The following is a 72,089-nucleotide window of genomic DNA, read 5'->3' on the forward strand; positions in this document are numbered from 1 at the left end:
ATTTGCGCTTCCAAATTAAACTGCCAAGTTTCATGCCCTTCCTTTACAGACAATGTGGAGTTGGACCTAAATACCTAGAATTACAAACAAAGAGAATGTTCTAGATCTGAACAATCTTCAAGGCTAAAACAAAGTTATTATGGTTGTATTGGAAAGCATAACAATAGTTTTTCAAATTCTACTTTTTATTGGTTATATTGTTTATTTACACTTCAAGTGTTATCATCCTCCTTCCAGGATTCCCCTCCTCAAACCTCCATCCCACTTCTCCCTGCTTGTATGAGGGTGCCTCCCCCCAACCACCCTGTCCTGCTCTTAGCATTTCCCTACGCTGGGGCATCAAACCTCCGCAGATTGATGCCAGATAGGCCAATCCTCTGCTACATATGCAGCTGGAGCTCGGGGTTTCTCCATGTATGCTCTTGTGTGTTCTTCCTGTGAGATTGTAAACCCCTTCAGCTCCTACAGTCCTTCCTCTAACTCCTCCATGGTCTTCCTGCTCAGTCCAATGGTTGGCTGCGAGCATCCACATCTATATTGGTCAGGCCCTGGCAGAGACTCTCAGGGGACAGCTATATCAGGCTCCTGTCAGCAAGTGCTTCTTGGCATCAACAATAGTGTTGTTTGGTGACTTCACCAGGTAGGGCAATCTCTGGATGACCTTTCCTTCATTCTTTTTCCCCATATTTCTTTGAGGCAGAGGAACTTCCAGTTTACAGTTTTGGAGATGGGTGGGTGGTCCCATACCCCAACTGTTTAGCTCTATACTCCACTTTTGATAGGGTTATTTGGTTCTCTGGAGTCTTAACTTCTTGAGTTCTTTGTATATATCATATTAGCCCTCTATCAGATGTAAGGTTGGTAAAGATCTTTTCCCAACTTACAGGTTGTCGTTTTGTCCTGTTGACAGTGTTCTTTGCCTTACAGAAGTTTTTTGTTTTTTAATTTTATGAGATCCCATTTGTCTATAATTGATCTTTGAGCCTGAGCCATTAGGGTTCTGTTAAGGAAATTTTCCCCTGTGTTCAAGGCTCTTTCCCACTTTCTTCTACTATATTTAGTGTATCTGGTTTTATGTAAAGGTCTTTGATTCACTTGAACTTGACCTGTGAGCCTGGGTGCGTCAACGCTCCAGAGGGGGGCAGGCTCTCTCTGGGTGGGCTTAGGGTGTGAAGGGCTGTAGCATAGGGTCTGTTTCTGGGTACAGATGGAAACCAGAGAGATCATCAACATTCAATAATTTAAACAAGCCAGATAATTTAATGAATATCAATTATACAGATTCAAAATTAATATGGACATAATCCTCTCTACAGTATGATTTTCCATTGTGAGCAATGATCTGGGCTCTTACAGGGGGTTGAGCTTGTTACCATGACAAATGAACACTGGGAACAATTCAGGAAGCAGGAGTGTGCGTGCTGCTTCTGATATCACAATGATGGCAGTGTGCTGGCTAGTTTTATGTGCAATGCCAAGTTGAGAAATATTTCACCCATTCAGGGAGTGAATAATGATCTTCTTCATTGTGACTATTGTAGGTGGAAGTTCAGAGGCATCTCCAAAAGGAGTTTACTTTTGGTACTGTTTCTTAGGTCTCTAAAGAACAAAACCAAACAGGTAAGACATTAGACTCTGAGTGTGGGTGTCTCCCTGTGTGTTTTCCCTCGAGTAGAAAATATGAATATTATTCTAAAATTGAAGAACAGAGAGGACCACACATGTCAATGAAAGTAACATCAGAGACAAAAGGAAAACTAATTGTGTTTGCAGAATTCTTTCTGGCAATGCTTGCTTTGAAGAGGAAAAGCCGGGAACTTTCATGTGTGAGTAGCTACAAGGACAATCATGTCTTCAGCCAAAAGGCAAACGTCAGCTCTGCCATGTTTCCGCTCCAGAGCAGTGGAAGAGAAGTGTTTTGGTTCCGAGTTAGCCTATACAGGAAACAATTGAGCTTCTGAAGATGAAAGTCTGTCAGAGGCCCTGGAAACCGGCCAAAAACCACTGACGTGTCTGACAGGAAGCACTGGATTTTTTTTTTTCAAAAATGCAAAGAATAGAGATATAATCTTCAGGTTAGCTAACTGATCTTTTGAAAAGAAAATGTAAAATATACAGACATATATAAAACATCTAACATCCTCTAACATCTAAGAATAAACGATTTATTCTAGTGGCACTTATTACTTACCTAATTGAAAAGCAAACATGAGTGTCACAATACCCAATTGCCTATAAAGTGATATTCTTAAATAGGACGTGACAAATTTTAAGGCCAAGCCTAGAATCCTCTGGAGTACTGAATGTAGAAACAAGAGTCCTATTTTTTTTTAATGCCACATTTTTAACATAAGTTAAACGTTACAGGTAATTTTTAAAAACAGCTATCCTACATTTTCCCATCATGCTTAAAATGCATTTCTTTATACATTTCTTAAAATAGAAATGTAAAATTTCTATGTCATTATTTGAAAACCCTAAATTGTGTTATCTCTCAATAATTTAAAACACAAACTAATTTATATCTGTGATCTCATTTTATTTTTTTCTTTTTTGTCACATATTTTTAGATAGATTAATACCAGTGTGGCCACTTTGTAAATAAAACTCTCCCCAAGGCTGCTGACCTTTGTTTTTTTACCGTGGATGTATGTATGTATGTATGTATGTATATATATATACATATATATATATGTATATATATATTCATATTATGAAATATTTTACATGTAATATATGAAAACATTTGTAAATGTAAATACATATTTATGATTTCTGTAATTTTTAAAGGTAAGGTTCAATGATTCAGCAATACTATATAACCATGAGCTTTACCTACTTGAACTTTCGCATCCTTACAAACGGAACTAGACTCTAAGACACGTAAGTCTTCATTCCCAGACAATCACTAGTTTATGTCCTGTATAAGAATTTCCCTATGCTAGGTACCTAATGTAAGAAGAATCACATAATAGTGTGGTTTTGCATCGATGACAACTAGTATAGGTGTCTCAAGAGTCACTGTTATCAGAATATCCTGATACCATGTCAATAATTTAGATGAGCCATATGATTGATTGAATATCAATTATACAGAATCAAAATTGATATGGAAATAAATTGTGTACAGCATGGTATGATTTTTAGGTATGAATAATGATTTGGGGTCTGTACAGAGGACTCAGTGTACCACCACCACCAACTGAACACAAGTATATATGTATATATTCTCAAGGTATGATCTACTTCTGAGCTAGATCCTCAGTCCCTGCTACTTTTAAGACCAGGCCTTCCTATCTAGTCCAGGCAGACCTCTATCTTAAGATCTTCACACCTCTATCTTCCAGAGTGCTGGAATTATGTATATGTGCCACAAAATTCCATTCTAATTGCACCTAGAATTTCATTCATTTTTTAAAGATTGAATGATATGAGTTTGTTTGTTCTCTCTCTCTCTCTCTCTCTCTCTCTCTCTCTCTCTCTCTCTCTCTCACTCACACACACACACACACACACACACACACACACACACACATTTTTTCATGCAAGAAATTTGTAAATTTTGCTTAAAGCCATGACCTTTTATTAGAGTTGCACCTTTACTGTCCCATCCAAGAAAGTGTGCCAAAGGCTATGCCATAAAAACATTTCCCAATGTTTCATGAGACTTTTACATTTTAAGCCTTGTGTTTAGGCCTTTTTTTTCTCTGAGTTGATTTTTGTGTAGGTGCCAAGGGGAGGTATACTTTCTTTGTCTTGAATGTGGACATCCAGTTTCCTCCAAACTATCTACATTCACAGTCAAATACTGGAGAGCAAAGTTTTAATGGTCACTGTTCATGTTATTTTCGGATATAGTGGTGCCCCTCCTCACACTTCTGTCACACTCAGGCACTCCTATCTGAAAGAATGCTTTCTACCCTTGATGCCATCTGCCACTGCATCATGCTGTTTTCCTTTCCTTTTAAAAGATGCTTTTATTCTTATAAGTTTATAGCCAAATTTGAAATTGGGAACTAAAACTTCCAACACAGTTCTTGATCCAAGGTGGTTTTATGTAGTCCTGATGTTTTTTCCTATGGCATCAGGAATTCAAGACAGACTTTTGAATTTCTGTAGAAGACACCCTTGAGGCTTTGATGGGCAATTTTCTGGATCTGAAGGTTATTTTGACTAATCTGCCCATCCAAACAATACTTCCTTTCAATATCTGGCTATTAATATATTTTCATTTACTTATATCTCTTAAAATTTTTAATCTCTTTTTTATTTCCCAGTGTATCTCTTACCTCCTTGTTTAAGCCTATTTCTCAATATTTTATTTTTTCTAATGCTCTTACAAATTAGATTAATTTTTAGGTTATTCATTGTTAGTAAGTAAAATATTAATTGATTTTGGATCTTGAAAGTTTTTTTCCAGATCTATTTATCAGCTATAATTGGAGTGTGTGTGTGTGTGTACACATGCATATGTGCATGTATCTTAGTCACTGTTCTGTTGCTGTGAAAAAACACCATGACCAAGGCAACTCTTATAAAGAAAGCATTTAATTGCAGGCTTGCTACAGAGTCAGAGGGTTAGTCTATGATTATCATGGAAGGAAGCAGACAGTTAAGTGTTGGAGCTTTATGTCTTGTCCAATAGGCAACAGGCAGGGAGGAGAGAGAGAGAGAGAGAGAGAGAGAGAGAGAGAGAGAGAGAGAGAGAGACAGAGACAGAGACAGAGACAGAGACGGAGACAGAGAGACAGAATGACAAAGAAAGACAGAGGGAGAGGAGAAAGGGAAAGAGGAAGGGAAAGAAGGAGGGAGGGAGGAAGGAGTGTAGAGAGAGAGAGACAGAAAGTCAGAGACAGAAAAAAAGGATTGGGTCTGGTATGGACATTTGAGATTTCTCAGTCTACCCCCAAATGTTGCTCCTTGTCTTTTAAAGTCAGATGTACTTCAATAAGCCCACACCTCTTCATCTGTTAGAAACAGTTTACCAAACCTGGTCTAAGCATCCAATTACGAGTCTCTGGACATCATTCTTATTAAAACCACTTTACTTATGTCTCTTACTTATGCTTATGTGCACAAAGTTAGGCTCTTCTATACATGCTCGCAGGACAAAAGCATCTGTGATTTTTTTTTTTACCTCTCTAATTCAAATGTCTTCCTTTCTCCCTCCCTTCTTTCCTTCATTCCTCCCTTTTTTTGGCCTGGTTAGAACTTCTAGAACTGTGCTAAATAGACCATAGGGTCTTTGTAATATGACTTACTTTAGGGAATAGCTTTAATCTTTCACCACTGCCTATGATGTTAACTGTGATAATCTTACTCTTGAATCATTTTAAGCTCTACCAGGGATAAGAAGAATTGGTCTGAACTAAATCAGATTGTAGTGTGTGCTCTTGTGTGTGTGTACATGTGCTATTCTTTGGCTTACATGGCGAGCAAATCACTTTATACACTAGTGTATTAAATAATTTATGGGACAATGTCACTACCATAACTGTGATCATAGAATAAATGTTAAGCATTAAATATGCTTCAAGGTACACATTAAAGCCTTCCTATTTAATTCTCAGAGCCCAAATGCCAAGAATTCCAACCATTTTTTCTCACTAGATGAAACAAGATGCTTTATTTATTTATTTTTTTATTTGCTCCACAAGACATGAAGTGAGATAAAAAGGACTTTGGATTCTTCTGGTTTTATCTACTGAATTCTTAAATAGAAAACTGAAGAGTTAAAGATAAGAGTACATTGTCCTGTGAGAACAACCAAGTAATTTCCCTAGCCAAGACATGGTGTTGATAAGCAGCTACGCCTGAATCTCAAAATGTACCATTTTGTGCATCTTAATTGTTTTCTATTCTTTCATGAACTTACTCACCAAATATGTATATAGGAGCAAAATGTAGCTAGTATCATATCGACCTCTGAAAAGAATCAAATCTCAGATGGACCTATCCATGATACAAATAAATGAGCCTGGATTTGGCCCTGTGAATCTGTGATTTGTACAATTCACTGTGCAGCTGTCACACCAATGATTCCTTGAATCTCTCATTGACTTTGGTGAGTTTTGTATGCACATCTGTCTTCCCAATTAGAGTTTTACTACAAAATGGGAACTGAATTGTATGTAGATCATGCAACACAGATACTTAAATACCTAACATCACTCTGAAAATTGACTAAACAGTGAAAGTATATTGGCTAGATGATGATAAATTATTTGGTGTTGTTCATTTTTCGAAAGTGTGTTTTTAGAGAGAAATGATTTAGGAGAACGTTTACTGAAAGTGTGAACTGAGGCTTATTACTCACGCCCCCCCCCCCCCCAATAATTGTACTTATTTCAAATTTGTTCTCTGAAACACAGACTGGATATTTATTTTTGCTATTCTTTAAAAAATGGCCTTCATGGCCTACAGGTACTTGATTATCCACTCATTGGTTTTCTGGGAAAATCAAAGGCAAAATTATTGGCCTAAAACAATCACGGCTCTGAGTGATGGGCTTCTGGTTCCATTCCTTTTCTTTATATATTTATTTCATTATCTTGTTTGTTATGAATTATCTCTAATCCTTCTTGGCATATGGCAATGTATAAATGAATAAATAATATCTTCAGAGACCTCATGAGAGAATTCAGATTTGTTCTTTGAACCAAATTCCATAAATTGGATTCTGTTTATTTTTAGAACTGAAATTGCATAAATCTGATTCCTTTATGATTCTAATTTCAGTTTTTAACCTTGTTGTCTAGAAAGACTAAGGGAAGTCATCCAATAGAAAATAAGATAGCAAAATACAGAAGTGATACATGCACAGCAGAGCTAGAGATGCACTTTGTCGGGGTGACCATGATGGCTGTGATGTTGACGGTGCGGAAGGGGCATTGTAGCATCATAATGAGAATATAGCCTGCAAGACCTCTGTCCTAAGAGCAAATGGTTCTGTCATCCAATTCCTGATTCACTGACAAGTGCCAAAATTGACTGGGTGAATAAAGGCAATATGGAATGAACTATATGTGTGCTGTGACTGACAAAAGAGAAATGGAGAAAGAAGGTCAAGGTGACATCCTAGCAGAGGGAGGGAGACAGAGAAGGCAGCAGGACACACATCACGCTAGGATTCCAGGGGATGGTGCTTTTATCTTCCTTTCCTAAGAGGAGTATACAGTCTATCTAATGTTGGTCCCCAGCAGATGCTTGCAGAGTAGCTGTGTGGCTGGCCTTTGTATAGTCTAAAAGTTGACCTGTGTCCCTATCCTTACATATGCAAGTGTGTGTTAAGAGTGCCAAACTGAAATGGGGATAGCTACCAGAAAGCCCCAATGCCAGGAAAGCAAGAGGCTCCCAGGACCCAAGATAAATAATATTATCTGAAATACCCAACAAAAGGGAGGGAGAACCTGTAGAGACCATATCCAGAGAGAGGTTAGCCAAGGCCCCCTGTTGAAGGATGGGGCCACTCACTAATCTCCAAAATTTTAACCTGGAAGTGCTCCTGTCTAAAAGAAATACGGGGACAAAGAGTAGAGCACAGACTGAAGGAAAGGCCATGCAGAGACTGCTCTACCTGGGGATCCATCACATCTACAGACACCAAACCCAGACATTATTGTTGAAACCAAGAAGCACTTGTTGAAAGGAGCATGGTACAGCTGTCCCCTGAAAATCTCTGCCAGAACCTGACCAATACAGATATGGATGCTCACAGCGAACAATCAGACTGAGCATGAGGACCCAAAAGAAGGAGTTAGGGGAAGAAGTGGAGGAGCTGAAGGGGTTTTCAACCCCATAGGAAGAACACTATAAACCAACCAGACCCCAAAGAGGACCCATGGCTTCAGCTGCATATGTAGCAGAAGGTGGCTTTATCTGGCATCAGTGGGAGGGGAGGTCCTCGGACCTGTGAAGGCTCAATGCCCAGTTAGGGGAATGCTAGGGGGCTGAGATGGGAGTGGGTGGATGCTTGGGGAAGCACCCTGGGTGGGGGGAGGTGGAATTGCTGAGGTGAAACAGGGAAAGGAGATAACATTTGAAATGTAAATAAAGTATTCAATAATAAAAAAAGAGTCTCAAACTGATTCTCTCTAAAATACCCAGGTGCTTTTAAATCTTAAATTGAGCATCCCCAATTTCTACAAATTATCATTTCTTACTGAAGATGTGTGACTCCTCTCTAAGCCAACTACAAACAGGACTTCCATAAGAAACCTGGAGGGAAGTTAAGCTGTGAAGGCAGGTGTTAGATTTTAGTGGGCTCAGCACAGCAGGACAGTTTGAAATGACAGTATTCTCCTAACAAAGGCATTCATTCAGAACCACCCAAGGCAGCAGGCCGGCTCAGTTTGAAAGATCACTTGAGTTTTGTGCAAACATTTCCTCTGGACTAATTTCTCTGTCTAATTTTGGACACTGACATAGACATCCAAACAAAGAGAAGGTCAGGGGATCGGAGAGATGGCTCTGAGGTTAAAAGGACTTTCTCCCTCAGAGGACAGCACCCACATCACATGGCTCACAAAAGCCTGTAACTTCAGTTCAACACTTAGTGTTCACACACACACACACACACACACACACACACATGCACATAGATACACACACACACATGCACACATACACACACACACCTGCCTATTTTAGAAGGTCAGGGTTTTCTTTACTGGGTTTATATTGGCATGTATGTGTACAAGCAATCGTCCTTGTATCACGGAAGACTCAGCTCGATTCTTCCTCATATGGAGCAATTCTGAGAGAGAGTCAGTTAACCCTTTCCACCAAACCAAGCTACTTCCAAGGCAAAAGGAGATGGAAAAGAATGGTGCATAAATCAACTGAGGAAATCCTCTGATTCATTCATTCATTCATTCATTCATTCATTCATTCATTCATTCATTCCCCATTGCTCAGGAAGTTGTCATCCAGTGAGCACAGGAAGTTGTCATCCAGTGAGCACAGGGGACATGCTAAGGACATAAGCAAGAATACAACTGGGTGGCAAAGTCTTTCCACCTCCAGCCTGTGCAGCTCCGTCAGCGGATACTGGAGTGTAATTTGGGCGCAACTTGAATAACCTTAGGAATGGTTTAAAACCCCTGTAATTTACCATGCCAACACGTTTAAGAGATATGCCATGTTTTACTTGTGTGATTTATTCTTTTATTTTTATCACCACAAAGAGACAGGACCAGGAGTGTTTGGAATTCTTTTCTATTTCCATGGAAAGCTATCCCAAACGCCCCACATGACTCTGTGCTGTAACGTCATCCAATGGCTCTTATTTCTACAGCGCACACTAAACTGCACAAACATGCTTTGTATAAAGAATGCCTGCACATTTCAGGGTCGAGGATATTCTTTCGCTTATTGTGCAAATACGCATTGGCCAAGCATTAAAGACAGACACTGGCACCAGTACTTGCTCCAACACCTACCCTCGCACATTTTACAGTTCCCAGGGCTTTTTCGCAACACACGAGACAAATTTTGGATGATTTCAAAAAGAAGTTCAGATTGAGAAGTTAGGGTCCTTAAGAATTTAAACCATCTTTTATTGTAAAAACATTTGAAACATTTGGAAGTTTTTGACTTGCAGAAAGGGATCTATGGATTGTGTTTAGCCTCAGCAATACCCAAGACTCCATGAGAGTCTTATCAGAGAAGCCAGAGTAGGGAGAATCACACATAGTAACAGAAGCAGTTACATTGGGCTGAAAGAACAAGACCAGCAGACAGTGAGAGAAAAGCAGACAGGACTAAAAATAATAGACAAGCTAGCCAGAAAAAAAAAAAAAAAAAAAAAAAAAAGCAAAGCACCTCATTACGGTGTAATTATCTGTTACTAGAGAATGTGGTCCTTGTGGTTTCGGGTAGGCTTGTTTGAGGCATGTCTGTCTGCAGTGCTGGATCAGACTGTAGGTGGAAATGAGAAGACGAAGAAGAGAAATCCATGTACTGAAGGCTACAGAAGCTACACATTTGTGCAAAGAGAAGAAAACAAAGAAAAAAAATGTTCTTGTGCTATTTCCCCATGAGGACAATGAGGGATGCTCTCAACCTGGGATATGGCGATGCCTGAGGCCTAGAAGGGACTTTACTTTGAAAGGCCTCATCAGCCTCAGCTCTGGGTAGGTAGGTTCTCAGTGTTCTTTCTAATTTTCAGGCCTTCACATTGGCAGGGTTTTCTTTAACACCAATTATGTTTCAACTACATTTTCTGTGAGCTCTTCTTACTTATTCACTGAAGAAAAATGTTGAAGATGTTCCTTCAGAGATGGACAATGACAGATGATCAATGAAGCTAAGGGACATGAATCACCTTGAATATCAAGTATTACTTCATTTTCTTACCACAAACTTACACAAATTACATAAAGCCAGGAATGAAGCTTCTCTTTATATTTAGAATATCTTCATTTCCCCAGCTCTCTCCCCATGAGGTCAACTCTGGAACCTTCCACCTTTTTTTACAGTACAGACCTGATTGTATATGTATATATATATATATATATATACGCCAGGAACTTAGTTACAAGAATGAATAAGAAAGTTATATGTACACCCAATACACTTTATGGTATGGCATGCCTCATAGAACCAAACAGCAGGAACATTTACCAAATCGGATGGACAAAGGGGAAATATTTGGACTAGTCAAATTAAAGTTGAAATTTGAACTATCATCATGAGTTTGCCACATATCTCTGGCCAACTACGGAAAGACCAAATGGCATTAACAGCAGACAAGGCGTTGCATATAGGCATGTCAAAGGCAGGAGGACAATGAGACAGGACCCGGCTTTGTCTCTATGTTAAGTTTTATACAAGCCAAGAAATGTAGAACATAGAATAAAACTTTATTATTTTATTTGAGAGGGGAAAGAAACCTACACTATGTCTGTTATAGAACATAAAGAGTTTCATTTTATTGAATAATGGTCTATAACTTTCAGAGACCAATTATGATCCACTTGGCAGCTGTTTAGAAGGACCAGTGAATCCATGACTCATGAGACTCATGGGCTTAAAGAGTTTTAAGAACCTTCTGTGGCTGGAGCAGAGATAGAATAAGGAGAAAGCTGGGTGGGAAGAAGAATGTGGTAGAGGAGAGGTTTTGGTAAGGAGCAGGGGCAGCTAGCTGGTCCTTACAGACCCTGCCCCAGTATTACTGTGATTGTAATGTGTATGGGAAATCACAGTTTCAGGCCAATTTCTGTCATTATACTAAGATAGGCATACCACTCTTTCTCCAAATATTTTGACCATTCTCCACGAAACATCAATTAAAATAAATTAACACAATAATGTATTTTTATTCCCAGTTTTACGAGAAAAGAAATCCTCATTGATAACTCTAGTATATTTTTGTTTAAAAAAAAAAAACACATGTAAGTTATCATCCAAAAAGATTTTTCTTAGCATCTATCTGTATTTGCCAGAATTATGTAGAAGAAAAGAAGTAATAAATATGTACATTATAAACTGAAATTTTTATTGGCTTGCAGGATAATAGCTTAGTAGTCCAACAGTAGCCATCTTTCAGTTGGAGAGTCAGAGAATCTAGTAGCTGCCAGCCCACAGAGTTGCATGTCTCAGCAATTCCATCTTGCCCCTGGGGGCTGGAACTCTTGGAGCACAGCTGGATTTCAGAGCCTGATGTTAGAGTAACAGCGACAGATACACATGTATAGTAGGAAGTACAGGCAGCCAGGCACAAGACTGTATTCTGGAACTGTCAGTTTGAAAGTTCTACTAACTTTGAGGGCAGGAAACTCATTCCTCCCCCAGTCAATCCTCTTTGAAAAATACCCTAGTAGACTGGCAGAGGTGTGTCTCCTAGGTTGACTCTCTCTATCTCATCAAGGAAGCAATTAAAAATTTCTATTATAGCTTCTAATCGTAGAAAGCACTCAGTAGAGTAAAAAAAAAAATACAATGTCAGGGGTCCTTGTATGGAAACTTGTAGTTTATGGTTTTGCCTGTTGTCTTGAACAAGCTGCTGCCTTCTCTGCCTTTTCCCACAGTCTGCTCTGTCTAGTTATGAGACTAGGGCCACCTCCGGAGACTCTAAGCAACACGTTTCAATTTGCAAGATGAAAGCTACGTCCCTTCTACTTCTTTAAGACTTCAGAGAAATGTCATAAGTAGTCATGTTAGGAGAAGGGTGACAGCCACAACTTATTTATTTTTCTTAGATTTTTGCAACTCTTTTGCCAACCACATCCAGACCTATATAGCTTGGAGAATGACTTGGCAAATCTGAATGCCTCCTTAAGAATAGAGGTGAGCTATCCTTTTCTTTTGGAAACCCACTTTCTCATTAAGCCAGTATTAAAGGGACTTCCTCCCATCTTCACATAAAGCTTCAGAGAAGATGGCAAGGTCCTGTGATAAACTGTTGAGCAGATCATGGGATGAGGACCAGAGCCTACCATAGACAGGTGGCTTTGTCTAAGAAGAAAAGAGATTCACATGGGGCCTTACTATAAGGGCTTGGCTTGAACATCTGAATTCTGTCCTTTAGAAAAATTCAACTGTCATTCTTATTTTGCTTGGTTCAACAGAGATTGTATTATGTATACCAATATTGTCCTTTGTCCCTCAATATATATTCAGGTGCCCAGTCATTGAGATGTTTTGTTCTTTTCATTACACATTATAATCATCAATTCCTTCCAGGTGCCATATGTGGTTTCTAGAGAATAGTAAACCCCTCTACATGTTTTTGTTTGCTTGGAGTAGGTTCTCACTGTGTAGCCCAGACTGGCTTGGAACCTGCTTTGTATGTTAGGCTAGACTTGAATTAAGAGATCCACCTGCCTCCTGATTGCAGGAACTAACTGGTGCACCACCACATTCCCCATTCCCTGATCTTCTCCATTTTATCTACTGGAAAGTATGAGTTTGCATCGGAAGCCCAAAGACATTTCTTTTATTAACAGGATTAGATGATAATCATCTCTAGTTCTCTTCAGGTGCACTCTCTGAGATTTAAAATACCAATAGTCAACCATAATTCGAGAATAGTAAATGGGCACTTTTAGAAGCTAAACACACTGTAAGTTTTTAGGGGAACTCTGAGCTGCTGATGACATCTCAAGCTGTCCAGCTCCATCCCACTGACAAGTGAATTATTGTTCTGTGCAGCTCGCCTGAGTTGTACACAGCACCCAGCCACCCCTAATCGCTTATCCCCACATTGCTTTGCAGATGGACAGTGGAGGTACTTTTGTGCTCATTTCCAAGTAATATTTATTTTATTGAGGAACCGTCCCAGAGTGCAAAGGTGTTGATAGTAGCAATTCTGTTACAGTATATTGCAATAGTTCAGTTATCAGTTATTATTGGTTACTCCCTTCATGTGCTTAAAGTATATGTTTTATTTTGGCATATATGATAAGTCACGACTATAGAGAGAGTCTGACGCTCTCTCTGGTTTCTGATGTCAACTTGAAGTCTTAAGTAAGGATATCTCATACAGATATGCATCCACAGTCTTACAGAGAAAAAATATCAGCCAGGTGGGTTCCTTTTCTTGTCTTAATTGTTCTGTTATATGTTCAAGGATCTTCAAGCTTTCGGGCATGAACAACTGAAATGCCAGAGAGGATTCTCTTTACCTACAGGCAGCGTTTATCCTGTGATCTCAACTATAGTCTCCTCACCCATCCGACTGTCAACCACAGGACCAAGACAGGCTCTAACTTCCCAGCACAGAACAGAGTCTGAAACACAGGAAGTACTCAGAACGTATTTCCTGGCCACGAAAATGACTGGGTATGCAGCAGCAAAAGGCAGCATTCAAACAAGTATTTTCATTGCCTTTATTCATTCCTACTCTAAAAATTCCATTGCTTTGCCAGTGGGGCTGAATCTAGATGTCAGGGAGCTCAGCAATTTTATTCCCGGCACATTGTGACCTTTATATTGCCAAAGTCCTGGAAGATAGCCATTCAGGAGTTCGAGGCCTGAGATATGTCAGTGTCACTGAGCTTAGTGACCTTGGGCAAGTCCTGGAGATTGTTGAAGATTTTTCTCACCCAGAACACAAATGTCTTCTTCTCCAATGCTCTGAGCTTTTCAGGAGCAGAGCCAGCAGGGTTGCTTCCTCCAGAGGAATTTGGAGGGTGCCAGTGGCTATGCAGGGTGTATTTGTTAGGAATGGCACATAAAAGATCAGAACATGGAACTTGTTTTCATCTTCATCTTTGTAAAATCGACAAGTTAAACAAAAGAATTTCTAAGCCAGATATTACACTCAGGATGAATATCTGGGCATGACAATGGACTACTTAAATTTGTGTACTGTGGGCAATTAAATGTAGGGAGTCATGTTTTCAGAAAAATGGCTTACATATATTAATAGAATTTAGCTTCTTAATGGAACTAATTAAAAGTAATAAAGGCTAAAATATCCCTGAGGCACTGACTTTAGATATCCCATAAATTTTTTACTCTTCTTAAATACAAACAAAAAAACCCAAATTAGCCCACAATATGTATTTTCTTCCTCTGACATTTTCCTGCCTCATCATCATGACCATTTTATGATGCTGAACACCTCTCTCTCTGTCTCTCTGTCTCTCCACCTCTCCCTCTCTCTCTCTCTCTCTGTGCCCAGGCCAAGTGTCCTCCATGTGTCGTGCTATCTCTGGCTGATCATCTGTCCAGCCCTTCAAACGTCATACAACAATGACCATCCTATGCCAGCGTCAGCACGAATAGACATTTCTCAAGATTTTCTTCATCCAAAACACATTCTCCTCAGATGCTCCATGCTACTCAGAAGCAGAACCAGAAGAGTCACCAACTGCTGAAGAGTTTATAGGGTACCAGGGGCTGTGCACTGAAGGATGTTTATGAAGAAGAGCACCTGAGAGATCAATGGGCCAGACCCTGGGTAATTTGTGACAGTGGGTGAGAGAGGGCCAGTCCGATCGGAAATACTGCGGAAATATTGAAAATATAGGAAATAATGGCTGACACACTGTTCTTAAGGGACCTGGTTCTTGAGTTTCATACTCATTGCCCGCTGTCTCTTATGCCAAGGAAGCCAGAAGGGATAAAATGTGAAAAGGGCGTGTTTATCATAATTATGTTTGCTCCTGGGGACCACCTGAGTGACTTAAAATAATGCAAACTCGTAATTTTATCTTAAGAAAACAAACAAAACATCCATGTTCATGGTTCTGCTGCAGGCTCACAGGAGAATTTCTGTCCATGACATGGCCACCTCCTAGGAGGCAACTGTGTCTTTTCAAAATCTGACTTTTCATGGTCTCCCTTTTCTAGCATCAAAGACCCCAGCATGACATTTTCACATCTTGCTCCTTCAGTCTGCGGCTCTGGTGTCATGCTGCAACTGGCTGACTCTGACTCCTCCTACACAACTTTTATAATGAGCTGTGGCTCTATGGAACTCACCAGGCTACCCAGGATCTCAAGCTTATTAACCAGATCCAGAACCATAGAAAGCCGCGTTCAAATTCTACTTCCATCAGATGGTAGACATGATTTTATAAGCCAACTATCATCCTTTGGGTTTGTTACTTTTATTTATTTATTATGCTACACTTTTGTAGAAACAGTTGTGTTCATAAATATTACCCAAAGAAAAAGTAGAAAAGAGAATTTATGCAGCTGGGTATTTGAAAAATGGTCAGAAGAGAAGGCAGAACTGTATGTCTAGAGCTTGAGTTTTTAACATGTCAACAACTGACTCTGGTGGACGTAAAAAATAAAGGAATCCTCCTCCACTGGTGGTTTGCCAAATATTCTGTCTCTATAACATTCATTAAAAATGATAATAATAAAATTACCCATCAGAATAGTATCAGAAAAGTCCTATTATAAAACAAAGTGAAATGGGAATGTTTAGTAACGTGTTCAAGTACTGCTGAGTCCCTTTGTGATATATACAATTACAGAAAATTTAAGAGTGAGTGACGTATAATGTACCAACATTTAGTTTTCCTGGTTCTTGGGGCTTAGAAATCTAGAACCAAGGTACCAAGGTGTGGTAAGACCTTGCTTACTGAATTTCACGAGGGAGAAGCCAGAAGAGCTACAGACAAATTTTATATTTTCTCATATCAGGAAAGCGTAGGAGAATCCACTCCTGGAAGTGAATGTATCTATCAGAGTGGTTCAACCAAACCTCTCTCCGAAAGACCCATATCTCAACAGTGCCACATCACAATCAAATTTCTAGCACAAACTGTTGGAGACACATTCAGACCACCACAGGCGTTAAGTGCTAGTGTGTTGTGTATAAGGGACTGAAGTGGAGAGATGGGGCTGAAGAGGGGCAAGGCAGAGTGGGCAGCCACATGAGCACAATGGCTTCCCTGTGCCCTCCCTTCTCCTTGGGAGATTTCTAGGTCTAATCAGCTTCTGGGGAAGCACAGTGAGCACCTCAGATCTAGAGTTCTCAAGAGAATTAGATTCGGAGCTGACAACCCTGAAAGCATCCTTCCTTTAATAGTTGAAGTCATTCATTTACTCATTACCTTACAGCCCACTGTAGCAGGTTTCAAAATATACTGATGAGTCAACCGCAATCTCCTGCTAACTGCTGTGCATCTCAAATGGCTCTAGAGCAAGTGCTGTCTAGGGAGGAGAGGACTCATCTGTCTGCAAACTGAGAAAATTGCTACCATAAGCTGACCAAAAAAAGTCCAGCTCAGTTTATGATTTCAGGTAATTTAATAACATAATAAAACTCATGTTGGCTGGTTGCTTATGCCAAAGGACAGTGTGTGAAGAAAGATGAATTAATAATGGTTATTATATGTTACCTCTTGCATAGCAAGTAAATAGAGATCAGGACTGAGCGAGTTACATATTAGAAAGGCAACAACAATGAAAGAAATGTCAAAAAATACACGAGAGTCTTAAGAGGAGAAAGGTTTCACCACACAATTCTGATGGTAGCGTAGCATGTACCACCTCAGTCTACTGATGGCAAATGGCTCTGATCACTGTCAGTTCAGAGGGAGCTGTTATATTGCTTGAATTCACTCCAGTTTTCTGTTTCCTTCCCTCTCCTCTGAGACTGTGTCGGACTCCATGCAGGGGTGGAGCTCATTCTCAGCCACTCTTCAACATTTTAAATAGCAATTCCTTGTGAACATGCCCTTGGAAATAAAAGTGAACCAGAAAACTCCCTCCTCCAACTGGATTCCTCAAAATAAGGAGCATGCAATCAACATAATGTGGCTAATTTATCTAATTTATCTAATTGCTGCTAACACCATCCATCTTACCCACAAACAACCAGGCACAGAGCAGAAGATTCTAGAACTTTTGCCAGGGGACGACTGGGTCCTTGTATAGTTCCAGAAGCACTGGGGTGTGGAATCCATAAGTGTCGGCTATGGGTGGGGCGCCTTTCATTGTCTCACCACTCAAGAAGCAGGGAAAAGATGGAGGAAAAGAAGTGACTTTTAGTTCCTCTGGCATCACAAAAACGAGGCACAAAAGAACAAAATTCAAAGTGACATCCCATAGATACATGGACTTCAGAAGGTCTACAAAGATGTGTGTGTGTGGTCCCTTCAATTTTGTTGCTGTATTCTCAGAATGAGGCATAGAGACAAGAAGGGATTAAAAGTACTAGTGAGTCCTTGCCTAAAGTCCTTAGTCCTTGCCTTACCATCTTTTAGACCAGCACAGAATACACACCTCAGCATTAAACAAAGCCTCTACTTTCACATGAATGATGTTTATAATTAATGTCATGTTAATGCATTAGAGATAATTTCAATTTTACGAAAGAAATCTGTGGATTTGTGCCAATTTTAGTTCTGCTTTTGAGTATGTGGGAGAAAGTTCCCAGATGCAACAAAGCCAACACATTTTCTACCAGATGTCTCTGTGGGGTGTGTTCGGGCTGAATGGGAAAGGAGCATTGTCTCCTACTGAACTTCCAGCAAACTCCTAGTATTTTGTGCAGAACAAGTAACACGGTGACAATAGATCATTGCTCTTCTGTCCTCTTCACATGGACTCTAGTCATTAGTGCACATCAAGAGTGCCATTCCTGCACAGTGACTTACAGCACTGTGCAGGCCCTCCAGCAGGTGCACTGCCTACTCCTAGGAACATCTGTTTACTACCGATCCAGCATTCACGAGCCCGTTTATGCCAGTGTGGATCAGCACTGCTTCATGGGCTGTGATCCACCAGCCTGTCCACCTTGACTACAATTCCATTATGAATTCTGCATGACTGTCAAGTAAAGCTTGGAACTTAATCACGGTTAGGTGCTCAGTTAAGCATGTTAGACGGGATGTAATGAACATCTGGTAAGTGAATGGGAAAATGACTCACATAAGAATGGCAGGGTTTAAACCAGAATGCTGAAGTCAAAATGACCTACTCAAAAAAAAAAAAAAAGGTAAAAGTTTCAAGAGTCTTTGAGAAGGAGGCTGTTTAAAATTTTCTATTAAGAAACCTAATCCCTTGGTCAAGTTTTCAGTTTCCTCTCAGGCTTCCTTCTCTGTGAGACTAGAATCTTCGAAGCAACCATTGCTGAAAAAGATTAACAGAAGTGAGAAAGAGACAAAGTCTTCTCAGTTTTAAGACAACCTTTTCACATTTAAAAAGTTCCTAACTGTGTTCACTACTAAATTGCAAAGACTGTTAACACAGTAGTAGTGTTGTAGAGCTAGGACAAAAATTCAGGGCGAAGTGGACCCAAGTGGCCAGTGTTGAAGACAGACGCTTTTCTCTTTTGGCTTCAACAAATTAAAGCTGTGATGCTGAGAACTGATCAGAAGAAGCATCACTACTCAAGCGAAGAAGCCATGGTCAGCAGGAGAGCATGAGCCATTTTCCTCCCTCCCTGTTTTTTGTTGGTTTGTAGTAGATTGTTGAGCAAACTTGACCTTGAGGCTGTCCAGTGTCAGGGTTGGGAAAGAACTTTTTTTCTTTAGTAGTTAATGACAGGAATGATCTACATATCCAACAGATGTCTGAGCCCCAAAACCTTTCATGTGGCTATCCCACAATTCCCATGTCTTAAGATTATTCACTCATGTAGGAGCCTCTGGTTTTCTCTGTTCTTCTGAGAATTCTTTCTAAACAAGTAATTAAAGCACAAAGATTTCTAAACTCATTTTTTTTAAAGCCACAGGATGCAGGTTTTATAGAAAAATATCTTGCCTGTGTCAAATCAAAGTTTTGAAGTCTCACTGAATATTTTTAGACTTTTATGTGAAAAAAAGTAGACATTTAGCTAAAGACAGCCATCTGGCCTGATTGGGACCTATGCCCCTAACCCCCTCCAGGCTACTTCATGTGTAGTTGACAATTTTCTCTGTTGACCAACACCCCTACCGCAGATGGGAGTCGTTTTGTTGCGCCTCCACTAAGCTGCAATAGTTGGATCTTGAGCTATCTATGTTTCTGTGAATAACATCACACTTCACAGGGGTATATCTGGGTTCCCAGAGACACAGTAGAAACTAAGATAATATTAGATTTCCAGACACTGGAAACGCTGGGTCTGTATCATTCTTTTCCACAATAAAGAACTTGCAAGGAATTCTGGTACTTCCTACAAATCAATCCTATCCAGTATCATGGCTTCTTTTGTATATGTCCAAATCACTCAAGTGTGCCCCATTTTCTCGATTTTTAAAAAAGATACCATGTAAACATCTTCTATATACAGATTCATTTTTTCCAAGAGACGTTTTGTTAAGGATGAAATTCTGAACGCTACTAATTCAGTAAATCTTAGTTCCATTCTATAATCATCTCCATGAAACATCATAGCTGAACAATTAGGCCAAGAAGCAGAAAACATCACAGGGAGACAGACATGGTTACTTTTTTATTTGAAGAAATAAAAACCCATAAGTTTTAATAAATACTGTGGAAACACTGACCAGACAAACATACAAAGTGACTTCAACATTAAAAAAAAAAAGCAACAAAAAGTTCTGCTTTATAACAGTTATAACTTATTTTCTTTTTACAATATTTAAATACAGAAAGCACTTGCCAGCGATTTTGTAATACTGCCCAAAGCATAACGCTGTGCCAGTCAGAGCTCATTATGTTGGTAAAATGTCTGAGTTTCATGGGAAATGAAAGATATGACATTTTCTTGCAGAAAAAAAACAAAGTGCTTGTGAAGACACAAAGCTGGGTGTTGTAATGACCTTAAAATCTCCCCTTCTGCCTCAGTTTAGTGGAGACATCTTCAAAACGCTTCAGAAACAAAGCGTCATCATTGGGGGAAAAAATGCTTGTTTCTAACAAGCACCCACTATAAAAGATGGTAACCGATTTCTTCTCTGAAAAGAACTGCTCAAAGGGAGAAACCTGTAAACTATTTTAAATGCTGATTATTACTCTCACAATGATCACATTTTTCTTCTTCTTCTTTTTTTTTTAACCTGGCCCTGGCTGTGTATGGTTAAGTGAGGTTCAGCAGTCACTTGAGAAATGCCCTAGGCTCATACCAGGGCAGACATTACAGGCTTCTTTTCAATCTGGAGTTTTCTAAAGCATGGGGAAATGGTTTTGTCAGAACAACGTTCCTTTGAAGGAAGTGGCTCCAGACAACAGCTCACTGCCTGGTGCCAGTCTGGGGGCAGCAACCCCCAGACAAGAACGGCGTTTGCTCTGTGTATTTGATGTAGAACTTCCTTCCAGACAGCCCCATTCACCAACTGTGCTCTCTGCTACTGACTACTCCTTCATTCAAGGTGTCTCCTGGAGAAATCAGCACCCACCTGCCTCCTCTTTAATCACTATCACATTGGACGAAGACATCTTTTATTCAACTTCTTGTTTTCATCAACGATGGCAAAAAGAAAAACAAAGCCACACACTCTCTTCTAAATAGCGCACAAAAAATATTACACGGGACAATTTACCACTTGTTAAGGACAATCACAAGGATGAACCAAACCAGACAGAATAAAAAGCAACACACTCTTCTAGTTGCTCTACGCAATCTCTGTAGTGCTGGTCGACGCATCTCGAAAGGCGCATCTCGAAAGGCGCGGAGGCCTTGCTTTCCAACCATCTCGCTCAGCAGCGACCTTCAGGAAGTCAAGATTTCAAAGCGGCATCAAGTTTTTCCTCTCGAATCCCACCGGGTTCCAGTACAATTTCCATTTTAATGATGAGCTAGGAGGAAATTAGATCGCATCCTCTAGAAAACTAAACGCTAAGGTCACAGTGCGAGTTCCCCACCGAGGACGGTCTACTTATATATACTTTTTGGAAAAAGGAGATTAAAACATTGGAAAAACTAACTCAAAGTAGAGATCCAGGAATAGCTTGTAACAAAACCACAAACACAAAACCGAAAATACTCAAGCACCATTCAGAGCGTGGATGTTCTTCTAGGAGGTACTGACCCCCCTCCCCACTTCTCTAGCGCTCGCCCATTTGTAGCTCCCTTTGTTTTTGGCGTAATTTTCAAGTCACACTTCTTGTCACACAAAACTCTTGAACGCATTCGCTTCTCACCAGTCGGTCTACATGCCGAAATTAAGGACAGGATTCCGAAAAGTGGGTATCCTTTCAAGGGCCTCCTAAGCCTGTGTCTATGTGACTTTGGCTGTGCATTTCGTTTGACCCCACCTTTCCGTTTGCTCTTGCTGTTTTAAATTTGTATTTCATTTTTCACACCAGATTCCCGTGTCCTCATTAAAGACGGCAAGGCCTCACATCACAGTGCAGCTCTTTGCTTTGTCCTTTCGTAAGTCCGTAGCAACTGCCGAGAGTTCTGGTCTGCTAGGCATGTGTGAAATCCGCTTTGTGGACCTCTGTGATTTGTTCCGCTTAACGTTTTTATTTGTCTTATTAACACACGCCAAGGTGGCGACGTGAAAAATGTCTCTGACGCTGTTTTCTGACTGTAGAGCTGAACATTCTATGTAAGTGGCCGCTCCGATCTGCTTGGCCATGTTGGCTCCCTGGGAAGTAAAGGAAAGAATTTTCATCATCAATAAGACTTTGGAGAGACACTGAAAGTGCTGAAATGTTTCAAACCAGTCTTGCATTGGAACATAACTAATAGGCCAAATGGATTTCCCAAGAGTTGTACAAAATAAAAACCACATTAGAAAAGAAGAGTTACTTTCTCTGTTCATTCCCAAATACTAAAGACCTAATCCAAAGGCCTTCAATTACATTACTCTGTAGAAACTGCTCTAGCATCCCACAGCTTCCAATATGCTGATTTGCTCCTACAGGAGAACCCTGAGCATCCAACTCTCACTAGGAGGATGCAAAGGAGAGACAGGGTCAAAGGGCGCCGCTGACCCTCACTGACACTTCAGCCAGGAAGAGTAACCTGCTGTGTAGGTTATCATCTGGAGACATTAGGAAGCACGGCTTCTTGCTACTGGAATAAGTTCCCGGATACCAAGGACACTGCATCCTTTCCGTAGATCTGACCAAGAGCTTTGGCCCTCAGAGTCTGCCAGCATTTCACAAGACTCTCGCTTTCTCTCCTAGTGACTAAAAATGACCCCCAACCCCAGCCAACAGGTTGTACAAAAAACAGGGCCTACAGATGTAATTTCACATCCATTTAGCTAAAAATCGGCTTTTATGATTGTTCTGAGTTTGTTAATGAGAAATGAAAGATCAAGACGAGTATAATATTTCTTTCTGGTTTTGTCACACTGGGGATGGAACCCTAAGCCTTCCTCATGCTGAGCAAGAACTCTGTGACTGAACTATGTTGCTAGCCCTAAAATAGAATACTTTAAATGATGCGAACCCCATAGAACTGTACCTATTTTAACAGGAACTCTTTAAAATCTGGTGGTGAGTTTTAGGAGAACAGATTCCTGAAGAGATTTTTCTTTCTTTCTTTTTTCTTTTTTCTTTTTTTCTTTTTTTTTTTTTTTTTTTTTGAGGGAGTACACATACCATAATGAACATTCAAAAGATGGCATTGTGGAGTGATCTATCTTACTCACAATAGCCTGGCTGAAGATTTTATTGGGCAAGAGGACAATAAGCTGTCTCCAAGAGAACTGCTAATTTTAATCACATTCTCTCTTAAGCACCCTGAACTTAAAAAAAAAACCCGTGTAGTAGAAACATCCAAGCGTAACACATATCAACTGTTAGTGTGCCTTACCCCCTGACAACTTTTACTGCAGAATGTCAGAAGTTCATATTTCAGCCGACTCCTGTCTCATCTCTTGTAAAACTGCTACATCTCATTTATCACAAATGATCATTCTATTGCTTTCATTTTTGCTGAAATGTGACATTTCAGGGCTTGGAGAGATGGCTCAGCAGTTAAGAAACTACTGGCCACTCTGGCAGATGACTCTGGTTAAATTCCCAGAACCCACATGGCAGCTCATAACTGACTGTAATTCTAGATCTAGGGGACCTGATACCCTCACACAGACATGCACTTAAGCATATGTGCACCTATGTGCATAAAATAAAAGTAAATATATCCTAATAAATGAAGGAGGGAAGGAAGAAAGGCGACTTTCCCACAGTGACAGCACACATACCTGATCATATGACACAGGAGTCTGCCTGTGATTTGAGAGTTCCACTAATGTGCTGACATCTGTCCGTAGATCAGACTTGCAGCCAACCAACAGCATCTTGGTATTGGGACAGAACTCCTGGATTTCACCTTTCCACTAGGGAGGAGGGAAGGGAAAATTAACGAAGTATCGACACATATACAATAAAAACAATTTCCCTCCCGGCAAACACTGAAACACAACTTCAAGCAAAGAAGCCAGCTTATGTTTAATTAATTAATAAGTAGATACCAAACTTTAGAGAGTGAACATGTATATTGCTATATTTTGTGTAACTTCGTTGTTCCTTCCACAATGAACTTATTTTGTACCAACACAAGGTAGCTTCAACAGTGTCTTAACTATGGAGGTATTTGAAAGACAAAAGTACCTTAATAATCACATATCCAAATGGATGATTACATTCTGGGATATACTGAGTTTCTTATTACCCAGCCTAATATGTAGTAAGTGGAAAGCTGAGCAAAAGGGAATAGGCCATATCAGCAATAGTATGCCTTCATAGACTTCATCATGATGGGACATGCTTCCATGAGCTGGCCTTCCATCTGTAAGCCGGCATCTGGATGATGATTAGTAAAACAGAGTGTATTTCTTCCAAGGATCTTCCACTTAAGGGCTGAATGGACATAAGCCACAGCTTAAGCAAAGAACTAACTACCTCTTGAGCTCCCAGGACAAAATCTGGTTTTGTATCCCAGAAGACTTTGAGTTAATTTTTGACTGTCAAACATTGCTGTTTAGTCTACAATTTAACCACTGTCCTAACCAGAATCACGAGAACTTTGGGAAGTTTTTGGCATGGATTCCAGATGTTCCATTTAAAGCAACTAAACAGCTCTTCGTGGTTTTGCTTCTTCTAACTTGAGTTCTCTATCATCGGATGAGGGCTAGAGGGGTCAAGACTCTTCTACCCACACCAACCATGTCTTTTGTGCTCTGGGAAGAGTGTGATGATGATGTAGCTCTGTCTTTCAGGAGTCCACAGAGCAGCAGAGGCAATAAAGGTTTGTAAGTGTAATACTAGTAATATCTACAGGTCCAATGTCACTATTTGTTTGGTCTTAGTAGACAAAAATCAAAGTAGAAAAGAGAAAATCTTTCTGTCATAAATTATGTATAACCTGATACTACATCAAGTACAAACACCAGTAAATAAGTGTTTCTTTTCTCTCCACACACAGCCAGGCATGTTGTTCTGTGGGTCTTCGCTTGTGATGTTGTGGGCCTCTCTGTACTTGTGTACATCTCTGAAGACAGGAAAGCTGTATTCCTGACAGAACCTGACAAGTCAACCCTGTGTTTCATATATTACTCAGAATGGAAAGGTGTTACAAACAAACTAAAAAGAACCCTTTGATCTATCAAGAGTTCAATTTCATTGAATTGCTTGCAATGTTTAGAAAAAACTGAAGGAAGGTTATCCCTCAAACCCTAAATGTTAATTACCTACCTAAGCAACTAAGTACCATAAAGGAAAAAAAAAAAAAAAAAACCTAATAAAAACAAGTAAAAATGCAAAAGCCACTGAAAGTAGAAACTAAAAAACACAAGACCAATGGACACCTACATGGGCTTCTCCTTATCTGCTCTCATGTCTTTCCCCACATGGACAGGGCCACAGGGACAACACTGAGTGATATTCTTTTTAGCCACATGTCCAGTGCACAGAAAAGAAGGGGTAGTACAGCCAGAGTCTCACTCTCAAACCCACAACACCTAGTAAGGTGAGTGATTAAGATGCTGCCCCATCTACCAGCACACAGAACCCTCTAGAGCTACTGCACAACAAAGCCTAGGTTGCTGCAGGCCAAGCAGAATCGCTATCCCCACTGAGTTCTCTGGAACTCATCTATGGCAAGTTCCTATAACTACCCTTGGGGCCAAATTCTCTGCTGTGGAAGGGTCAGCATCACCTTCTACACACACACACACACACACACACACACACACACACACACACACACACACACAGAGTGACCTTCCTAGGTCTGAAGACATATCTACAACAGGGACCATTCCTCATAGCTCTGGTTCCTCTATCCACAGCTTCTTCTATAGTTCCACTTCTTCTTTGTCCCATCTTCACCTATAGAATCTGACCCACCTTTGCTTCTAGTGACCAGGGCTGTGTGATAGCATACATGTTTGTCGTACCTGATGCTTTATTAGTATGTGCCATTTATTAGTACACATCTGATTCACATTGTTGTATGTGTAGGGACAAGCCCCATTACACATATTCCTCTTATGCTAAGTTCACTTATGTGTCTACAAGTAACTAAACTATGACTCCCTTGTCAGAATAGCTCATATTGTAGTAAGGTGAATATCTGAACTGAGATCAACGGCAAACACAGAATGAGCAGTCTGTCAAGCAAAGGAGTGAAGGGTCTGGAAAAAGTTAACCATAGCTATTTCCTTCATTTCTACTTCATTTTCTCCCAAAAGACAAACAGGGAAGACTGTGACAAGTATTTTGTTCAGAGCTTTAGGAAATGAAGTTTCAAGCAGATTAATTAGCCACTCATGACATCAATGTTTTTGTGGGGAAATATCCTTTCCAGTCTTTTCATTTCATTCAGAATCTTTGTACCCCACTAGATGATTATCACCTATCTCTAATCCTGTAGGATTAGAAGGGGTTAGATGATGTCATTCCCCAGCACTTACCTTTTTTAAGACACTGTCCAGAGTCTCTGGTCTACTGATGTCAAAGCAAATGAGCACAGCATCAGAATCAGGGTAAGAGAGGGGACGTACGTTGTCATAGTAAGGCGAACCTAAGAAACAAAAGCACACAGGTCTCAGACAGAAATCTTAACTGTCAATGGGGCACTAACTCTATCTACCCTTTGAAAGAAATCCCTTCCCTGTAGTTACAATGTAACACCCTGCTAGCCCATTCCACCCCTGACCCCCAACACATATATTCCTTATAAGGAAATGCAAACACAGCCACAAACAACAGGTTAATAATATAGTCACTTGTAGTAGAAGATCAGAAAGCTCCTCTGCATGGGACCCCAGCTCCCGGGAGAGCCAGGATTTTAAGGTTCAATTGGTAGAGTTTAAGAATTAGAGTGAGAATGGTTCTAGATGAACTAGTAGGTGTGTAGGACCAGGTGACCTTGAGGACAGACCCATTCTCACCACTAAAGGGGGAGAAGGCCAAGACTTAGAAGTACATGTTTCTGATTCTTCAATCATAAGGGGAATATGGTGACAGCCTATGTCCACGAGATCTAAGTAAACCCAGGTAGCAGCTGGAATTTAGGAAGAGATGAGTACATATTAACTAGAAGTATTGTGGCTCTGTTATCTCTGTGGTCAAAGGCCAAAAGCCAGCAGCTACTGGAAAGGGAGCTGCTTCCTGGGAAAAGATCCGAACTCAAGATTAGTCCAATAGTTGAATGGGGAGTGTGAGTGGGGAGGGAGGAGGGAGAGTTTAATGGTGCACAGAAAGTCAGAGCAAAGCAAGCACATGAGTGTCACTCTATGAGTGTCACTCGTGTCACTCGATCCCTAGTGACCTTTGAGCTTGCTTACTCGTACCCCCAGCCCTGTGTACATTTACTTCCTGCTATACCAAGAATGTCGTAAATGCCATGTTGGATCTTGTTACCTTTCCACCTGCAAACATGACAGCAGGACATAATCCAAGGGCCCTGGCCTGAGTTACACCCAAGGCAGTCTAAAAGTTCAAATCAACAGTCAATCAATGGAACCACAGAACTTTCTGGACATTTAAGATCCCCCCCCCCTTTTCCCTCCCTCCCTCCCTCCCTCTCTCTCTCTCTCTCTCTCTCTCTCTCTCTCTCTCTCTCTCTCTCTCTTTTGACACCTTGATGAATTCCCAATATTGGGAATTTATACAAGGCCAATTCTTACAAAATTGATTGATGATAACATGGAAGATAACTTGACAACTACTTTTAAGGAACAATTTTACCATACAGACATTTCACAGACAACAGGAAAAGCCATCTACTAGGCAAAAGGAAACAGATTAAAGATTTTGGTTTTTGACTTTTGATTTAGTTTTGACATCATGTTGCATTTCTGGCAGAAAAACAACATGTGTTCCTTAAGTCAAAACTTTAGTGGTCCAAGTCAGAAAGAGAGAGAGCTATCCAAAGAAATTGCTTTAGCCCGGTCCAGTGGAGGAATAAAGCAGAAGGCTCGCCATTCTGAGGCCTACCCAAGCTGTAGAGAGAATGCAGTCTGAGAATCAAAACGCTTTAACTCTATCTCTACATATGAGCACACTAGTATTGTCATGCCCCTTCTCCCCTGAGCAACTGAGTGAGATCCTGTCTTGAGGAAAAAGTACAGAGACAGACAGATGACCTTCAGGAGTCTGTTCTCTCTATCTAGAAGTTACTGTAGTCAGGCGTGTGTTCTGGGCTCTCAGCACTGCAGTCCCCAGCAGAACTGTATCTGCCTCCCCCTGCTTTAGAGATGGAGAGAGTGAGTGAACTGAGCAAGGAAGATGACGATGTTCTAGGGACCAGAAAGGAAAGTGTCAGCAGGTAAGAAAGACAAGGGGTTCTCAGCGAGGACATCAGCCTCCCACTGGCCTATGGTAGGCAGGAAGTGTGGTAACAAACTCCCAGAGAGTACCTTAGTTGAAAGGTATAAAACAATATGTAACGTGTCTCTAAAAATGTAAAGCAGTGGCCACGCTTTCAGCCTCTTGAAGAAATCTTGAGAATAACTCTAAGGTGAACACTTGAGAGTTCAGCTTAAGTTTTTCTTGACAGGCACCAGAAAGGGATGGCTTTACCTTCTCTGGATACATGGATATTTTACAGTACTTCTGCAGTGCTGATTCTCTCCACTGTAACCTTTCTTGTTTGCCTGTCCAAAGTCTAACTTTGGCACAGCTGCTGCTGTGAGCATTAGAATATCTCTTTCCTAATAGCTTGCCACAGAAATCCCAGACTGTACAGAGAAGAAATTCAAAGGAGGACAGAGAAGTCTCTCTTCTGTTCTTCAAAGCTAAATTCAATGCCCTGACCCGACCCACACAGTCAGAGCCAGCCTACTGTGAAAAGCCAAACAGGTGTCAGAAAGCTCATGTCTTCTGCTCTCCAGTCTAGACCCACAGGACATGACTAGCATCTGGAGGTGCCAGGCTCCTTTAGAACAGGATGCTGCCGGCACAGTGCGGCGGAGCGGGCGTATTTATAGGACAATGGAGACCATCTTTTCCAAAGGTGACTGAAGAAAGTCAAAGAGGCAAAACTAATTTAATTAAACTTGGGACTGCTGGGAAAATCCAGAGGCCGGGTTGCAACATTCCAGCCACCATGTGGCTGCAGAGAACACCCCGCCCTTTGTGAGCTATTTCCCCTCCCCCACCCACTTTAAGGCCACAAAGGGATCTGGCTTTGGGCTCAGCCCTGTCACAGGCTGGAGATTGCTTGCCTACAAAAAAAAAAAAAAAAAAAAAAAAAAAAAAAAAAAAAAAAAAAAAGAAAGAAAGAAAGAAAAGAAAAGAAAAGAAAGAAAGCAAGAAGGCAAACCAAGGCAGCTTCTGTGCTCCATGGCTATATGCAAATAAGAGAGAAATTTACTCTCTTGATTGACTTTAAAAAGAAACAGTTCTCATCTAGTTAAACAAGATTCTCATGCAGGCCTGTTTCTGCCTTTGTTTTCCTTTGGTTTAACAGTTTGGATGAAAATACATATGTAGTGTATTTTCATGAGAAATCAGCCACCAAGCTTGAGGTAGAGAGGTAACTCTTAGGCGTTTTAACAAGATCTAATGAGGAGAAGCACTTTGATCTGAGCCCAGTCCACCCCCCCTGCAGTAAGTAAACAATTCGGCTTTTTGATCAACAAGTGCCCAAGGGCACTAATAAAACAGATCTTCCAACTCATAACTGTCATGTGACCATCAACGAGAATAGTAACTTGCCATAGAAGATTAAGGTAATTTATTCATTACTTTTTGAAAGCTTAAAGTTAAATTTTTTTTTCCTGGATTGGGGAAAAAAAACACTCAAAACTATTGTCTTCATTTTTGTTTTATAGTAAGAGAAATGAACGATAGAATTAGAAAACTGTCCTGACAGGAAAGATCTTCCAGTCCATTGGGTAAGAGGGACTCTTTCTTCTGTGTTCCTTTTCTACAGTGCCCCATAACCACACAAAGGAAGTCGGCAAAGGTCTGATCACCACAGGCATGTGTGAGAAGAATCCTAGGAATGCCCCTGTCAACGGAGGAGTCCCAGAGACTGAAGAGACTCCAAAGAGTGGAGAGTAAGCCCTCAAAGGGAGAACAAAGCCAGCCCAGGACTCCCGCTGCATCCCACAGCTGGAGAAGGTGTCCCCCTCCCCCGCCCCCCAATCTCGGGAAGGCAGGTTTCCAGAAACACTAATTTCTATGGATTCTTGTTAAGGTTGGAAGGTGCTTACTGAACATGTTTTTACAGTGTGCTAAAATACAGTGGGTTCTCATGTGCTCAAAGTCTGCACTTCAGTACCTAAGAATGTCCCATAGTTAAAACCCAATAAACCTAAGGATGAAGCTTTGCTTGTCAAACAAAACTTCCTTTGCATGTGGAATGGACTACACGCACATGGGCATTTTCAGGGCAGCATCTTCCTTAAAGACACAGCACCGCATTTAAGGCCCCTTTAAAAATAACCTACCAGATTTTTCATTGGCAAATTGCAGGGAGCAATATTAGTACGAAGATAGAACTGGACGAAAATATGTAAAACAAGTGTCTCACCCCACCCACCCCCAACCTCGAAGCTGAAAGGCTTTATGCAGGCATGGATTAGAATAAGCATGCTTTGGGAGTTCTTTGTTGCTTGAGTTTGGCAAACATCAGAAAAGTTCTAACAGACTTGAAATTGCAGGTCTACCCATCCTTGTCTTCAAGATCATTAATTTGGGGTGAGAGGAAAATTTCCAGCCCAAGAATAGTCACGAAGTGCCTCACCTAGAAACTAATTCTTCAAACACATACCTGCCTGCTGAGGTCACCCCGCTGCAGAGATACGACATACCATATATGTACATGACTAAACATATATGGACCAAGAGCCATGCCTAAAAGAGAGATCTTTGGCAAAACCAGCTCAAATACTAAAGCTTTATCTCACTAAATTCTGTAAACTGAAAATCCTCTTCACGGAATCTTTTAAAAGTGTAATACCTTACACTTAAAGTAAGCCAAAAGCTTTTCCTATAAGGAATTCCTGCCAAGATAAGGAAGTTAGGAATAATGGATACCTTGGGTCGAAATTATACAGTAAATTTTGTTATTTTAAGTGTTCACGAAAAGCCCACGGAAAGCAAGCAGCACAAGAGAGGCCATGCCAGAAAGGAAATTGTGCAAGGGGAGCACGCTCAGGAATGTGAGTCAAGTCTGAACAAGACCTTGGGACTCTGCTTCAATATAAGACTCGGTTCTTCCTCAACTACCTGCATGGAAAACATCAGGCCCCAATGTGCCATCCCTACCCCGCCCAGATTTCTTTTGTATCTTCTACTGAATCACATTCTTATAGGTTATGAAGAACTTATGACAACATGTAGGGAGTTACACCTTTCTACAAAACCTCAGTGTTTTCTATTTGTGGGGGTGCTGCAGATAAGCAGGTGAATATACGTTCAGATGGGCAGTATAACCTCACTATTTAGTGGCTCTAAATAAAAGTATGTCAGTACCTCTCAATGTCAGGATACTTAAAAATAATAACATCTCACAGAGAGTGGAACTGTGAGGTATCAGAGCTTGAAGGGGTAAGATTGTGTAGATACCTTTTAAAAATTCCACATCACCATTCGCTGTAGATTGAAGCTATTACATTTCCCATGCTTTGTGAGAGCCCCTTATCGGAGCCTGGAGTCCCTCCAGTAGACTCACCTTTCCGCATACTGTAACATTAGGCTCCTGTTTCAATGCCAGTGTGCTCAACACCTGGCCGAACTTTTGAAGTAGCTTGCATTCTATGTCAGAAAAGTCTGAATTCTTGCCAAAGGAATCTCTGTGAATGTTTCCAATATGTAATAAACCAGAAGACATTTCAAGGCCATCAAGAAATGAGTGAGGCTCAGCTGATTCATTGGCACACCCTAGCCATGCATCCTTATCTGCATGGGGACACTAGTGTGTGTGGTGTCCAGTTTCTGTGTAAAAGAACTGTATACTGCCAAAACACCTGGTTATTTTAGAAACATTAGAATGACAAATCTACCTACCTTGCTCCAAAGTACAGCTAAGGAAAAACCAAATTGGAGGCAAAATTAGCACTCAACAGAGTTTCAAAAAAGAAGAAAAAGGAAAAAGATAAAAGAAAAGTCTAGGTTCCAAACAAACAGTTTGCCCCTCCCTAGTCCCACGTTTCAGTGTATGAAGGCTTAGTTTACAGCTGGGCCTGATTTTGAAACCCTGGGTCCCAAGGATTACAATGACTTCATGAAATATCTGGTTCTTTGTAGTCTGCTATTCAGATTTAAAACCATTTCCTGATTAGTTTGTAAATTCTTTGCCTAACTTTAAGAAGCTTAGGTCAGAAATCTCAACTTTGAGAACTTGGGTTTGTTTTTCTCTGATAACCATTTCATTCAAGCATGTTTTAAAATATTAATGAGGTCTAATAACTTTGGAAGATCCAAGTCAACTTCTAGAGCAGATTTGGAATTATGGGGATTTTAATGGACAGAAAGACCCAAGCTGAGAACTTGGGGTTGGCACAGATATGAACAACTTTTTAGGTGTGTTGTTGTGGGTGACCCATTTCCAAAGCTCATCTTCTGCTTCCACGGTCCTGTATACCTATGGCGTATTCATAACAGATGCCCCGGGAGGGATTCCATGCCTTTTTCCAGTGCACAGGCATTTCTTCCTAGCTGTACCCTATACTTATTCTGGGCTCCTAATTTGGTTTTCTACTTCACCCTGGAGAAATAATGGGTATTTTAAATATTTACCTATATGTGCAACAATTTTGTTTGTTTGGTCACCCTAACTAGAAATAAGTACCTTGAGGATCTGAGCTATTTTTGTCCAGCTCAGTACCGCCCCCTCCCCCATCACAGCCCAAGCAGCTTTGGCAGATGTCCTGCCCTAACGGTTTACAATCATATCCTCATGGCCTGCTCAGATGTGTTCATTTATATTTTAAATCACAAAAAGGGGGGACTGGTAATCTTTTAAATGGCTTTTCCTGATTAATATGTAGATGAAGTCTCCAAAACTCTTGATGTATTTTCATTAGGGCACTTGTCACCAAGACTGGCCTTCAAGCTGAAATATATTCGTGGTTAGATTTATATTGATTCTGAGGACTTTCCTCCAAGGAAAGGAGCTAGGTTCTTAGTTGCTGCTTTATATTAAAATATAGAGAATATACCTGGTTTTAGTTAATAATACTAGAAACAATACAGGAAGTGCTAACTTTAGCATTCAGGACCTTAAAGAGGTTCATAGCACATTAAGATTCAAAGGAGTTTTCACAGGGCAATCCCACAGTTATCAACTGAAAATCAGCAGTTGAATTGAATATTTAAAACTATTAATATGCCTTAAATAAAATGTGCATTAACTTGCTCTGGTTATAAGCTGACACTAATGACTATTGCTCCCTAAATCACATATGCAGGAATTACACTGCAATCAAGTTCCTAGGAATAGATATGGGGATATTTGAATGACTAACTTTCTATTATTAGTAGGCCTTTGGCTTTATGCTACAAATTGCTTCTACCTTTGGCAAGTGTAGCAGATTTTGAAGCACAAGCTATTAGCACTATTTTGGTTTCACTTATCACTTTAAGATATTAAAACTATGCCCCCACCCCCTCTCTGTTTCTCAAAACTCATTTGGATAATTTGAACATTTCCCCAGAACATTTAAGCAACTATAAATTAGCTCATTTTATAAGAAAAAGAAACTCTGTCTGGGTAAGAGAAAGACCTGGACCCAAGACTGCCTTTAGAAATCTCTCCTTTTAGAAGATCTTCCCGGCATGTATGCTATTTTGTTACTTTTGGAGTATTTTAACAATTACAACTATGGCTGTTGTACTTGTTGAGCAGTTGGGGAAAGACTGAACCTAAAGACTGCTTGGAGCTTTACTGGGAAAACCTCACAGGTTAACACATTAAGCAAACAGAAGAGGCCATTAGAGTTCTAGCATTAAGGGCATCACAGGCTGGCAATCACCTAGACCCAATTCCTATGCTGTCTAACAGAGGGCCTGCCCACAAAAGATGCAGAAAAAAGGGAAGTGGAATAGAAAAAAAGGAAACATGAACTGTCTGGCCTCCCAGAAGAGAAAGAAATGGCTTCCTTTCCTTATAAGCTTCTTCTACTTGATATTCTTTCCTACGTCCAAATTGACAGTTTTGCTTACACATAATTATATGACTGCTTCAGGGGGCAGCAGACCATTTAGAAGACATAGTTCACACACAGAAATTCTATAAAGAATTGTTTTCTACATGTGTGTTCCTCTTCTATAGGGGAATCACAATAGCCATGCCGACCAGAGGGCACAGTTGATATTCTCTCTCTCCCTAATTTCCCCAATCTAAATCTCCCACATATGGTCTTGGGAGAGGATTAAAAAATGACATTTAGAGATCTGTAAACTTGGCTTGGATCTTCTCTGCTGAGATCAACTGATAGCAGTTGGGGAAAGTTAAATATATGAAGAGGCATAAAGTATATGTAATTGTTTTCCTGCCTCAGCAAAACAATGTCTTTATGAGCAGAGAAAATGTCAAATAATGGGCAGAGGGGAGGGAGTCTCTAGGAACTCTGACTCTCTAGGAGTCAGGAAAAGTAAGGAGACTAGGAAAAATAGTAAAGTTACTGGGAATCGTGAACTTCCTGGTAGAGACATGCTAATCCTGAGTGGCAAGCCACTTTGAGTAGAAACAGCCTATTTCTAAAATTGAAGCAACGCTCTATAACTGTGTTTAATTAACTAACATCTCCACAAACAACATAAGAATTTCAAATAATTTCCCATGTCTCCTTTTTCATTTGTATGAATCTAAATTTTAAGTAAAGTTACATAACTGGATAATTTTGAATGCAATGCTGTTGTAATCAGGTTTTAACCCTTACCTTACAGAAATATGCAGAGGGTTTTCTTTTACTAAATAAAAATATAAGCCATTATGACACTACTGATTTCATTTCAGGTGATTAACTTTAATTTGACGAAACGCAATATTTATGAAGTTGCCAATCTCGAGGCAAAGGTAATTCAGTGCTAATTAATGCCAGGAACCCCATCTCCTTAGCAACTATGCATATCATTGTAATTCGCCCAGTCCTTAGGTTTTATTGGGTGACTACTGTATGCAAGACATTGTGCTATATGTGCAGAGACTGTGAACTATACAGTTGCTGAGTTCGACTTAAAAAATCCTAAAAACTGATGTCAGCCTTGGCTTCTCACTATAAACCACTCATGTACATTCGCTGTATTTGCTAGCCCATGGGAAGCTCATGCATTTTCTCTCTTAAAAGAAAAAAGGTGGTAAGTTTGGCCTTTGGGCACCTAATATTAAATCTCTGTTGGTGGTCTTGTGGCTCTTAGAGCTTGAGACACGGATGTGGATGTATAACCCTGCATTCCTAGGAGCTCACCCATCCCCCTTCCTTATCCAAATAGTCTCATTCCTAAATCCACCAGGAAGCCTGGCTCAGCCCAGAATCTGGCTTGTCTTGCAGGCTGTGAGAACCTCACTCAGCACAGGACGCCAGATCCACTGAGACTAGGGGCTGAAGCCAATCAACATCCTGGGAAACAAAACAAAACAAACAAATAAACAAACAAAAAGGACGAAAAATCTGCCTGTCCAGTACACTAAAGCCAACAAACATAGCTGGGAGAGATGTTGCACATTATCCAGCTCAGCGTCTGCCCTCTTTTTACAGATGATGAAAATGAGACCCAGGGAGGTAGAGGATTTGCACACAAAATCCCTGGTAACCAGGAGCTAAGATGGAAACCCAGCTTTGTATCAAAGACCGTATCAGACCCACTGCCCCACTCCACGCCTAAATAATTCTTATCCGAGTGTAAGTCTAAACAGGGCTGGGTGGGAGAGAGGGGGGTGCTGGTGCTAATTGTTGGTACCACACCAGCTGTCCGGCTATACTAGGCATAACAATTACCATAATATATCTGAGAACAGGAGCCTAATAAAAATACTAGGCTATGTTAATAATTTTGATGATAGAAACCAGTAATAAACCACTAGAATTCCATCAACACTTTCTCTAAAGTATCAAGATTGCGCATGCAATCTCAACCCCAACAAAAAACACAAGACGCCCTTGGCGCAGCTCAAGGAAGAGCTGACTCTCCAGGGGGAAACTGGATCCACCGTTCTCACTGCAGCAGTCAGAGCATCTGGCACCGACCGTGAGAGGCGCCGGTGCAAGAGTTCCCTCTAGTCTTTCTTCTAGCCTTTGTGCTGGGGGCTGCCTCTGGAGACCTTGTGACTCTGGCCCCTTCCTCCCGCTGCCTAATCCCTCAAGTCCCTCAGAGGTTCCAGCCCAGGGTGTGGGAAGCTCGCTGAAGCTCCAAGAGGCCACTCCCAGTTGAACACGGCTCCACCTCGGGCCACCCCGCCTGACAGCAACCCTGCGTGTTGGCGCTTGTGCGCTCCCTCCTCGCCAGTTTCGCCTGAATCTGTCTGGCAACCCAGTCGGCCACCAGCCTCCCCCCCCCCCCCCCACCGCCAGATTGGTAGATGCTACTCCTCTGGAGAAGGTATGATCTCTACTAACAGTACGTGTTCTCCGGAGGAGCCTCTGGCCAGGCTTGCTAAGAGCTTGGGCACCGGGGAGATGTCCCTGCCCCGAACTCAGCCAGGGCTGCGAGCCTTCCCGCCCGCGGAGATCTGCCCTCACCACCACCCTGTGCCACGCTGGTGGGTGGGCGCATGGGAAGGCAACAACCCGGCCTTGAACCCTAGACCTCTGGACAGAACCCACCAAGGCGACAATAATTCAAGTAGACAGAAAGGTCAAAGGCAAGCGGTGATGCCCGCGGCCCTGCAGGCGGGCGAGGCCGAGGCAAAGGGGTAGGGAGTGGTGGGGTCAAAGAGCTGGCACAGAGTAATCCCCCGGCAGCCGCAGAAGCCGCTCTGCGCCGGTGGCACCGAGGCTGCGGGGGCGGAGGCCCCGCGGTGGCCGCTGCCGGCACCACCAGCGCATTCCTGAGAGTAGGCGTCACGGGCGCTGGCTCCGGCCATTCACCCATCTCCCCCAGCCCGGAACCCGCACGCAACCCGGGGGTTTTGGGGATCTTCTCCCAGCTCAGCCTACTCCCCTGCCCCGAGACCAGATGGCTGGTGACACCCACGAGGGACTTCCTCGGCGAGCAGGAAGGCTCCACGCTGTTCTGCATGCTCCAGCACCCGGCCACCCTGGCGGCCCGGGCAGGCACGGCCCCGAGGAAGGACAACACAAGGCCATGCGGCCACCAGAGGCTCCTCCAGCAGGGTCACCCCGGAACCATAACGTCCTCCTGTCCCTAAGACCACAATCACCCCCACAGCCGTCCCTGTCCAGAAAGGATAACATTTTCCCGCGGCTCGGGACCTGGAAGTCCCTTAAGGGGCCACGTTTAGCCGACAGGCATCAGATCCCAAGCCCCGGGGGCGCGCTGGTTCAGACCGCCACGCGGTGTGCGGCGTCTTACCTGAAGTGTCCCACAGGCTCAACTCTATTCTTTGTGTGTCGATTTCAAAACTGGCAGTGTAATTCTCAAACACCGTAGGGACGTAATTCTGGACGAACGATAGAAACAGAAGAGGAAGGAAAGGGTGGCAAAGAGATTATTAAAAATAATAAACCCTCCATATCAAACACTTGAAAAACACCCCAAGCTTCCAATTAAAAAAAAAAAAAAAAAAAACCACCAACAACCGCACACTGTCTACACAGTAAACACGCAGCCCCCTCCGGATAGCCCACCCAGGTCTCCCCACCCGGCCTCCCACACTGAAACCAGCAAGTTTCTGGGGCCAAGAGCCCAGCGTGCTGGCGGGTCCCAGCCCAGAGGCTTCCAGGACACTTTCGCTTCCCAGCAGTGTGGCGGCAGAGACCGGCTGGGCACGAGAAAGACTTTCAAGAAGAAAATCAGTGAAGCAGGAGAAACGACGCTGTCCTCCAGACTGGGGACCCCACCATCCGCTCCCCTCAAAGACGTACGGTCACACTCACTTCGGGGAAGCAGTCCTTTGCGAAGACGTGGAGCAGCGCGGTTTTCCCACACTGGCTGTCGCCCACTACTACTATCTTGCATTTCACGTTCTGATTAGGATCCATGATAGATTTACTGGATAATTTCTGGCTGGCTCTTCTCTCCTTCATTGATGTTGCCTTATTTCCTCTTGAGAACAGGAATTTTCTCTTTAGAAGAAAAAAAATATATAAACTTCTCTCTATAAAAAGCGGATATAAAAATAAATCGTAAGGCCGGAGGGAACCCCTTAAGCGCAGCGGAGTGGAGGAGGAGAGGCAGCGGCTCTTTACTGCTCTCCAACAAGTTTTCTGCCTGACTCCGCGCGTCTCTTCCCAAGTCCAATTCCGATCCGTCTGCTTTGTTTCACGCTCTCTGCGCGGCTTTATACGCCCAGCCTTCCAATCCGCTCCGCTTTCTCAATGAGAGAAGGAAACTGATCCGCCTCCTCCCCTTTTATGGAGCTTGGGAGCCGGCGCGGCCGCCTTGTTGGCGGAAAGTGTAAGCAGCGCGCCCTCTAGGGTGGCGTGCAGGAGAGCCTGCAGCCCCAGGTTCTCCCAGAACCTGAAGGCGCCAGGCAGGATTTGCCTTTGGATAGATTGGTTCAGGACCAGGGTAAGGGGAAGCAGATATCCACCCACATGGATTTGCACCTTTCCAATTGCTTTCGAAGGGGCGCGTCCCTAGAAGCCTCGTCATCATTTGTGAACTTAAAAAAAAAATTTCCCAATCAGATTATAAAACAGAAGTCAATCTTGGATGAGAAAAGATGTTGTACCCAAACCCATAAAATAATATTTTTTAAAATGTCGTGTCAGGTACATAGTAGGGCTATTTCAAACATCAGAACTGGTTTTCCTTGATCTTTATAGAGTACTGGCTTTTGTCAGTTTCAGCCAATCCACAAGAGGTAGAAGTCTTTGGGGACTGTGAGTAAGGACGGGGGGGGGGGTGGGGGGGTGGGGGGGGTGGGGGGGGTGGAGGAACCAGAGATGACAAAATCTATTAGAAACTCGGACCCCACTGCCTCTCTCCCTGTGATGACTCTGGAACCAGGGTCACAGCGCTCTTTGCTCCCTTCAGCTGCAGCCCCACCCCCCAACCAAGGTCTCGAACTTAAAAAGCACGCATGCCCATAGCTGAGAATTCAGGGACTCCCCTCCTCCACACCGGTACTCTATCCATCCCAAGTCTCCCTTTCAGCAAGTCTTAGAAGAGACAAACAAAAAGACTGTTCTCTTGTTTTCTGAGAACAGTGTCTTTGTTGCCTGTTACCCCAATAGCCAGGAGGCTTCAGTCATTAAATTTGTAGTGAAGGTGTCTGGGAAGGGTTTGGTCTTGCAAGCATGACTTGAGTTTCACCCCCAGAACCCATATAAGGAGGCGCTTCTGAAACAGACCCAGAGGATGCCTAGGCAGCCGGTCCAGTCAAACTGAGGAACTCAGGATTCAGTGAGAGACCATAACTCTCATAGAGTAGAGAGAAATTGAGGAAGATACCTAATGCCAACCTCTGTCTTCCACACATATACTAAACACATACATATATGTTACACACACACACACACACACACACACACACACACACACACACACACACCTTTAAGAAAAGAATAGTGGCTGAATATGTAGCAAATTACTAGGGCACCTAGAATTCTATCTTATTTCTTTCAGACCTGAGAACCTTAAAGTCTTCCCCTAAAGGACAGCCCTGGCTCTATCTTCGTGGCTATCTTCATACAGGCTGACAATAGAAAGGGAAAGGCTGGCAAAGGTCGTATGGCTGCATTTACCAAAACTTGCTTGGAGGAGCATTATTCGCCTCTTTACATAGCTTGCAAAGGAAGCACTGGCCAAGTCTGAAGCTGCACTATTAGGTCATTGGGGGAAAGTGTCTTATGTAAATGTCATAGAGTTAACCCTCGAATTTCTCTAACCTAACTAGTGCAGGAAATGTTCATCAAGATGTTTGTTTGGTTGAGGAAGAATGGGGAAAACAGCGGCGGCAGGCTTTCAGAAAGATATATTTAGGCCCTGAGCGTCACATCTTCTGGCTAAGTGACATTGGGACAATTATGTCATATCTGTAAACCTTAGCTTTATTCTCTTCGAAATAGGATTTGTGAAGGCATTGGTAAGAAAATGAAAATGGTGTCTGCCCATACTTAATATTTCTCCATATCTCCCACTTGTTTGCCCAGAACCAAGTCTCATATCTGAGTGAATTCTGGATTCCTTAGTTAACTTATTGGTAAGAAATAGGCACAGTTTCTGTTTTTTCTTGTCTTTAACCTATGACACTTCTCCTTCCAGAAAGTTGACTTAGTTTTCCTCTTAACGACAATTGGACATCAGATCATTTATGACCTAAGTTATATCCGAGCACCAAATAAGACATCATCACCAACAATACGGCAGGCCTCCAGGTATAAAGGAGTTTACTCCATCTAATTGTAGTATCGTCACTTCCCCAGGGAATGCTCTGGAACCATAGTGGATAGATATTTTTAGAAATCAGGTGACCTGAATCTCCAGGAATCTGCCAGCTGCTAAGTGAAATGTATGACTGAGTAGAAAATCAACTTCCTGAAGCCACCAGATTTGAGTATTTCTAGGAAATGCATTCTTTCTTTTGGTCTTTTGAATATACTTTTTACACTTAAACATTTAGTTGAGTATTAGGTGCCTACTATCTGCCAGGCACTTTTCTAGGAGCCTCAAATAGGGAAATAAATATGACATTTTCTTTCTGCTCCCACAGAGGATACATTTCAGACAGTGTTCAATAAAATATAAAGAAGAGAGTACACAAATCAGACAGAATGTGCTGAGCTCTGTATTGCAAACCAGGATTCTGTAAGAAAGCAAAGTCTAGAGGTGCTTTCTTACTAGTGTGTCTCTGTGGAGATGGATTCCTTGAGGAGGAGGAAGAGGAGGAGCAAGAAGAGGGAGGGAAAGGAGGGAAAGGAGGGAAAGGAGGGGAAAGGGAGTAGTAGGAGGAGGAGGGAGAGAAGGAGGAGGAAGAGGAGGAGGAGGGAGAGAAGGAGGAGGAAGAGGAGGAGGAGGGAGAGAAGGAGGAGGGAGAGGAGGAGGAGGGAGAGGAGGAGGAGGGAGAGGAGGAGGAGGAAGAGGAAAAGGAAGAAGAGAAGAAGAAGAAGAAGAAGAAGAAGAAGAAGAAGAAGAAGAAGAAGAAGAAGAAGAAGAAGAAGAAGAAGAAGAAGAAGAAGAAGAAGAAGAAGAAGAAGAAGGAGAAGAAGGAGAAGAAGGAGAAGAAGGAGAAGAAGGAGAAGAAGAAGAAATGAGCAGGCTCTGGGAAGGAACAGACAACAGGAAGGTCAGAAGGAGGGTAAGTGTTTGGCAGGCTTGAGGAACAGAAGGAGGACCAGACTGAGGCCCACTGAAGGATAGCATCAGGAATGGGAGACACCAGGAAGAGCAGGGGCTGGGTAGCTAGTATTAGAATCTGGATTTTTCTGGGAAGGGCTAAATGAAACCAGTTACAGGAGGACATAAGTCAGGGACATAGCGTGATTATATGAATGAAGAAGCAAGCAAATGGATGACTCTGGGTCTGGATCTGAGTCTGGGTCTGCTCCTTTCAGTAGCTGGGCATCCCGGATGAAAGCTTATCTTAAACAAGAATATGGATACAAGCATACGTAAGCCCTAGACAACATAAAGATGTTAGAATGCAAAGAAATCTTTCTCCAGCAGACACAGAATCACGGGAAGTGTAAAATCCTATGACCTAACACTGGTCTTTGTGCCATTCTCCTTAGGATTCTTTTGTTAACACCTGATTCTTTCTTACCTTCTAAACCAGATCGAGAAAAGGGGAAACAAGCAGCAAAAGAGTCTGTGTGGCTTTGTTAATTGTGCATATATTCAGTTGTTCTAAATGGTTTTAATTGAAATTTTACTTCTTTCTCTTGTGGCAAAGCCTTTTATAGTGGGGCAGAGGAATCCTCCTTCCATGGCCAATGCATTCCTTTTAACAACAATAAAAAATGATTTGACACCAGTAAAGGGTGAACACATCTAGGGACAACACAGATAAACAATAGTTTTGTGTTGCTTCTATGAGGAACTTTCATTTTAATTTTGGCTAACCCACTATACATGCTGTCTGACCTTGGACGATCTCTGGGTTCTTTTTCTTACTTCCAGGAGAGGAGTTAGCATTATTTCTCCTTTTCATTGCACAATAAGGTTGCTTAGATAACTGTAGGTCTACACTTTAAGACATTACAGTTTAGAAACTCACGACAGACCACTCCACCCCACACTGCAAGTTTATCGTATTTACAGATAGTTCACACTGATAGACGCAGAGTGTGATAAAGCATAATCCTATTTTTTTTTTTTTACAGGTTGCCTGTCTGTCTTCAAATATCAGCAGATGTATTTGAAACCTGAGTGCCCTGTGTGGGAAAAGCACACGTCACCTGCCGGTATAACTCAGGAACAGAGAGAAATTTGACATCAAAACAAGAAAAGGAGCAGGGTGCCCTCAAGGACAATATGTCAGAAAATAAGGACATGAGTCATAGGCATGCTCTCTGAGAATTTAACTAGGCGATGGATAGCAAATAGCTTCCAAGTTGTGGAGAATAAGGGCCACATTGTAAACACAGACTTTTCTGTACTGAGAAGTGATAATTTCACTGATGTCTCTTGATGGGTAGTCTGTCAGAGGATGCTCACTTTATTAGCCTTACACATTAACATTTGTTTATTTCTTGTTTTGTTTTCTGTTATTTTCCAGGAAAAAATAAAAAGGATTTTAATGCTGTTCAATAGGTTAAACCTACTCTTGGGGAAGAATTTGTTCTCATAGAAAGAAATCTTTTTGTTTATTTTCTTAAGAGTTGGCCTATGTGCCCTACCTGAAGTCAGTTTCCTGGCTGTGTGGTAAGAACACTCCACTCTGGGTGGAAGTAACTGGTCTTGTTTTTCCTCACTAACCGCTAATACAATTGTCACTACTACATGAACTTAGGCCTCTCTGTAGCCCATAGAAAAAACTGCCCTGTGAATCTGAATGATTGGCTAACTGACCACCCTTTTCTCTGTTCACAACACAGTTGAGAAAGAATTTCTTTGCCTTCCATGAAGACCCACATCATATATATTTGGGTCTATGGATTTTAGGGCGTATGTAATCATATTCAATCACCTCTCTTTAATTTAAGGATCTTCACTTGTATGATGCCATTTTTTATATTTTAGTATTTCCCAAGAAAAGAAAGCAGAATGCAAATTACTACAAAATCGTCACACTGGGTGGTTGCTTAACATTCCAAAATACTCAGTCATACTTTGTATCAGTTGGTAAATAAGAGTATGAGGAATACATTTGAATATGATCTTCAGGAGAAAACATTTTTAGCAAGTTTTTGCTTGTCTGTTTTGTTTTGTTTTTGACTACTCTCTTTGAGAAATGCATAACTTTCCAGAGAAGTATCTTTTTGGATGTTTTAGATTCAGTCAGAGGAAAGCAAAGATTTGACTGTGAACAGTGCAGATCACCTCTCAGTATTGCCTGAGCATTACTGTCATCTCCAGAGATACACTGAATTATTGTTGGCTCTGTGAGTGGCCCAGTGATATTGCTATCTTAAGTTAAGACTTCAAGAGAGATATACTATTAAGTTTCTGGGGGAAAAAAAATCCCTTTTGAAAATCCTTGTCCCTTATGCCAAACTACTTAACTAGTTGGTATGTAAAAGCTTAATTGAAATCTGTGCTTCTTTAATGCAACAGAAATAACTGTTACATTAAAAACTATTAGGTAACTGAAACCTCCCATAGCTACTATTAGCCATTTCTAGCATCAGAGCGAGGAAGCAAGAGACAGTTGACAGGAACAGTTTAAACACAGTCACTAGCTTGTACACAAGCAAATACATGTTGAAAGGGGGGCCTGGGGTACTTAACCTTCACTTGCCCACTCATCCCCCCTCCTTTTCTGTTCATAACAAATTTGACAAAGAATTTGATGCACTAGCTCTAGGTATTTGGGGCAGAGAAGAGAACTACTTCTCAGGTAAACAAAACCATAAACCAAGTGGAAAAAAACACACAGGCTCTCTCTAAAGTTGTTCTCTGCTCAGAATTAGAGGAAGGGTAGCAACCCTGATGAGAACCCTAGCTAGTGCTGCCAAAGCTTTTGCTGTTTCTATAACAGTTCTCTGTGTTAAACAGATATGTTGAAACTGTTATCTTTATGGTATATAAGTCAAGGTTAGATTTGGTCACTGATGTTTTCTGGCCCAGAGCTCTGGGGTGGGTGGGAGGGAGGGAGGAATGACGGCGGGAAGGTGGGCGAGGTGAAGAAGAAGGAGGAATGTTCTTTTGACACAATCAATTTGACTCTAGCAGAGCTTGTGCTCGGCCAGCAAGGGTGGAATTGATTGTGACCACTGATTGTGTGGTAACACAGCAGAAAATGGCAGCGCTGGCTCTTCCCAAACACAGGCACAGAAGCACAATGATACCATGTTCCTTTCAATAATGGAAGTCTTCCAAAATGCACGGCTTTCCAGTCCTAAGAAATGGTTCCAGCTAATTTCTGCATATGTCCAGATTGTAATGTGAGACTAGACTCCTTTCCTCTTGGAAGACAAGGCAACACATGAAACACAGAAAAGTGTTAAAAATAGAACATGAGAATGCGTACATGTAGGCCCAGATTAAAGTCTGACAGGCAACAATTTACTGTGTTTGTTTGTTTGCTTGCTTGTTTTGTTTTACATTTGCTCTGCTCCATCCATCACACAGGTCCTGGGAACAAACTGAAGTCATCAGCCATCTTTTCGGCTGCATTTTCAAAAGGGTTGGAAGAGAGATGTAAAGACTCGAGTCTAATGGCACAAGTCTGAGGTATTGCAGGTTCCAGGCCTAGGCAACCTACTAAGACCCTGTCTCAAAATAAAAGTCAGAGAGAAAACTTGAGATGTAACTTATTAACAGAGTTTTGCATGTGTGCAGTCTGGAGTTTCAGCTTTAGTTTCTGTACAAAAAAGAAAGACAGAGACAGAGAGACTTAGGTGGGAGGGGTAGGTTGGGGGTGGGGAGAATCCTTGATGCTGCTTGTCTGATCACCTGGAAGCCACACGGTTGAGGGAGAAATCTGACCCCTGAACGTTGCCCTTTGACTCTCATCCCACTAACACAAATACTTAGACATTTAAAATTAGAAAACAAACAGACAGACAGACAAACAAACCCCATGCCTTTTACAAACGTCTCCTGATCCTCATGGTCTTCTGCATTTACCCTTCATGGCTTCTGGAACTCTCTCTGCAAGGTTCCACTTCTCCAGTGCTAGCTGAAATATTTATATGTCATTGTGAGGTGACTGCTAGCATGTTGGAACCTGCCATCTGAGTAGAGGACAAGTGACTCAGCCTTATCCTTGCTCTTACGTAAGATTCCCTGCAGGTCATATCACTGTCACCAAAGCAGGGCAGAGTGACCACAGGTTGAATGAATATGTAAGCATTATGATGTCATGTCTGATGACTAACAAGGGGTGTAAAAGCTAAGGGGGTGGAATCGTTCTGTCCTTTAGAACCAAAGAAAAGGTCCTAATATATTCATGATGTCATTCATCTCAATTCTGACTTAGTGCCAGAAGTTGCTACCAGCATATAGTATGTGGTCATCGGTATCAATAAATATTTACTGAGCTTTGTACTGGCATAGTTTGCTCTCATGCATACTTTCATAGCACATCAAAAATACATCAGAATGCATCTGCACTGTCATGGCAACACTATGAAATCAACCAAGTGCCTGCTCTCAGGAATATTCCATATCATCAGGCTAGACTGAGATTAGATTAGGTTACCAACGTCCCAACAAACCAGCAGCACGGCACACAGGTGGCACATACATGATTAAAACTTTGAATATATAGCACAGGAAGCCCTGAAGGGGTCGGAGAGACTAAAGTTAGTGTTTGGAGTGGGCACCCTGGGAGATTTCCAGGTTGAAAATGATGAAAAATGGCTGAGAGTAGCATCCAGACATAGGGACTTGACACTGTGCAGGGAATAAAGACATTGTCATTTCAGTCCTGAATTGTCATTGACCAGAATTGCACCCAGGACAAGCAAATGGTTTTCTTCCAAGCATACAGAAACATTTCTGCATAAATATCTCATGTCACATATTGGTTCTATTGAGATCTAATCACAGAAAAAAAATCACAGACGCTTAAGTGTACAGATAAATACACACTTTGACAAATAATGCGTGTCTGTGCCTTCCATCCCTAAAGGGAGAATAAACATCGTACTGGACGCCGGCTTCATGACCTTGCTCAATCAATCTCTTTTCCACTCTCCACTGAGAGCAATCACCGTGCTGATTTCATCTGCATGGACTGGCTGTATTTATTCTTTGAGTTGACACATGTATCTTATTTGATTCACCTGTGCAGCAGCAAGTATTTGTTCTTTGTTTCCGTTTGTTGTGAGCAGTAAGCTACTGGATGGGTACATCTCAGCTCACCTATGCGCTCCTTTCCAAAGATAGTGAGATAAATTCTGAGTTCTAGGGTTATGAATTAGGTTGCTATAGGCATTTCTACATGTGATCGTGTCTCTTTGGAGAGCTGTTTTTATTTTGAGAAGTAAATAAATAAGAGAAGGCTTTGGGGCCAAGCTTTGTGTGTGTGTGTGTGTGTGTGTGTGTGTGTGTGTGCGTGCGTGCGTGTGTGTGTGTGTGTGTGTGTGTGTGTATACGCTTAACATGAAAAGAAATTATTAAATAATTTTCAGGGTACTTATCCTATGCCTCTGTCTACCAGCAATGTGTAAGCAATTCCATAGTTATTAATGGTAGTCAATCCAATGGACAAATAATGTAATTTCCTTATTCTTTTGATATTTATAATTTTATATATGTATTTTGCTTTCATGTGATTATTTTTGATATCCTCTTATGAAGTAATCATCTGAGTTTTTACTGATTTTTGTTAGTTGCCTATGTTCTTATTGATAAATGATATTTTTTTAAAGTCTAGATTCCAGTTGGATGTCAGGTATTCATCCTCAGTGGATTTTTACTTGAATTGTGACTTGAGTCATTTTCAGTATTACTCCATATTTATTTCAGTCTTTTTGACAATATTAAAAAAATTAATATTTGTATATTGATCCTGAGTCTCCAAACCTTGCCTAAGTCACACAATTATTTACTGTGTCTAGTAGATGTAATAAGACTTTGTGCAAGTATCTTCTTTCTTTCTCTCTCTTTCCTCCTGTCTAGTGGAGAGTCCCTAGAATTTTCTTCTTATACAAACATTCTGTCTAGATTAAAATGTTCTCATTGTTCTTTTCTGAATTCAATTATTATTGAAATATTAGTGAAAGTACAATGTTGAATAGAGTTGGCAAAAATACACAGATTAGTTCTAGTCTTAATGGAAAACACTGGAAATGTGCTTGCTCCGACTCCTCCTGTTGGAGCCAGAAAATTCCCGTCTTCAGTTTGCTAAGAATTTGTTACTGAAAGGATAATATAAGTTCTTTCTTTATCAGGGAATATATTGATGTTACATTTTAAACAAATCAATGCCGTGATCAATGTGGTTGGATTATGCTTGTCGACATTTTCTTAAGAAATTTTATGTTAATGAAAGATTCTAACTTGTAAACCCTCATGTAATAGCCTTTTCAGACTTTGGTAACAGGGCAAGGTGAACTTAGAGAACTCACTGAAATGCACCCCTTTCAAGACATCAATTTTTGTGGAACATAGAGTTTGAAAAAAAAAATGGCCAAATTCACTCTCAAGACATTTGGGAAAACTTCTTACTGGAAATAATCTAAGTAAAATATCTCCTGCTTGGACAGCATGTCAATTATACACGTGTTTCATGTTTATCCATTTATCACAGTTAGAAATCATGTTTTAAGAGTGTCTGCTCTTGTCATTTATGTTGTCAAATCATGAGTTTGTGGCGTTTTTTTCTTTCCATTGTAATGTACGTTTGTGGAGTTGGCTCTTTGTCATCTTGGATGCTTTTCGACTTTTTTATTGTGACCAGTCTTGCTGGATGCATGTCAATTTTATTCCCATTAAAAAATTTTTTTTTGAAATTGAATCATTATGTAATCAACAAATTAAAAATAAAAGTATAATTTTAAAGATTTATTTGACTGATGTTTCTTCTCATTTTCGTTGCTGTTTCTTACTCCTATTTACTTAAAACAATCTTATTTTACTCTATATATCTAGATTTTTTATAACCAGGGAAGGGAGATCACTTTAGGACTTGATGTTTTCTCATATGAATATCCACAGCTGTAAAGGACCCTTTAACCAACCAGTTATTCTTCTCATTGCAGTAAGAATATATCTAACAAAAGCATCTTAGAGATGGGCAAACTGGGCTCATGGTTTGAGGCCATAGTCCACCGTGGCGGGGAGACATGCCAGCAGGGGTGTGCAGATGAATGTGGTACTCAGATGGCATGTCCCTTTTATTTGGCCCAGAGCTCCAGTCCATAGAGTGGTGTTGCCAACATCAGGATAGGTATCCCCCTCAGTTAAACTTTTCTGGAAACGCCACCACAGCCCTTCAGAGGTGTGCTTCTATCGTTCTCTAAAGCCAGTCAATCAACAGTGAAGGTGTGCGACCACAAGCAGTGTGGTAGAGCGTTTCATACAAGTGTCATTGTGTTGCATTCATTATTGTTCAGAACAAGTGGGAGCTCTTTGGCAAATGACGGATCATTTAAAAATGTGTGCATAAATTCCAAGCATGTGGGGTAGTTTATTGACTTTTTTTTAAAGAAAACATTTTATTCCTCTGAAATTTGTGGAAAATTTAAAATTTAGTTTGTTCGTTTGGTTAATAGTTCGTGCATTCTTGGATCAGCTGCATATAGAATTCTATTAGTCTGTGAAGGCATCTGTAGCAACACGATTCAAATCTAACACATTCCTGCCGACTTTTAAAAATATACTTGGTTATCAAATGTGTGCCTTGATGGCTATGGATTTATCTATTTAATTTTCTTCATTTTTGCTTCATTTTGCTTCATTTAGCTACATCATATGTGAAGTTGTATTTTAAATGAATCCATCTTTTTCTACACAGAATGTTTTTGCTCTTATTGTGATGTGTTCTATGTGGATGTGGCCCAGGGAGAGAATCCAGGGCCTCACACAGGCTAAGCAGGAGCTCTTCCACCCACTAACTGCATCTCCACATTGTCCGACTTCTTGATTGTCCCTACTTCCTCTTACGTAAATGGTATCAGATATTATTAGCTTTTTGTGATTAGCATTGGGATGATGTAATTTTTTACCTTTACTTTTATATTGCCTGTACTTTATATTTAAATATGCTTCTTTTTGACAGCATACAATTAGATCCTGCATTATTATTATACTTTCTCTGATACCGGATCCTTATCTGGTATTTATTTTAGATTGAATATAGTCATTGATTCAAGTTGATTAACAATGACTTTTTATTATCCTATTTCTTTTTTTTCCCCATGTTGTCATGTAGGTTATCACTGAGCTGGGACAACTTTCTGTTCCTCAAGCAAAATAGATCAATAAAAGTACACTAAATAGAATCAAGCAAGAGAAGTGATGGCCCAGTGCCAACCCTGGTAGCAACACTGGCTCTGGCAATGAGAAACACTTTCTTCTTTTCATTTGTAAACATAATAATTAAAAGAGTAAATAATGGTTTGCTAGCTGGAACAGTTGGATAGTTTGGATAGCCCGGATTTTAATATAAAATGATATTCTCAAAACATAATCAGTAAAAGAAAAAAGAATGCAATAAACTATTTTTTAATTGATACACTAGAAAACTGAACACTTCAAGGCTGAAAGGAAATGGCCAGTAGGACAAACAGGGCCGGCCATAGTGGTAAGATGAGGAACCCAACACAGTGGTAAAGCGTCTCAGAATAAAGAAGTGACATTCATGTTTAACAACAGGATGCTACACCCTGTTCCAGAGTCTATGATCTAGAGCTCGAGTGGATTCCAGAAGAGGATCAGAACGTGATATAACTAGAGGTAGTTTTGTCCAAACTTTACCTGTTACTGACCTTAACACAGAGCAAATTTGAAGTAACTTAGACAAAAGTACAAGTGAATTTAAAACTTTTCCTATTGATCTCTCCCTAGGGCTGCTTCCAGGTCATATTGTGAAGTAGGCGTTGTGAAATTAGAGTAAATGAGGAAGGATACAGAAATGTGATACCACTCTCTTGAAGGAGAAAATGCTGACGGATAAAATATCTGTCATAAAGTTTGTAAAGTGCAGGAAGAAATGATCCATAGTAGCTGTTATAAAATGACCAGAGCTCCTCAGATGTTTGAATTTAAAAATACATCACTGCATGTGTTTAACGTAGAGAACATGACTTTATGGGATACACACCCACATAGAATAAGCTGGTTACTCTAGTACACTAAAACTATGCATACTATACATATATATGTATGTATGTTTGTATGTATGTGTGTATGAATCTATGTATATCTTGTATAAATTATATGGTGGTTTGAGTGAGAATACCCCACCCCCATGGGCTTATATGTTTACATGCTTAGTTCCCAGTCGATGGGATGTTTGGAAAGGGTTAGAAGATGTGTACTTGTTGGAACAGGTGTGTCAACTGGGGGTGAGCTTTGGGGTGTCTGTGAACCAGGATACATCTCTCAGCTACTTCTTCAGCGCCATGCCTGCTTTCCACATAATCCCTTGCCATGCTGACAAAGGACTAACCCTCTGAAGCAAGCCCCAGTGAAATGCTCTCTATACATTTGCTAAGCCTGTGTCTCTTCACAGCAACAGAGTAACTAAGACAAGTTACTCATAATTTTGTGGCAAAACCAGTTACAATCTAACCACTCAGAAAAATCCTTTTATAAAGAGGAGTATTAATTATAGTCTGTACGCATTCAGTGTTTTATAGGTTTCTCTGTCTAGGATAATATTTAGAATTGGGTGAAGTACTTGGTCTAAAATTTCAATGCTACACATCCTTATCCACCTGTAACTTTTGCTTGTTTCTTATTCCTCTTGTAAGATTTCTCCAGGAATTGAAGCTGCAACATGAGACTAACTGAATAGCCATTGTGATATTTGTTCCAACAGTAACCTGCTTTCTGCTAAGGCTCAAATGTGATGCTATTTATATTTCTATCTCATATTAACTATGAGCTTGTGATATCAGATGGGATAACTTATTTATGTAACCATCTTGATTGGCCAAAATATGTTCACAGATGCATTGGTGAGCATGCCAACCCTTGTAAATTATAAATGGAATTCTTAATAAAAAACAGCAAAAATTTAGACTGTTGATTTGTTATATTTTTAGCATAATAACTTCTTTTCAGTTTATCTGGAATCTTTGGAGTCTGTAGCATATATCTGTAACATATGCAAAAGCCATAATTGATTATGATTACCTATGGGGGTGGCTTATTTGTTTGTAAATAAAAAGCAGGTCCAAGTAACATTAAAGTCTGTACCATGTTATTTTAAAGAGCCATTTTAATGTTCAGAGATGACTTTAGGCTGTTACATTTCTCCTGTCCAGAACATTCTACTCTATAATAAAACAATCCAGACTTTTTGATGGCTGAAAGTAAAATGAAACTCCTTTATAGGCCAGTGCTTTCAGTTGAGAAAAATCAATGTATTTCAGTTCATTTCAAGGTTGATTCTTTTCTATTGTGGAAGGGTGTTTACAAATGTCTCTGACAAAGGCTACACCAGCAAATCTTTATTCTGCTTTCAAGAATGCACCTCTGTAAGAGATTACAAAATGAGAACCAGCTGAGGAAAATAAATAAGGCTGTTTACTTCTTTTGAAGGGCAGTGGAGACCATCTATCTGATTTATCCACATCTGACCTAATTTACAAGGAAGAAAAACAATTACTCTGTAATAGCTGACTACTTAGAAGAGCTTTGGTGTTTTTTACAATAGCTAATTTGTTTGGTGGGCTTTTCATTAATTAACATGTGCCCCATTTTTTGGATACTTTGGAATCTGTAGCATGCATTTTAGGCCCAGTTGATCTTTCTACATAAATCTGTCTGTATCCAGGAGTGGGTAAGGCCTTGACCAGTAAATGTTGGCAAACCTGGTTTCAGATCATTGCTTTCTCTGTACTTTCTGGAAAGGAGCAAGGTGGGAGAGACCTGGAGCCTTGCACATCTGTGAGTTTGTGCACTAAGGCATAATTACACCTGTTGGTGCCATAACTAGGAAGGGTCACACTCCCCTCTTAGTTTTTAAAGTTTTTGCTTGTCCTGGTGCTAACACACTATGAATAATCCAAACTACTGCATGGGGAGATAAGTTCTGAGTGATACTTGCTGACCTGTAAGATGTCCCTCTCAGTTCATGCTCTCCCACCTGGAGGGAACATGTGTCCCTGGCTCTATCCTGGACAAAAGGAGTCTTAAAATTCCTTTTGCATACAAATGGAACTTGACATGGTTTTGTCCAAAAACTACTCATCTGTTATCCATTAGCTCGAAAGTCATTCCAAATAGCCTCATGATAATCATAAATGTGCTGGGGCCAGAGACCTTCCCTACTACACCACACAGGGTAATTTTTGTTATTGTTATATGCCTGGTTTTCTCAACAGCCATATGTTTCAGATAGTATCGCAATAGAGCTATTCTGAAAACTCCCATGGATTCATCAATTTCACCAGCACAATAACTTTATTGTTTGCTAATACTTGTAATGTGTGTATTAAATACCTTTATCAGCTTAGGGGGTTATAACAAACCACAGACTCTGTGTTTGAAACAAGATACATTCTTTTTCTTTTTGTGGTTCTTGGGGCTTAGAAGTTGGAGATTAACTCTGTGGCACTTTCATCTCTGGTAGAGTCTCCCCTGGCTTCTAGAGTGCAACCCAGTGATGGTGTTCTAATGCCCACTTCCTCTGTGCATAGGTAGAAAGGACTCTTGCTGTTCTGAAAAGGTACCTGTACTGTTTGGAAGATACCCAGTGTATTCCAAACCCCACTTAACCTTCATTGCTTACTAAAGACCCTTATTCCAATGTAAATACATTGGGAGTTAGAATTTTACTTTTAAGATTTGAGCAGGAACAAAATCCACACATAGCACAAAATAAATGTGAAGATTCCAGGACAGCAATTCAATCACAAAAGTCCTTTTTTTTTCTAGAAAAGGTGACTTGATTTTAATTTTTTTTTCTAAATTTTCATCTGTTCTTTTGAAACTTCATTTCACCATAGCCTATGCTATCTTAGAACACTTGATCTAGCCTAGCCTGGTCTCAGAGTCCCGATTTTCCTATGCCAGGCTTGTATCACCACCAGCTGCTCTTGGCAGAGATTTTTATAAGCAGTTACTTATTTTATTTAAATATTCAAACCTTGCACATGTTTATTCAGTTTCTTACATCACAGTTTGAGGGTTCATAAGATCATTCTAGTCTACATAACAACTCTGTGGGGTGAGAGCATCAGCATTACATTATAGTGTCAGGGAGACATAGGTCTGGGCCTCTACTGTGACGATAACAGACCAGAGGTCAAGAAAAGCCCCAGACTAATTAGCAGCCAGCAACCCCAACTGATGACCCTCACTTCAATGCCTTGGTTCATCATTCTTTGCAGATGCTTTAGAGTCTAGAATCAAGTTCAAAACTCTCCTGAGATTTTATTTCAAGTGTTACCTTCTGTGACTAAGAAGGGTCTGGTGGTTATAGAATGTTATCACAGCTCTTACCTCATCTATTGATGCAATAAATCTAAATTTCAGAGTAAATTGAGCTTTAACAATTGGGTAGGCCATAAGATGACCTTACTGAGAAGATCAGATAGTGTGATAAATCCTGTTGGTGTATTTAACTATCACACAGACTAGGATCTTGATAAGGCCTTGTGTAGGTACTTTACTAAATGTATTCATAGCAGTCCAGTAATCAGCAAAAGCTGTTTATTAAGTTATTTCTGGGAACACAGTGTGAAATGAGGAAATGGCTCTATGATTCTGCACTCCAAGCCACAGACAACACTCTAGCAGTTCTAAAAGTATTTTATGCTTCTGTCAGACATGCTCAGCCATTAAAATTTGAAAATCAAAATCACAGACACTTTGAAGCATACATACTAGTGACTTTTACTCTGAAATGGTGGCGTTTCTTCACTGGGACAGTTCCCAATTTAGTAGCCAGTGAAGGTTAGACACAGTGGTTGAGGGGAGGCCAAAGGGAAAGGACTGTAGTTCTTAATAATAGCTTGTCCAGGCTGATGTGCCCAGGGTAATGGAATCTCTCTGGCTCAGCTGGAAGACACCTGACTGTGGTGTGTTAGCTTGCTTAGCCTTTCTGGTCTCTCAGACCAGCTTAAGTTCCTCTCTTAGAATCAGAGAGAAGATGCTCAGCCCTGAGAATGAATTGTAAGATGTTTTGGTTAATCATAGTGTAGTTGAGTGAGAATGGGTTAAATTAAGGGCATGGGGCATTCCTGCTTTGGGTGGAAGAACTACCAGGCATATTACTGAGCACGGATGTCACGTTAACTACTGAAAAGCAATAATTAAACCCATGCCAACGAAGTATCCACCAAGCTCCACCTACTCTAGAAAACTAAATCAAGCCGTATGCGTTTGCTGTTAGAAACTACAGTGATGGTGTGGAAAATGGAATGCACAATTGGTTGGTTTAAGAACAAACTGTATGTGTATAGAGTGGCCACTCAGGAGGAAGTCTGTTTCCAGGGCATGCTCCCTTCTACATGCTGTGAACACATATCAGATAAAAGCAAAATATCCTTCAGAAAGGAGTCAAGTCACATTTCCTAGTGACATTTTCAAATATGGAGAAGATGTGTGTATTTTCATTTAGTTCTTCAAACTATAAAGTTGTGCATTGTAAAATTTTAATAAATGCAGTAATAGGAGGAATACTTTCATAGAGACCAAGTGAAAGACATTGAATGAAATATATTGAAAAATGTCTAGACGTTAGATAATATAATAAATTCAAGGTAGTGACAGTTTGAGAAATCAAACAAACAGGCTTCATTCAATCTTAGAGAAGTGTTAAATTCATCGTCTTCCACAGAAGTTCTAGACTTAAAAAATGACCCTGTATTTTTCTTTGATCTGGCTAATTCATGTGCATATGTGTGTTTACACATGTGTGTGTGTGCACGAGTATACATACATGTGTCCTATGCTTGCATTCTACTGTGATATGTTGAGGCTGCCAAATACTGGAACAGCTTATCAATGAATAACCTTTGGAAGGTCATCACTTACTAACTGATTTTACCAAAGAAGTAAAGGGCAATTGATTCCTCTTATCCAGAAGAGATCATTTTTCTAAAGAACAGCTTTTTTGTTTTGTTTTCTCTGCTGAACTGGCACTAGAAAATTATCTAGAGATGTGCAAAACACCTGTAGACTCTGGTTACCTCATGTTCTAGAGACATACCACACAGACACCTAGAGGCATCTCAACTGAATGGGCATGACTCTCCTAATTAGGCAAGAGTCCTCACAATTAAATGTCATTAAATTTAATTTCATGCCCCAAGAAAATTGTTGATGAAGCCCATCCCACTAAGGGCAGGACTTTGTGTGCTTAAACCAAAACAGGATGCTCAAAAAACACTTCTACAATAAAATCCATGAGAGGTTTTCAACAATAGCATTTGGCAACACATTCATTGCTTCTAACACTTATATTTCACAGAAGAAGGAGGTTTAGCTAATTAAGAGAAATAAGACTAGGTTTTAAGCCTCACTCATCTTCCAGCCAAGAACTCTTTACATGATACCATCAAACCTCCTAGACATTGCAGTGACTGTAGCACACCTTTAAGGCAATGAGTGCTGGGTGTAGTTGTATTGTTGATTGTATGCACTAATGATGAAATCACAGAGATATGAATTCTGACTAGTGTTTTACCCTTGAGGAAGTTAGTCTTTGGCCAATGAGATGGATTCTCATTTGGACATACTTTCCACTATGCCTAATGAGTGGAGTTCAATTCCCTAGGGTCCACATGGTTGTATACTGGCCTTCACATGCATATCATGGTATATGAGTGCCCCCCATATACATATACATATACATATACATATACATATACATATACATATACATATACATATACATATACATATACATATACATATACATATACATACACATACATACATACATACATACATATATATATATATATATATATATATATATATACAATCTTATTGCATCTGATTTTTCAGCATTTGTAAATTCGAGATAATCTTATATCTGACATGAAGTCAAGGTAAAGATTTAACAAAGTACTGAATGGCATGGTACTTTGTGCGTAGTAAATATGTCTGAGGATCTGTTGCTAAACCAGTGATGAGAAATTGTTTTTGTAGCCTTACTTGTGACTCTTAATTATAGGTGGTGGATAGAATGTATCTTTCTTTTTCTACTTGTATTATTCCACTTCACATGAAATACTAAAAATAAAAATACAGAAGGAAGAAGACAAAATCCTACAATAAAAAAAAGGAATAGACTTCAACACACAAGTGACTTAAACATGCATTTGGAAAACATGCATAGATGGATGGTAAACTGTTGCATAGACCATAGAGTTGGTCAGTAGAAAACATTGCTGTAAGTTCATTAATATTCCTGGTTGGAAAGTACTGTTCCTAAAGAATCCCAAAGATTCAGATGAAGAATTACTAGGCAGTGATGGAGAGAAAGACATTGGGGGTAATGACAGCAGCAAAAATATTTAGAGCAGAGTTCAATTGATCTCCACTAACAAGATGGCCAGCATCTAGTTTCTACTCAGCACTCAAGTATGATCACATGACCCCAGCAGTCAGAGGAGTCCTCCTAAAGAAACTGAAGCCACTACTCAGGGGAAGTTAGGGCAGAGGGTGTGGGAGTTTTCATTCTACATAGAAAAACCACTCAGTTCTTCCTGTTAGAGGCACCAAAGCAGGATAGCCCATTCCTTGCCAGTTCATGGCAGATTATTGGTAAAAAATTCCCTTTTCTGTACTAAAGCTGCCATGACTATTACATTCCCTTTCTCATAAGTTTGATAAAATAAATAATATCAAAAGGTGGTCATGGCACATTTTCAGTGTGAAAGAGAAAAAAGTAAATAGAACATAAAAAACGCAAAGAAAAATAAGTCAATTTAAGAAGCAGGTAAGAATAACGTTAAAAATCTGCAGAAGCATTTGTAGAGTAGAAGTGATGTTAAATCCATAAAACCCACATTATAGGACTGGACAACAATGAAGAAAGGGCTTCTGAAAATTTGAAAACATTGTTAAAAATAATAAAAAGTTTGTAAGAGGAAGAAACTTATATTTATTAGAAAATAAAGTTAAAACATTATATATAAAGAAAAGGAAATATGTAAGTGATAATAAAATAATCAAGCAAACAACTGAGTAATCCAGTTAATGGAATTCAGCAAGAGATACTAAGGTTGGATGTGAAGACATTTTGAAAATAAAATGAAGCAGAAATGACTTTGCAGGATGGGCATGGGCCTTCAAATGCAGACCTCAATAACATATCCCTGAGAGATGCTTATTGGAAATGTCACAATGTTTGATAAAAGAGAAGTACAGAAAACTCACAGAGAAGATGTGATACATTTGCCTGAATACTAAAAGAAATGAGAACCCAACACAAACAATTGCCCAGTCACTCAAAACAACCAACAAGCAAAACAAACAAACAAAACCCCAATACTTTTAAAACCAAAAGTGTGGTATCTGATCCAGCTTTACCCTCCAAGGCATTGGGTGATAGCTACTATCCCATCTCAGTACCAGAGATGTCAGAGATCAAAAGCATATTTATTATGGACCACCATTTTGAAGACTTTAGAGCATGGTTAGCTGGCTGTTTGTTACTCTCTAGCCTGTATCTATCTAGAGTATCTATCTAGAAGAAGATACTCTCCTGCCCCTACCCCTAACACAAAGAGAGAAAGGGGCTAGGAGTCTATTCTCCCCTTGAAACATGCCCATTTAAGACTTAACTTTCTCCAGTTACGTTCCACCACCTTCTAGCACCACTAAAGGGCCTTTCTACTGACGTTGAATAACTACAGGATGGCACATGGTTTAGAATAAAATTGTCTTTAAAGATTCAACATTGCAAGAAAACTTTCTAAAAAAGTTTGTGAGGATGTTTCTTGGCAAAATGGGGAAACAATCTAAGTGAAAGAAAGACATAAACACTTTAGTAAATAATATATCCAAGATAGGGAAAGAGTTGAAAGAGGTCAGAGAAAGATAACTGAGCAACCAGGCTTGTTTTGTTTTTGTTTGTAAATTTATCCTTTCCTGATAACTCTTCTTTTCACATGGTAGTTAGTCAACTATATTTTTATCTTTCAATTATTATTCTTTTACCATTTGACTATTAGCATTTTTTCTAATTGTGTTGTTCTTTGTTTCTTCGGAATTTATTTTTTATTGCATCTGATACAATAATATTCCCACATTTACTAATTTCTTTTAGGTTTTTAATTTGAAAATATTCCAATATGAGAATGTAGCACATTTATCTGACCTTTTTTATTTTAAACTTTAATCTTCCTCTAAAGAAAGACGGTATAACAAACGCATCCCAGGGACATTATGGGTTCTGGAAAGGTTTTACAAAAATGAAGCAAAATTTGCTATTTCTTCAGGCACATAACTTATTCAAACACATTGATTCAGCATGAGTGTTGAGTTCTTAGTAGACAATAATACAGTTTCAATGAAGTATACTTTATACATATTTAGCAGATATCATATATGATTTTGAAATTCTTGTAAGTCTTACCAATCTTATGATTTAAAGAACAATTGAAAAAGAAAGTCAATTTCCTTGTCTTTAATCACACTTCCTAATGATTTTATTTCTCCTTTTAATAGTCTGAAGCTCCTCAATTCACAGAAATGTGAGCTATCCAGCAATATTTTAAAGACTATTCTATGTGCTTTGTATTCATGTGATTATGAAAAATAACATTTCCTTTTGTCATTTTTCCCAGAGATTCCACCCAAACCCACCCACTTTTAACCAAAAAGGGAAGAAAGTATGTAGCCTGGCACCTCCTTTTAACCTCCCTTGACTCATTCAAGCTACAGACCTGCAGTTGAGTTCTAGATTAGTCAACAGTCAACCAGCTTGAAAGAAAAAGATGAGCACAAAGGCTTACTGTCTCCTGACATCCTTTTCATTTTTAGGCTGCTAAGTACTATTGACAAGCTCTTCTGTAACTCCCAAGAAACCTTGGGGCTTGGAATGCTTGTTTGTGCCAAGATGCATCTAGGTTCTGTTAATGCATCTTCATCTTGCTACCTATCCAGTTCAGGCATTCTTCAGTCACCAGAGACATAGGTTTCTCCTCCAAATATTTTGTCTTTCCTCCATTCCAGCATAGTCTCAAAATATTTTTAATTTTGTAGTAGGGGGGAAAAAAGCCCAAGTCAATTGGCTCTACCTGCAGTCCTAAGCAATCAGAGATTTGTTTCTGAATAGCTCTGGGGATTTCACCATATGACTCCCATTAATGAAATTGCTGGGCTAATCTCTCTGTGTGACATTACAAACACCAGCTTTCTGCTCAACTTAAGATAAAGTTGTTCTTTCTTTTTCTCCTGTATTTCTTTTGCCATTACAACCAGAACTGTGAACCTGGAAAGGTTTTCCAAGATCAGTCAGTTCAGTCTTCCATTCTACAGATGAAAGAATGGGTGTCTAGGGGCCCTTACGGGCTGAAGTGGCCATATGATTGTCCAGTTTGTTCTACAGATTGTAAGGCAGGCTTGAAATTTAGGAAGCACATTTTAGGGCATAATTTACACTAAGTTATGGTATAGATAAGGAAATGTGGAGAAGGAGACCAGGTACCCAACACCAAGGTTGAAGAAGTTTGCTTTTGCCTTGCAAGTAGTCTAATTAATGGTTGTACCTATATTTAGAAGGTTCTTATTTAAAACGTTAAGGTTCAGTCAACTACAGGGACCTATTATTATTATTATTATTATTATTATTATTACTATTATTACTGATAGTGCTAGTAGAGTAGAACAATCTCTCAAGTGTGAACTTTACTATGATTACCTGACTTTAAGTCTGTAAGTAGCAATAGCACCATAAAGTTGTATGTTAAAGAGTTGGAGCGATAGCTCAGCCTTTAAGAGCACTTGCTGCTCGGTACTCACAGTGGGTAGCTCACAACTGCCTGCAACACTAGCTCCAGAGATCTGCTACCCTCTTCTGGTCTGCTTGGCCACCGTCAGACACGTGGCACAAAGACACACCCATACACAATTATCTTTGGCCCAATAGGAACTCTTGGATTTTTAAAAGGAAGTCAATTCTAAATAACTCTGAATAGGGTCATGGAAGAGTCACAAGAGGTTTCAAACCTTATCTGTGTTTTCCCCAAATCATTTTCTTTCTTAGGATTGTCACAGTTTCAAGCTAAAATTCTTTCTACCTTCATAGATTCAGCTAGTTTATTTAGAGAAAATAAGACATCCATTTTTCTTTTATTTATTTCTTTTTTTTAATTTAGTTTAGTTTTCAGTATGTAATGATTTTTTGTAGATTTTAGTGATGTTGTCCCATAATTTAATACATTACTTAATACTTTAACAAATTACTTGAATCACTTGAATATATGCTGTATTTTATAAGCCATGGCTTCACCATCACGCATCCCAACAGACCCATCCAAAGCCTTTGGTGTTTAGTGTGACTGAGATTTCTCTAGGTCTGCACTTTTGGTGGCTCCAGTGACCTAGTGATCAAAGTCTTAGAGATGCACACACCATTTCAATTCAAATTGGGCTTTTATCTTTGTTTCTTTAGCTTCCATTGCAATGAGGTGGAAGGCTGTATAAACCAAAGCTTCTGTATCTGGTTTCTCCTCAGGAAGGGGCCAGTGTGGGACTAGCTAGAAGAAAACCCATCTATACCCACATTCCATGTCCGAAACTAATGTAAATGTTTCCATTTTGGCCCCTCCCATTCCATCAAATAGTTCTGAGAGATGAGTGGTCACTTATTTAAGTTCATGATTATCACAGTACACTTAGCGGGTGGGAGTGGCTCGCCTTGTTCTCTTCAGATCTTGAATCTCTCATGGGAGTTTTAATTCACATATCCGATACTCTATCATGGTGGAAGAATGATTCAGAAATTGCAGTATAACCGTGCAAGTTGCTTTTATTTGATCCTTCCTTGGAAAAGGCTGTTACTGACATCTGTATTATGAAGCCAGACTCTGTAATAAGAAACGAGTGTATTAATTCAATTTTGCAAAACAAAGGAAATAAAGCTACTCCAAACTCTTTAATCAAAATCTGGAGCATACAGAGAGTCCTTCACTCCATTTCTTGACACTGACATCTAGTCCTTACTCCTTTGGAAAACATGCTAGAAAAATTATAAACCAAAGAGCCTGGTTGCAAAGAGTCCCTTAGGATTTGAAAAAAAAAATGAGAGGATACTTTGATTGAGCCTGGGAAAAGCATCCATCTTATATATTTTAGTTTTTCTCTATCAAATTCCTCATGCAGAGTCTTAATTTAGCAACGACACTCGAACTGTTGCAAACACTACATGGAGATTAGTGAGCTCATGAGAAGGAGCCCAACAAACCCAAACAAACCTAGAAGTTCAAGTTGTGAGGCAGAGCTCTTGTACAGACAACCATCTGAAATATCCTACCTAGGTATGTGCCAGTTTTACGAGAGAAACCAGCATGAAAAAGCTGGGACCCTTTACCGATACAGCTACTCTGGCTTCTGGCAATTGCGTTTGAAAAGGCACAGAGGTCTGGGGATAAAAGCATTCCTGGGATACTGCCAACAGGTGACTCTTCTCAAGCATGGACAGAGGCAGTATGGTCAATAGCTTATCATTTTCAAATGCCATAGTTGTTATTTAGGTGGAAATCGTTATTTTAAAGCACGTAGTTTCAATGGTGCATACTTGATTTATGGCATAAGAATTGATTTTTTTTCCCTCTTTGTGCTTGTGTTAGCATCCTCCCGTAATAGTTTTCCTCTTGAACTAAAATCAGAACGGTTTATTATAATACTGAATATGTCATTACCAACTGTGGGGGGGATATTTACATAATTTGAGGCGATGATGTGGATATCTTAAGGCTAAAGTCATGGAAACCTGAAACGTTTCATTTCATGGACGCGAGGTAAAACTCTGTCCATCTAAACTTGGCAGGCAGTTACAATGCTGGTTTGCCTGACTTAGAGAATCTTTGCTTCTCTTTGCATCTTACTCTTGTCAAAATGACATGGGTGTGTGAGCCTGCTTAGATTTAACGACATCTGAACCTGAACACATATTTTAAATGCAAATCAGGTCTCCATTGTTTTAACCATAAAAGGCATGAACATGAATTCCAAAGTGGATTTCACATGAGATGACGTGGATAATAACATTACTTCCTTTGTGAGCCTCTTCCCACAGGCCTTACCACTTCCTTACCTGTCTATAGGCTTGTTGAGACAGGTTCTTAAACTTTTATGGGAATAAAATTATAATTAAAAGATATATCCTAGTCCTTTGGCAAGTAAATATATTGACTATTATTTGCCCTTTACAAGAAAGTCCTTAAAGATCTAAAGAGTGGCAGCCTCATCAGGCTTCTACGGCCTACCTTGATACATGACTATATTTGGAAGCCTAGTCTTACTTTCAACTTTATATATAGGGACACAAAATGAAACTCAAATAAAGGTACCTTGAAAGAAGATCTTCATTAAATGATTTTCAAATTAGAAAATTACATACTTAAAACATCATGTGCACACATAAAAAAGGTAATACATATATGCGTGTCTACATGTTTAAATGGGGGCTGTGCAGTCTCAGGGATATATAAATATTCATAAGTTTCTCATGCAACATCATTAGAGAAAATTATATATCTAGCCAATTAGTCTTCAGAGCATCTTTCTCCCTTCTTGCCCTCAGTGCTCCTGATAAGCCCGCTTTCGCTTTCTGTGGTTGAGTTCACCCACATGCCTCCTCTGGTTTCTCCCCTGATACTTCAAACATCACTTTTCCTGCAGGGCAGCCTCCTTCCTCCTGCTCCCTCAACCCATTCATTTCTTCAACTGCTTCCAAGTCTCAGATACTGGGCAAGACTCCAGCTGCTCGTGGGTGGACAAAACAATTACGTCGAGATGCTGACAGAAACAAAGATGATTTTCTGTGTGATGTCATGGATGGCCCTAGACCACTGCTGGTCCTCCCCACCTGTTTGTCCCTCAGCCATATACAGAGAGTCACCGCTCTAAGCAGAATTGGATCACAAGCACGTCTTTCTATGCCAGCCCACTGGCTTACTGAAAACCCAGTGTCAGCATGGAAAGGAAAGACTTGCAGTAATTGGAGAGACACAAGCTCAGGCTAAGCTCTGCTTTGCTTAGGGTAACAGGCAAGGAACCCAATCCTGAGCTCTCTGGAAAGCCCTGGGAGTCCCCATCTTCTAGTTTTGCGCACCACGCCTAGGCAAGTCTGGCCAGTTTACAGTGCCTCCACTCTCTGAATAAACCTTCAGCAATGGCAGAGAAGATCTGCAGTAGTCAGTCAGCCCCACCAGAGCTCAGAGAAGTCTTGGTGTGATATTCTCACGGACTTATCTCAATGCCCCCCACGCCCACTTCTGTACACCTGAGAGTATTTCTTAATCTTTCGCATCCTTGCTTTTCCTAAGAGCATGTACAGTCATCATCCTCCAATACATCTATGAGTTAATAACATTCATCACAGGAAAATTTAGTGCCATTGTTATACTTGTAACATATCTCCATCTTTATTTATCATTTATTTATGTAATATTTATGTGTGTGTGTGTGTGCAAGCATGCACACATGCGTGCGTATTATCCTATGTAAAACACTAGTTAGTTGTCTTTACTCCCTAAGAATCAATCTCAGAGGCAAAGGCATAACCATTGATATTCAGGTCCCATGATTTTCTTTATCTCTGAGGTAAGGCTAACACCAAATTTGGCATATCCAAGGTCCTTCTGTAACCTCAAGGGGGTCTATTTTCCATAAGTACATATGCCACTCCTCCAATCTTTTCAGCTATACCTTATTTCTTTGTGTATCCTTAGAATGTAAGATTACCAGGTGGAGGATGGAGGGCTGCAAAGGTGATGGGGAAAGGTGAGTCAGGTAGAACATTCCTGCAGAGTTAACAGTGCTATGGAGAACATTTTCTTCATCTCAAGCTTGTTTTTGTATTTTTTCCCAGTTCTTTATCTAAACACCAAGAGGTAGAGAACAATTGCACAATGTATGCATTGTTTAGGTAATGTTCCCAATGTAAACAAGGATTGATACTCCAGAGACCTTATCTTGCCTAATACAGGAGTTGTCTGGGGGTGTTGGAAAGGGTGAGGCATCTTTGAATGGCAGACTTGGCAAAGAGTCCAGAATTAAGATTCTTAGTATGAGAATGCCTCATGTTATATTTTGGAGAGAGAGAGAGAGAGAGAGAGAGAGAGAGAGAGAGAGAGAGAGAGAGAGAGAGAGAGAGAGCGCCACGCTCTTTCTTGTTCTTATTCTTGATCTCTATAACATTTGAGGTTTCAGCAGAGACAGGAGTGTGTTGTATCAAGACAAATTGTTACATAACTAAGTACATTTAATGCCTTCAGACTTTCTACAGATTTCTACTCATACTAAACAAGCCTGTTAGGTCCTCCAGGGAGCCCCCTTTCTCTCTAAGTAGTTTCTGACTTGCTCTCTACATTCTCTCTGTGCTAACTCTAAAACCAGGACCCCAGCATCCATCCCATTTGCTGACCTAGGCTCCCTACTTACATAAGCTTCCTGTCTATTACCGTCACTAGAATCCTGCCCTTCCTAACACCTTCCAGGCCAGCATCTATAAAGCAACTTTTGGCATTTCCCAGCAGCTTTTACTTCTTCTTTCTTTTGCAATCTGTACTCCATTCCCTTGGACAATCACAGGAGAGGAAACTAGGTTATGAGGAAAGGGAGAGTCCAGCGTTTAGCTTCTCCAGGACACAGCCAATGAGGCTCCAAGTACACTGACCTTTAAACCTCCAGTGTCTTGCTCATCCTGAGGATACTGTAAGAGTGCTTAGTGTTTTGCTGTTTGTGTTTTTGCTTAGAGGCAGCAGCTACAGTAAAGGGCTCGGCTGGGAAAACCCATCTCCAACCCATCTTCCTTTGTCCTGTTTGTCTTTATTCCCTTTGAGGAAGAAGATGGTGCTAGGGTCAATGAATTTTAGAATCTAGAGGGTATATCTACTTAGATTTTAATATTGTTGATTTGCGATGGTAAAGACAGAGCCTCTGCTGGGATCTGCTAGGCTGTTTTCAGATCATTGATGGAACTGGATAACCAGCTTAACAATCCATTCACTCCCTCTTCCCATCTCTTAGTCTTTGTATTTTTAATTTTCCTGACACGTTTTGCTGTTGAGTCCCTGCTGGTCAGATTATTTCAACAATGTAGCTCTGAAAGCAGTCACATGATTGTGCTCTGGTGAAAAGTTATTTTGTGTTTAGAACTGAGCAGTAAGGTGGGAGAGAATCTAAAGTACACACTCCCCTCCCCTTTTGGTAATCATGGGGACAGGAGAGCAACATACACCAAGCTGGTGGGAAGGAATAACCTTGGAAATTCTCCTACTGAGGAATGAGTAAAGCATTATTGTGACATAGAATCCTTAGGGTGTAGCTTTCTGTCAACCAAACCAGAAAATCCAGTCTCCAGTCTTTGTGCAGTTACTAGAGCTGATACCACTTCTGGGAATTAGTACATCAATGGGGGACTTTTTTAAAAATCACCGTGAAAGAGTGAAAGTAACATAGGAAGAGGCAAATGATATTTTCTTCTAGATATTGGGGATTCATAGTTTTGATATTAGCGGGTCATATAAACAATACTGAGAACAACCAGTTTTTGTTTCTAATTGAGAGAATGAGAAAATAGTTGAAGAATTTTTTACCTGCCAATTCAAGGCATAGATTATGATTAAAGCAAAGCTGTTCTGCCTGTGACTTTTAATTTTCAGTCTGCATCTACTAAGGCAGATACGCAGACATGCATGTGCATTTATATGTTTTAGTTTAAGAAATTTCTATGATCCTTTCGAAAAGTCTGTAGAATTTTTTACTTTCAATCACTCTTTAAAAAAGAACAAGAATAGACTGGAAGAAACATCTTAGAAAGTCTGAAAACTCTGTGGAAGAGAGAGGTCTGGGAAGAACACGGGTGCAGACAACTCTGCGATGTGACCACCTCATCAGAGAGCATCTGGATTTGCTTACATCACTGCTTACATTTCTTTGCTTACATCATTGATGTGAGTAGCTGCATCGGTGTCAAGCTTCCCTTTGCATTTGTTGACTTTACTAAACTGCACAGCATGCTCCTGACAACTCCGTTAGACCAAACAAAAGCTTTGGATATTAAGTACTTTTACGTACAACAGATATTAAACTCCTTTATCAGTTACTAGGTTTCCATCATGCCTTCACTGGCTTTCTTTACCACAATTCAGAGATAGGTTATCAAGAGCCATGTACAGTGTCTAAACTGGCAGAGTACCTTTACCTCCCTCTCCCTCCCTACCAATAGGTCACATACATGTTGATCTCATGCCAATCAGCAGCATCACAGGAAACTAAGTTTTCTTGATCGGTCATGTTCATATTTTATCTCCTGTCTAGTAATTACTTCATTAACATTATTATTATGTATTATCATTATACGTATGGTATGTGGGTGTGTGTGCACATGTGGACATCAGAGGGCAATTTACAGAGCTAGTATCTCCTTCCACCTTTCCTAGGGTTCTGGGGATGGGGCTCAGAACAATTGCACGGTGATGCGGCTTGCTCTGCGTCTTTTCCAGCTGAACCTTCTCCACGGCTTTCTATACACTTCTGATTCCAGCTTGAATCTTCTGTGCTAAGTAGTTTGGTTTTTGACTTGTGTCCAGTCTTGCTTCAGCTTGGATGACTTGTTGTTATTGTTGCTATTCTTTTTGTCAGTTCTTGCTCTGTATAGTGAGCACCTTCATGGGTATAGTCTAAAGCTACTGAGAGCTGTGGGAGCCTACATATCCTAGGGCCTTACTCATGTGCAGCCGTGAGCTGACTGCACTCATTTGTTTCTATTCATTTATTTTGATTATCTTTCATGTCACCCTTCACTTCCATTTACTGAAACTGGCTGGACGATGCAAATTTACTGCCTCTGAGCACTGACTAATGGATTAGCTTCCAAATGGGTGTAAGTCCACCTTACTTTAAATGACACTTTATTTGTCAGCACCACATACACCAAAACTGTAACCACATCCTTCATACCTTTACCAGTCAACCATCTTCACTGCTTTCCCTTAACACTGCTTCCTTGAGGTGAAGGACAGACTCATCACCGAGTGCTGCCCTACGCTTTCCTTCCTACACAGCATGGAACACGGGGCTGACAGGAAGCAAAGACAGAGTTTCTTTTTTGCATGGCAAACACTGCCTTTCCTATGACTTTGAAGCCACTACAGGCTCATAATAGAAAGTCTGTAGTTTATAAATTGGATCTATTCCAGAAATCACTTCTGGGTTTAGATGAAACAGAAGCTCATCAAGCATCTGTGGAGACAGAGCCACCAAGACCCTTTTGTTGGGATCCTGCAGTGTGTGGTAGACAAGCTGTGTTGAATCGCCTAAAAGGGGGAAGAGGCAGGGAATGCTGGAGGAGGGAGGGAACATGACAAATTCTCTGGCATCTGCTGTGGTTTTGTCAATATTCTAAAATTGAGGTTCATTTAGGATATTATCTAGGTTTCGGTTTTTACTCACAATTGTCCCCTAAATCTTCTTTGTACTTACTTACTCTACCCTCTGGGTCACTTTGCTGTCTTTTACCTTCTGCAGTTAGTGACAGTTGTGCAGGAGTGGGTGATGACAATGGCCACATGCAGAAGCTGACAGCAGCCCTGATTGTAATATTACCTGCTTGGAGCTGAATGACTAATAGCACTTTAAATTCCTCTGTTATTTGGAATGTGAAGTCTTCCCACATGGCAGATTTTACAAGTTATTGCTGTTCAGGGGTTTCCTCTTTATATTTTTTATACTCTGTACCTCATGTTCAGCATAGGAAAATAAAATTCTCCACATATCTATGTGATAAAACAATGCTTTTCTGTGAAGGTGAACATTCGTTGAGGAGGGATGGAAAACTATGTGCCTGACATGCTGACGAATGAGTCTGGTGTGGAGTTAGGAATGTAGAGAATGTGGGGAAAGGTTGCTGCTTCAATAACATTTTCGTCTCTGTTTCAGTTCTTGATCTTAAATAAATAATCCCATGAAAATCTTGTGTGGGGAACCTCACCCTCAACCTAGTTTTCTTTATTCATATACAATTCTAGAAACTTAATTATGTTGATTTGATAAGGTTTATGTTTCCTTGTTTTCTCCAGGGAGTTTCATGCTCTATTCTTTGGTAATTACCATGTAGTTATGAGTGAGAACAAGCCTCTGAAACCAGAGGACATTGGCGGCTTTCTTTCTTTTTTTAAAACATTTTTTATTTATATTTACTTATTTATTTTTAAGACTAATTTCACTGTATAAACCTAGACTGGCAAGAAAACCCATATGCCAACATAGCAAATGAGGAAAATTACAGGGGTGTAACCATGCCAAGTTCCAAGGGTTTCAGTTTTATTTCCTTTAATTTTTTTATTGAAGAACTTTATTTAAAAAAAAAAAAACAAAGATAAATGTACAAATTTTAAGCATTTTTGCATAAAAGTATACGAATACATTTTTGTCATTGCTTGGCTTTTTTTTTAAGGTTTTATTGTGTGCATTAAGATCTTACTAGTTACAATGAGCATAAAGTACATGTAAAACAAAATGTAACCTGGAATTAGTCAAAGTTTTCTTGGTGTGTAAGGAGTAAACATAATGTTTTTTTTCTTTTCTTTTCTTTTTTTTGAACTTCACACAGTCTGTGAGTTGTTTCTGGAATGTTCAGAGCTTTCTCGTGTTAGTATCCAATTATCAGTGACTGCATGTTATGTCTGTTCTTTTGTGACTGGGTTACCACACTCAGGATGATATTCTCTAGATGCATCCATTTTCTTAAGAATTCCATAAGGTCATTGTTTCTGATAGCTGAGTAGTACTCCATTGTGTAAATGTACCACAATTTTTGTATCCATTCATCTACTGAAGGACATCTGGGTTCTTTCCAACTTCTGGCTATTATAAATAGACATTGGCGGCTTTCTTAGTTCATAAGAAAGGATATTTTGGGAGTCAAGGACATGAGAAAAGGAATATTATGAGCTACAATGATATTGCCTTCACAGTTCTCCTTTACAGCTAATGTGTGTACAAAATCAAATAACTTTTGTATTCATTATGCTACAAATACAAATTTATATGTAGAATTATACATGAATAAACAAATATTTGTGCTTTATTTCTACATGTTGTACAAATTCATGCAGTACATATGAACCAACAAACGCTTATGCATAAATTAAAATATGGTTGTTTCTGAAACATAGTGATTATATTAACATCGTGTCCAGATATAAGTTAATCTGAAGAACTGGCATGAGGTCTGTTTTCCAATCCTTCAGCCGGAAGAGCTGAACGAGCACCTTCCCAGCACCCCTCAGTCCTTAGCCATGTACCCTTAATCCATCTGGGGTTCAATTAAAGCATTGTCTTTTTTTTTAATTTGTGTCTTGTTGACAAATTCTTTATTTTCTCAACTGGCAGCCCTCTGTGGTTTCAAACAGAAGGTTCTTTGCTGTAACTATGCTCATCACTGCCATTAGAGAACATTTTTACCCACAGTCAGCATTTGTGTGAATACTCTACACTGTGCATGTACTATAACAAAGAAGGGACTTTTCTTATCTTGGCAGAGATCCTGTTATAGAAAGCATCATTGTCGTGTAGAATGCAAGCACGTTATAACTATGTTCTCGGGTTTACAGGTTTAGAAGTTCCCAGGAAAAGCTATAGTATTTCTATGAAGAAATATTAAATTGTAAGGTAATTATGTTACACAATTGTATTCCTTAATTCTAGCTGAATACGAAGGCAGTAAATTGTGTTTCAAAAAGTTAGCATAATGAGAAGATAAAGTGCATCTAATAAATGAAAAATAGAGGTTTGGGCCTGAGAAGAAAAAAATGAAATAGTAAACTGCGTTTTTTTCTGACAGTGATGGGTGAGTTTCCAAATATATGCAGCCTAAAGTTGTTAAAATTAAATAGTAAAACAATATATCTTCATAAGTCCTTGTGTACATTGACTTTATAACTAACCGTGTTATTGATCAAATATGGTTTCCTTCTTCTGAGAAGAAAATAAAAGGTCTTTAAAAAGCTTTCATAGCTTCCTTGTGACCTCATGCCTTGTGGAAAGCCACATTCTGGTGAAGAAAAAGAATAAATCAGAAACACATGGATTACATTACCTCCAAATAGACAGACCTTTAGAAAAGCCATAGGAGAATTTCCTGGCAAAATGCATCCTTGAGTTAGAGTATGCAAAATGTATAAAAGGTGGGTACCAGAAAATTATAATATGTAGTCTATGCAAGGCCTTGAATAGCTTTCCCCATTCAAAAATGTCTAGGACTTTTCTAGAGACACATAAACATCCCTGGGATGACTGACCTATGGGAAAAAATTCACTTAGGTATCAAGTTTGTGGAACACATAAAGAACCGACTGTACAGATAGCCAACCAAGTACACAATACACGTGTTCCAAATAAATAGCACTTTCTAATACATGCCTTGGAAAAGTAGTGGAGGTTTATGTACAGTGTTGTATGTTTATGTGAACATAGATGTGCATACACAGACACCATCTGCCAACATACTTTTGGGAATGCATTTGGGTTGCAAGAATGCATTCACCTATCATTTTCTATAATGTGGTTGCATTAATTTCATGTGCATGTATCCAATATCTCTTTACCTAGTCAACCTAGATAATACTGTTTGTTCCTGCAAAGGGAATGTGGCCACCTGAGCCTTCAGCAGGAGTCAAGGGAGATGTAAATGCTTTCTCTCTACCATTAACACCCCTGGCATCTGTCAGGTACAGGGTTCTCACATCTCTACCCTACTTCATGGGATGTGTCTGGTGATTCTAAGCTTTCTGACAGAACAGCCAGTACACCCTTTCCACGCAAAGGCTCCTTAGGGACTTGAAATTTCCACAGACATTAACTGCATCATTCTCCAGGAAAATCCTTTTTGTAAAGAGTCCTCATTGAATGAATATTTTTTTCTGTAATTATTTTCTAACGATGTTTTATAATTTATAAGACAGTTTGGCTCTTTCTTTTCTGATGAAAAAGTATAATTAGACCTACTTATTTGTTAGTTTGGTTCAAATTTAGAAAGGTCCAGTTACTATAACCTTATTGGAATAGGAAACAGGAAGGTGGAAGGTAATTTTCCAACTGAATGGTTTGCTCTTTTTAATCCCAGATGTAACTCCAGCACAGAAGACATGTCCGTAAAGCATGTCCAAATTCCATCAAGGAGCCAGAGAGAAGACCCTTGTGCTTGATCGCAGCCATATCTACAATGGACTCAAGGCACCTGAAGTTGCTCTAGGGCACGTGGGTTTCTGTAAGAAAATTTCTGGGCACTGAGCTCTGCACTACATTCTAGCTTCATACACTGACAACACTCTGGTTAAATGTGAAAAAAAATGCATGTGAGATTTCATACTGTAAGTCAGGCGCTCTCTGAGCATCTGGTGAGGCTGTCCCTAAAATGAAAGGACTCAAGGGTTAGTGATATTTACTGCTTTTGTTTTGTTCTGTTGTAATTAATCTACACTGTGCCATTAGCGCTTAAGAGTAAATTATGGAGGTTTTAAAAGCTATTTTATCACTGTGGCCAGTATAGTACTCCTGGGAGCAAAAGCTAGTTATGAGATCATAGGAAAAGCCTGCTTCCTCACTGATGTTCCTAGATGTCCCATGGGCTCCCAGTATTCTGTATTTCTGTACGAGACTGGTTGCTAGCAGATGCATTACCTTCTCCATCCCAGATGCTTCTTGGCACCTATTCACATCATGAGGCTTATTCTACTTCGTAACACACACACACACACACACACACACACACACACACACACACATACACACACACACACACACATACACACACACACACACACACTCCACACACACAGCAAACC

General features: G+C 40.2%; 1 protein-coding gene across 1 annotated transcript; it reads right to left on the reverse strand.

Annotated features, from left to right (window-relative positions):
* Positions 1–19,890: 19,890 nt before the first annotated feature.
* RND3 (Rho family GTPase 3) lies at positions 19,891–38,124 on the reverse strand. Its single transcript, XM_080927822.1, has 5 exons — positions 37,767–38,124; positions 37,243–37,330; positions 26,226–26,335; positions 23,514–23,648; positions 19,891–21,944 (listed from the first exon to the last, which is right to left on the reverse strand). Exons 1-5 carry the CDS (start codon positions 37,914–37,916, stop codon positions 21,693–21,695), a joined length of 735 nt encoding a protein of 244 aa, XP_080783948.1. The 5' UTR covers positions 37,917–38,124; the 3' UTR covers positions 19,891–21,692.
* Between the last annotated feature and the right edge of the window lie 33,965 nt (positions 38,125–72,089).

This window comes from Micromys minutus (assembly GCF_963924665.1).
Source record: "Micromys minutus genome assembly, chromosome: 13".
Classification (NCBI taxonomy): Eukaryota; Metazoa; Chordata; class Mammalia; order Rodentia; family Muridae; genus Micromys; species Micromys minutus.

Coding starts and splice junctions, on each gene's coding strand:
- RND3 (XM_080927822.1), bottom strand. CDS start 37,916: ATGAAGGAGAGAAGAGCCAGCCAGAAATTATCCAGTAAATCTATCATG. Junction 37,331..37,766: donor CAAAGGACTGCTTCCCCGAA/GTGAGTGTGACC, acceptor TCGTTCGTCCAG/AATTACGTCCCTACGGTGTT. Junction 21,945..23,513: donor CTCCTGTGTCATATGATCAG/GTATGTGTGCTG, acceptor TTTACTTCCCAG/GGAGCCAACATGGCCAAGCA.